Source organism: Aulonocara stuartgranti (genome assembly GCF_965226115.1).
Source record: "Aulonocara stuartgranti genome assembly, chromosome: 12".
Lineage (NCBI taxonomy): Eukaryota > Metazoa > Chordata > Actinopteri > Cichliformes > Cichlidae > Aulonocara > Aulonocara stuartgranti.
The window spans coordinates 1530807-1586895 of record NC_138948.1 but is presented as its reverse complement, the minus strand read 5'-3'; the positions used below and the strand labels follow the sequence as shown (position 1 = coordinate 1586895).

The window sequence follows — 56089 nt, the reverse complement described above, 5'->3', positions numbered from 1 at the left end:
TCACGATCAAGTATCAAGTCTTTGTAAAACCAGGTTTTCTAAAATCTTCAAAAACTAAGAAAGCAGAGAAACTGCTCTGTAATTCCATCCATCCATCTTCATCCGCTTTATCCGAGGCCGGGTCGCGGGGGCAGCAGCCTAAGCAAAGCTCTGTAATTGAATACATTTTATTTCCATATTTGTAGATAATTTTTCTGTCTTATTTATATACTGTTATTTACTTATGGTCTATATTATTCTTATAAATATGCCTGTGTTTGAAGAACTGACTGCAGACTCTTATGTTATTTAACCATGTCATGTATTTCATTTTTATCAACTTCCTCTAATTAAAGGAGAACGATGGCCCGTGATTTATACCCTCCTTCCTTGTTCATTGCACCCCCAGCTGGTCGCAGCAGATGCCCGCCCCTCTCACAGCCTGGTTCTGCCAGAGGTTTCCTCCTCCTAAAGGAGAGGTTTTCCTCCCCACTGTCACCAAGTGTTTGCTCAAATGTGATCATCTGATTCTTGGGTTTTCTCTTACAGTATAAAGCACCGTGGGGTGACTGTTGCTGTGAATTGGAGCTTTATAAATTAAATTAATTGAATTTCTCTTTGGGAGCACAATGATTAAAAACAAAGGAAAAGCAGTGCACATCCCACTCTAAGTGCATCTTATCAAAGCCAGAATACTTCCTTCACACACCCATCCCACATGTGGCTATGGCTCACGTCCTCATGATCACAGCGTGCACCACACAACAGAAGTGGTTTCTTTCCTACAGTAATGTTTTCACCCACAGCTTCCTGTTTACCACAGGTATGAAATGTCACATGTTTTGTGTGCATGTTTAGTCTACAACACAATACAAAAGACATAAAACCTATTGTTTCTACTGTGCAGCAACAGCAGTGCATAAACGTCTGTGAGCTGAGGAGAGCAGCAGCTCAACTTCTGGGAGAGGAATGCTGTCCCATCTTTGTCTAATGCAGTTTAGCATCATCCTGCTGAAACATGAAGGCCTTCCCTTAAAAATACTTTTCTAGATGGGAGCATATACTGCTCTAAAAGCTGTAGATACCTTTCAGTATTGATGGTGACTTTCCAGACGTGTACGCTGCCAATCCCATAGATGCTGATGCCCCCTCATACCATCAGAGATGCAGGCTTTGAACTGAGCGCTGATAAAACGCTCTGGTCCTTGATTCTCTTTAGTCCAGAGGATGCAGTGTTCATGCTTTCCAACAAAAAATTTAAATCTAGATTAGTCTGAGCTCAGAACAGTTTCCACTTTGCCTCAAACCATTTTAAATGAGCTTTGGTCCAGGAAGGATAGTCATGTTCATATGTGGCTTCCTCTTTGCATAATGGAGCTTTAACCTGCATGTTCAATTCACTTCACTTCAATTTTATTTATACTGCGCAAAATCACAAAAACAGTCGCCTCAAGGTGCTTTATATTGTAGACCCTACAATAATAAAACAAACACTGACAAAACCCAACAATCATATTACTGCCTATGAAAAAGCACTTTGGTGACAGTGGGAAGGAAAAACTCCCTTTTTACAGGAAGAAACCTCCAGCAGAACCAGGCTCAGGGAGGGGCGGGGCATCTGCTGTGATTGGTTGGGGTGAGAGAAGGAAGACAGGATAATAGGCAGTGTTGGGGAGTAATGGAATACATGTAACGTCGTTACGTATTTAAAATACAAAATATAAGTAAGTGTTTCCCGTTACAGTTACCGTTTAAAAAGGTGGTATTTAGATTACAGTTATTCCCCACCCACCTCACTTTGGAGGTGGGGTGCCCCCGGCCTCTCGGCCTGGGGCTCGGTCACTCAGGCACAGCTGGCTGCCGGCGGAGCTCACGGGCGCGTCACTGCAACCCCCCCTGGCTTCTGCTCCGCGGCTGCTGAGTGAGCCCTCATCTGGGACTCTCCTCAGCTCTTACTGGAACAGTGGCGCGGCTGCCCCTCTGTTGGTCTTCCATGGTCTCTTGTGTTCTGGGGGCCTCTGGATGTCTGGAGTTTTGATCTCCTCCATACCTGCTTGATACCATAAAGGACAGGGCTGTGGCCCCCCCACACTCCCTAGCAGATCATTACATGGAGAAACCTTTGGAATGCAAGCATGCTGATCCACACAGGTATGCACACAGGTGTACACACGGGTATTCACAGACGCGGACTACAGCTTTCTTGGCTGCTACCTCAAAGCACACTGTGCGCTGTCTATCTTGCGTGCTGCACAATATCGTTTATTATTTAGTAACTATTGATATCTACTGCTAGCTAGTTTATTGTGATGGTGCTTTTTTTTTCTTATTATGTTGCTCTTTGTTGTTTGCTGTCTCCTCTGTTTTTTTTCTCCATACAGGTGACCCAGGTGTTTTGTTTTTTTTTCTCTCTTCCCCCCCTTCTCACCGTCTCTTCTCCCCTTTGGTTTTCTTTCTCTCCCTCTCTTTCTTTCATTCTTTCTCCCTGTCCTATCCCACAGTCATGTTTGTCCCGTTTGTAGCAACTGAAAATAAAATAAATTCATAATTATAATAAAGGTCAATCAAATGGACCAATATGGCAAGGCCATGATGATCCACTTGGAAAAATAAATCTGCTTGGCATCTTTCTTGGCCTTAAGACAACAATTCTGACGGCTGTTTCAGAATAGAATTTCACTCACACATGTGCTGTGACAATAAAAGTGATTTGATTTGATTTGATTTTGATTTTGATTTGATTTTGATTTGGCTATAGATCCAAACGGGACAAAAAAAACAAACAAACAAACAAGTATAACAGCATTTACTCATTTTTTATTATTTAAACTGATCACATATTGTAAAAAAAAATGCTTTAAAGCTGTTATTTACTCTTTGTTTATTAATTGTACAAGAAGAATTTTTGTTTTATAATTAATGGCATAACTAAGGTTGATTTTACTTGTAGTGTGGCTGTTGTTAAATGAAATAAACCATGTTAGTCCACATTTGAATTTATGTGTTTCTTCATGCTACTAGGAGACACTGTCAAAGTGTAGGTTAGAATAATAACTCCATCTACACTGATGTATGTTTTCCTCTCCAGTAACATTACACAAAAACTTCAGTCAAGTTTCACAGAGCCTAGTGAAGAGCTCAGATATTCAAATAAGAAGACTACAGTCCATTATCAGTAGTATTGTAGTCTCTCTCTTTAAAATCTGGAGTCAGAGCTCAGGTCTTGTTGGAAGATGTGTTCTTTGAGTGCCCTTCTGTTTTAACTAATGCAGCTCAATATATTTTACATTTCAACAAATCTATTTTGTCTGAAAATACTTTAAAAACTTTGTAGCCTGATGCTCTCAGTAATTTCTAATGTAATGGTTCAGGTCAGTACTATAACAGTGAACAGCTTTAGTGAGCATTAATGTGCCACTTTCCTGTACAGAAGCAGAATGACCAGGTTATCTTCCTTACCCGGCTCCACTTACCGTAACATTGGCAGTAGTGCTGGGCAATCACACAAAGGTTATTGCAACATAAAGGCTTTGTGCTGTAAAAGCATGTCACAGGGTGTTTCTAACCACCAGGGGGCGGTGTAGGAATATTGATATATAAACACCGACACTGAGTCCACCATTATCAATATGATATTCTCAAGGTCTAAAGTCCTTCTAGCAGCAAGTCCTGGCAGTCAGGTCCATCCCAAAAACCTCTGAGCACTTATTTTATGTAAATTGTGTTAAATTTCAATGATCATCATCTCCAGTTTCCTCTGTATGTTTAATGGTTATTTCAGCAACCTCAGCTCATTTATTTCAAGTAATTGTTATTTCTGTTAGTATCCAGCAGCAGGATTTTTGGTAAAATGTTCTTCTTTTATCCTCTCTCTTCTTTATTGCTCTGTCCTTCTGAATTATTTTGGTAGCCTTTTGTCTCTTGTGCTTTGTATTATATATTTTGTCTCAACTGCCATCATTAATTTCAGATGTGTCCCCCACCTGTTTCCTGCATTACCGCTTGTATCTATTGTCTCGGTCCCTTCTCGTCCTTCTAGCTCCGAGTTCCCCTGTGTTTGTAGTCTTTGTGTTTATCATTCTAAGCATTTACCTGAATTCCCTGTTTTCTGTCACTGGTTTTATATCACCTGGAAAATCAATATTAAAGCTTGCTTTGCATTCTACTCCTGTGTTTGTGCCCATAGGGCAATAAGACGATCTATACAGCTCACGGTGGTTATCTTGGCTAATGAAGAATTAACAATAGGTAGAGGGCTTTCAATGTCACGGTCCTGGGTCTGTGACCCAGTGTTTTCTGTTTTGTATTGTTAATCTTTGATTTCATGATGTATCTTTGTTTATTCTTGCGTTTTGGGCCTGTTATATTGTACCTCTAAGTTCAGTCTATGTATTGGGGTGTCTCGTGATGTCTGATTACTCCCAGCTGTGCTCTCCTTCTGTGTCTCATTTCCTCGTTATCCCTCTTTGTATTTAAGCCTTGTGTTTTCCTCTGTTAGTTGCTGGTTTGTCTGCGTTATGGCTCTCCGGCATCTGTGGTCATTCCCTGCTTCATTCTGTGTCAACAGCCCACGTCTCCCTGCTTTGCCATTTCAGGTCTGTGTTTTGTTAGCTTTCTCCAGTTTAGGTTTTGATTAGTGTCCGTCTACTCCTTTCCCATTTCCGTTTGTATTCCACTTCATGAATAAACTCACTCGTATCTCAGCTGCCTGCATCTTGGGTCCTAATTCTCCAACCCCACACATCTGCCTCAGCGGACATGACATTGAAAGTGTACAGAGAATTGTTTTGAACTGTTTCAGTAAGACTCGCAATGTTAAAAAGTAGATGCTAATTTTGGAGTGTTTTGGAAATATGAAATAAATTGATGTGCCCACAAAAAAGTTGTCTTTGTAGGTTCATTTTCAAAGGGGTCAAACAACAATACAGAGCACAGCAGCAGCCGTTTGGCATTTTACTTAGACAAATAACAAGCATAAAATCATTTATAGAGACAAGTTATCTACCTGCTATGGCCACAAAATTATGGCGTTATTTTTGTGCCACTATTTCATTTCAGGTGCAAGTGTGAAGAAAGTGAGAAGTGAAAAGAAATTTATTTTGAGCCAAGAAAAGCTAAATTCGAGTGAACAAAATTCATTGCTGCGTGCAAAAAATGTATTTCAGTGTTTGCTGTTATCCACAAACACACACAACAGCCCCTCTCGCTCAGTTCTTGCATTTGCGCTCGCTCTCTATGTGTTGCTTGCACTCTCAACATTTCTGCCTCTTTCTGTACACCGTTATATTATTTATATCAACTCCCGTCAGAGTGATCGCAGTGTGGTGGATTTCCCCGACAAAACGTGTTGGCCTGAAAATGCGCTGCAGATGGGTTCCTTCAAGCATTAAATGATCAGATTAAAGATCAACTGGCGTCACGGGATGAGCCAGCTTCCTTCGAAGAACTGATCTCCCTCACCTTTCATAACTGACACACAGATGGGAGAGAGCGAGGCAGATAAAAGTTATAAATATCCCTTATCCCTTATAAATACCTTCTGCCAGAACAGATTCTGTCTCCCTGCCAACCCATGCTTCCTCCTCCACTGCCTCTGGCTTTGATGCCTCACACTCAAGGTGATAAAGACATACTCCAGAGCAGAGAGAGAGTGGGGTGTTTTTACAGCGGTCGCTCAGGGCATTTCCTCACTACCTGCCAGGTGTCATTTTCCTGTGTCATTCAGTGGTGCATTTTGGTAATCTCAGTCTCTCACTGAGTGTTTGCCTGTGACTCGCAAGCATGTCATGGAGTGGGTGGGAGCTGTTGTCCACCATGATTCTTCTCTTCAACCACATTCGCATTTCTGACACCACCTTAAGAGAGTCCAGCTCCGTCCCCACAACATCACTAGCCTTCTAGATCAGTTTATTGAGTCTTTTAGCATCTGCGACCCTCAACCTGCTGCCCCAGCATGCATCAGCATAGAGGATAGCACTGACCACAACAGACTCTTAGATGGATGGATGTCACATCTCTGCATTTCAGCCATCCAATCAAGTTGCTGACATTTAATTATCCCATATCCACGCGCACCTCATCTCTCCCTACCTGACTTACACTGTAAAAAATGTTTGTGAAATTAACAGTAAAATTGTGTAAAATCTTCACATCAAAAAAGTGTAAATAGAAAAACAAACCAATGTCTAATTTACATCAACATTTTCTAAATAATATATATTCAACTGTAAAGTACTGAACCAAAAAAAATGTTAATTTTACAAGTTTGTATTTGCACGTTTTTTCAGATAGCTTTGTGTTAGGACGTGTTAGGGTGGAATGTTAACTGTTAATATTCAGTTATACACAAATGTTTGAACACGTGTAAATCTTCATCTGTAGATAATGCAACTGACATTTATCAAAATTTTACAACTAAAACGAACCTGCCAATACTGACACGTGCACACTTAACAGTCACCACCTCCTCTGGAGAGCTCAGCTCACAGTTGTGATGGAAAATCTTTCTGAGTGAGAAGAAATAATAAATATTCATTAAAAGAATGAAAGCTATCTTTGTGTTAGTTACTGAAAGGAAAAGAAAACAGACATCATCTTTTTTTTTTTTTTTTTTTCTTAAATGTTTCAAGACATCATCTTGAAAAGGCGATGCACATCACACTGCAGGAGCATCAAAGACAGAAAACAGTCTGTCTCGTTTCCTGCCAGGCAGAATACCCTGCAACTGGCACCTTTTCAGCATCTTTCTCACAGTAATCTTTCCACCCACAGTTTCCTGTTTACCACAGGTATGCAGCTTCAGCTGTTCTCTGTTAAATCTGGGTCAGGGTATTCAAAAACAGTACAGAAAAAACATAAAATATAAAGAAAACACAACACAAGAAATATTAGAAATTGAATTTTGAAAATCAAGTATTCAAAAAATAAATTTGTCACCACAATCACTGTGATTACTGTTACTCCCATCAAAGTCTCAGAACAGAAAATAAAGATCTCATGAGCTCAGATTACTCAGTTTTTATTTGGTTTTGTAGTCTGTGTTGTTTTTGGAGTTTTTTGGTTTGATTGGTATTTCTTTATCACCCAGGTCTCATGATTCACGGTAATGTACACAAACAGATGTTTTTCCAAGTTTAAATAGCATAAGTTTGCATTTGGTGCATTCGTCCTAACTCCCCCCGGCACCAGCGGCGGTCTTGAGGCTGGAGCCAAAAAACAACACCGTGATAACGACTGTGTTTAGTCTGTTCCTTCCCCTTCCATGCAAGACCACCTGGGTTGGCTGAAAGACTGTTTACTTAGCCTGGCAGGGTGAAGGACACTGTCTCAGCTGAACTCTGGACACACACACACACACACACACACACACACACACATATACACTGATAAGCACTCACTCATCCCCCTCCCTTTCCAAACGCCTTCAATGCTTGTTTCCTGCGGGGGAACACGGCGAGTCTGTGTGTTCGCTTCGGATTACTCCTCACCCCCCACCCAATCCTGTGGCTTGTCATGTCTTTCACAATGTTGTGCTGTGGACATTTATGTGCTTTTTGTGCAGAGGAGTTCTTTTGTTTCCTGTTCTCACGATGTCCTCCCATGGAAGCACAGCATGAGTAGAGGTCTCTTTTTTTCCTCTTGTATTTTCCCATTGTAGTGTACATTTCAGTGTTTTTCTGTAATGCTACCGATCTCCGACTTGTATCCCCATGTGATGTCTGTGTTGTGTGTGTAAGGTCGGACGGGGGTCCCATTTCACTGCAGGGCAACCTGCACGTGGCGAATAAAGCTTTGATTGATTGATTGATATAATTTTCCTCCTGACTAATAGATTAAAAAAAGAACCAGTTCAGATCTGTTCTTAGACGGTAGCAGCCTTACTGAGAGTTACCAGCATCAAGCCTTCCGTCATGGTCCTGGGTCGGTGACCCAGCGCTTTGAGTTTATGATTATTATTTTCTAGTTTATTCTGATTTTGTATTAGTTCTTGGGGTTTGGTTGTCGTGTTTATTTTCCCTACCTGTGTCTCCCTCTGTGCTCTGTACGGGTACTCGAGTTTTGTGTTGTAAAACAGTCTGTATGTTTCCTGTTTTACTTTGTAGGTCTGTGTCTCGTTATGCCCATTAGTTCCAGCTGTGTCCCCTCCTGTGTGCCATTCCCTTGATTGCTGCTATGTGTATTTAGTGTCTGTGTCTTCCCCTACTCGGTGTTGCGTCGTTAACGTCTGTTCATCCTCTTACCTCTACTAGCTGTGTGTTCTGCTTCTATGTTCCTACAGGGAGTGCAGAATTATTAGGCAAGTTGTATTTTTGAGGAATAATTTTATTATTGAACAACAACCATGTTCTCAATGAACCCAAAAAACTCATTAATATCAAAGCTGAATGTTTGTGGAAGTAGTTTTTAGTTTGTTTTTAGTTTTAGCTATTTTAGGGGGATATCTGTGTGTGCAGGTGACTATTACTGTGCATAATTATTAGGCAACTTAACAAAAAACAAATATATACCCATTTCAATTATTTATTTTTACCAGTGAAACCAATATAACATCTCCACATTCACAAATATACATTTCTGACATTCAAAAACAAAACAAAAACAAATCAGCGACCAATATAGCCACCTTTCTTTGCAAGGACACTCAAAAGCCTGCCATCCATGGATTCTGTCAGTGTTTTGATCTGTTCACCATCAACATTGCGTGCAGCAGCAACCACAGCCTCCCAGACACTGTTCAGAGAGGTGTACTGTTTTCCCTCCTTTAAATCTCACATTTGATGATGGACCACAGGTTCTCAATGGGGTTCAGATCAGGTGAACAAGGAGGCCATGTCATTAGTTTTTCTTCTTTTATACCCTTTCTTGCCAGCCACGCTGTGGAGTACTTGGATGCGTGTGATGGAGCATTGTCCTGCATGAAAATCATGTTTTTCTTGAAGGATGCAGACTTCTTCCTGTACCACTGCTTGAAGAAGGTGTCTTCCAGAAACTGGCAGTAGGACTGGGAGTTGAGCTTGACTCCATCCTCAACCCGAAAAGGCCCCACAAGCTCATCTTTGATGATACCAGCCCAAACCAGTACTCCACCTCCACCTTGCTGGCGTCTGAGTGGGACTGGAGCTCTCTGCCCTTTACCAATCCAGCCACGGGCCCATCCATCTGGCCCATCAAGACTCACTCTCATTTCATCAGTCCATAAAACCTTAGAAAAACCAGTCTTGAGATATTTCTTGGCCCAGTCTTGACGTTTCAGCTTGTGTGTCTTGTTCAGTGGTGGTTGTCTTTCAGCCTTTCTTACCTTGGCCATGTCTCTGAGTATTGCACACCTTGTGCTTTTGGGCACTCCAGTGATGTTGCAGCTCTGAAATATGGCCAAACTGGTGGCAAGTGGCATCTTGGCAGCTGCACGCTTGACTTTTCTCAGTTCATGGGCAGTTATTTTGCGCCTTGGTTTTTCCACACGCTTCTTGCGACCCTGTTGACTATTTTGAATGAAACGCTTGATTGTTCGATGATCACGCTTCAGAAGCTTTGCAATTTTGAGACTGCTGCATCCCTCTGCAAGATATCTCACTATTTTTGACTTTTCTGAGCCTGTCAAGTCCTTCTTTTGACCCATTTTGCCAAAGGAAAGGACGTTGCCTAATAATTATGCACACCTGATATAGGGTGTTGATGTCATTAGACCACACCCCTTCTCATTACAGAGATGCACATCACCTAATATGCTTAATTGGTAGTAGGCTTTTGAGCCTATACAGCTTGGAGTAAGACAACATGCATGAAGAGGATGATGTGGACAAAATACTCATTTGCCTAATAATTCTGCACTCCCTGTAGTGTTTAGTCTGCTGCTCCAGTTTAGTATTTCTTTTCCAGTGTTTCAGTCCTTGGTTCCTCTGAGTGAGTTTAGTTTGTACGAGGTTTTTCCCACCAATAAAGCTGCGCTTTAAGTTTTACTTCCGTGTCTGAGTTCTGCATTTTGGGTCCACCACTCCTGCTTGCCTGCCTGCCACACAGCAATTCATGACACCTTCACTGTTGGCAGGAAGTCAAAACAGGGTTTTGTGGTTTTGAAAGAACGACATTGCAGATAGAAGAAGCAGAAATGATCTTCCTCTGAGAAGTGTCTGTTCTCTAAAGCTTTGAAAAACTTATTAGGGGGCAAATAAACTTTATTAAGTTGACGTGTCTGGTAATTGGTGCCTGTGATGAAGATGATGTCCTTTGATTTATGTTTGTGGAAGCAGAATTTCCTTTTTTCCTCATAGCTAATCCAAAATGCTGCAGCAAGAGTCCTGACAGGGACTAGAAAGAGAGAGCAGATTTCTCCTGTTTTGGCTTCCTGTTAAATCCAGAATTCAAAATCCTGCTCCTCACATACAAGGTCTTAAATAATCAGGCCCCATCTTATCTTAATGACCTTGTAGTACCATATCACCCTATTAGAGCACTTCGCTCTCGCTCTGCAGGCCTACTTGTTGTTCCTAGAGTATTTAAAAGTAGAATGGGAGGCAGAGCCTTCAGTTTTCAGGCCCCTCTTCTGTGGAACCAGCTTCCAGTTTGGATTTGGAGACAGACACTATCTCTACTTTTAAGATTAGGCTTCAAACTTTCCTTTTTGCTAAAGCATATAGTTAGGGCTGGACCAGGTGACCCTGAATCCTCCCTTAGTTATGCTGCAATAGACGTAGGCTGCCGGGGGATTCCCATGATGCACTGAGTTTTTCCTTTCCAGTCACCTTTCTCACTCACTATGTGTTAACAGACCTCTCTGCATTGAATCATATCTGTTATTAACAGTGTTGGGACTAACGCGTTATTAAGTAACGCGTTACAGTAACTACGTTATTATTGTGGTAACGAGCACGGTAACTAGTTATTATGCCAAAATCAGGAACGCGTTACTCATTACTGGGATTTAGATAGGCTCGTTATTCGTTACTTCGTGTGGTGGCTATCGCGGAGCTTCCACAGATTCAGTAACATTAGCAAGTGGTGGAGGCCAGCAGGTGGATGAGAGAAAGGGGAGGCAAGAGGAGAGACCCGAAGCAGCCGCCCTTCCGAGTGTCAGGTGAACTGAACTTCAGGTAAGAAGTTATGACCTGCAGTCTATCTGGGTCAGATATAAACCAAGTTTAGGTGGAGTTTATTTTCGTTGTGTTGACTTTTTCGTACTGTGTGCTAGCTAGCATGACGGGGTTTCTATACAGCTGGGTGGTGCTATGTTACTGATGTTGAACTTTATTTTGTTCATACGGTTAATTATTAGAGTTGCCAACCGTCCTGTAAAAAACGGAATCGTCTCATATTCAGATAAATTATTACACGTTTCATATTTAGGTGAAAAGGAACAGTTTGTCCCGGACTTCAGCTACAATGAAAAAGACACAAAGCTGGAGTTATTCTGTGTCTTTGCTGCACAGCTGCCTCTTCTTCTCTCATTCTCTCCCCTCCCTCTCCTGTTGCTACTTTAATCATGAAACTTATCAATGATCAGCTGATCGGCTTTTCCCTCTTGTTTATTTATCGTCTGCTTTGCGCCAGAAAGAGGAAACCACCGGATGTCACGTTAAACAACAGCAGCACGTTTGATCAGCTGTTGTTAGAATTTATTTAATATAAATTTCTAGTATCAGCTGATGTTTGCTGGAGCCACAGCTGTAAAGCTGGATATGTGGTGGTTTTGTCCCAGTCCAGCCCTGTATGCAACTCATCTGCAGTCTGGTGTTACCTACATCTTCCTATTCGGAAGGCAGAATTTCTGAGTTCTGAGTACAATCAAAAGCATCACGACTGCAGTTTTTGTGTTGAATGTAAAAAGCGCACATGACACTGTAACGTAGGCTAGAATCATGGCAGTGGTCAATGACGGTCCAGGCGTGGGATTTCTCTCGTGGAAATGTGCACATTATTTTTTCCTTTGGTAGGTGGCACAGTGCACTTGTGGCAAGTAAGCAAGCTAGAAGACTGGCACTCTTGCTGGGTATCCAGTTAGCAACACATTAACAAGAGAAGTCTGAGTAAAACCAAAGTTACTTTCCCTAGTAACTAGTTACTTTGAAAGGAACGAGTAACTTGAAGTAACTGAGTTACTTTTGATAGAAGTAACTAGTAATGTAACTAAGTTACTAATTTAAAGTAACTTACCCAATACTGGTTATTAACCTCGGTCTCTCTTCCACAGCATGTCTTTATCCTGTCTTCCTTCTCTCACCCCAACCAATCACAGCAGATGGCCCCGCCCCTCCCTGAGCCTGGTTTTGCTGGAGGTTTTTCCTGTTCAAAGGGAGTTTTTCCTTCCCACTGTTGCCAAAGTGCTGCTCATAGGGGGTCATATGATTGTTGGGTTTTTCTCTGTATCTATTATTGTACGATCTACTGTATAATATAAAGGGCCTTGAGGTGACTCTTGTTGTGATTTGGCGCTGTATAAATTGATTTGAATTGAATCCAAGAAGCTTCTTCAGTTCTAGGGTCAAATGGAGAATCCCAAATTTAAACCCTGTGGGAGTGTCCCACCGAGAGGGACAAAGGACCCCCTGATGATCCTCTACCTAATCACATTAACAAAGGTGTGAAAACGGGTGTGGGTCACAATCAGCCAAGGTTTCGGGTGAGTTCATTGTGAAACCTGGCCCCACCCTATCATGTAATTTCCTGAGGTCAGATGGCCCAGGATGTGAGTGGGCGTTAAGGCATCTGGGAAGGGATCTCAAAACCAGATTGTAGATGGAAGACAGTTGGTGTCGTAAATCACCACCTCTGTTCAAAGATGGTCGTTCACAGTGGACTCATTGTGAAATGATAGGGTGGGGCTAGGTTTCACAATGAGCTCACCCGAAACCCTGGCTGATTGTGACCTACACTCGTTTTCATGCCTTGGTTCATGTGATTAGGTAGAGGATCAATAGGGGGTCCCTCTCCGTGGGACACTCCCACAGGGTTTAAATTTGGGATTTTCCATTTGACCCTAGAAATGAAGAAACTTCTCGGATGAGAGATGAAACGTCTTCAAGCAACTTAAAGTATCGGTCCGATACTGACCTAAATTACTGGATCGGATATCGGAGAGAAATAAAAAATGTAATCTGATCCATTAAATATCAAAAAAGCACCTCACAAAACTTGCGACATGGCGTAACTCGGCTCATAACCGTAGCACGTCGGAGCAGTATGCGTCACGTGATAGAGCGGCTGTGTGTAGTTTAAAATCACTAATTGTCTGTCCTCAATCAGTCTTATTAGGTAATGTTCAAATAATTTTATCATCCCAGTGTTTTCAGTGTGGGATAAAGTACTCAGGGCCTTCAAGCTACACACTATGAAAGGCAGCAACACGTTTAATGTTCAGAAACCTAAAGTATGTATCAGCAGCAGAATGGAGCTAAAAATAAATGTTTCAGTTCTATGAAGCTTTGAGTATTTTGGATCAGTAGCTGCTGTGTTTGTTGCATCATATTGCTGTAACTGTTTATATGCTTTATATATTCTGAGCTAAGTTGATCTATAGTGTTACATCATATTCTATAAGGATGTTATGTGTTTGTAGACTTTCTGCCCAGTTTGACCCATTTAGCAGACGTCAGCCTGTTTAAGGCTCTGATATCTATTCTGTGTGACTTACAGCAGTTATGACATGGTCTGATTTTCTCACCCAATAAAGGAATATTTCATATATCAGTCTACTCTTCATTTGATCAGAAACAGTTATCGCAGCTTGTACATTTTCTTTTTAGGTGCATGTAGTAAGTAAGGAGTTGGCAAAATAATCAAATAGAGACTGTGTGATGCCATCCGTTCACAAGTTCCAATAATTGTGCTTCAAAGCTAGCATACATGGGTGGGCACCTGCCATATCCAGAATTTATTGTTAAAGACCAAAAAGTCCTCCACCCCTAACCGAATGTCTCAGTGAGCTGCAAAAAGATTATGTTTACACTAGTTTAAACAAAAATCTGAAGGTAGAGGGTTCACTTGGCTGTAGCTCAGGTGGTAGAGCCTACTCACCGAAAGGTCTTATAAACAGTACATTTGTATAATGACTGAAACCAGCCCACTAAGACCAGGAAACAAAGGAAGTTTGACTTGTTGTACGTCGCAAACCACCGCAAAATACGGAGAGTGTCCTCAGTGGCCAAAAGAGACAAGGATGTGACACGGAGGATGTGGACAAGTGGGTGAAGAATTTGTCTGACAGACAGCTCACCCAAACAGAGAAAAATATCCTTGCTAAAGGGTTGAATTTTGCTGCCACACCGAGACAAATCCCGCTAGTGGAGCTGATCACAGCCACAGAAACAGCAATTTGTAACAACAATATTGCAGAAGTGGAAGCAGAGCAACTACGGACGAAAGTTTCGGCCTGTCTCAGCAATGCAAAGCCCCCAGCATCCAACATCACCATGGAGGAGAGCAAGGCACTCACATCACTTAGTGACGACATCAACATTATCATCCTTCCGGCAGAAAAGGGTAGGTGCACAGTATTGCTAAACCAGAAAGACAATCATGAGAAAATCTTATCACTACTCAGAGATGAAAATACTTATGAGCCCCTGAAACGAGGCCCAGGAAGTGGCTACAGGAAGAGGGTGATAGACTGTCTGAAGCAGTTAGAACAAGACAAGGCTATTGACCGGACCTCATACCACAGGCTGTACCCAGGGGAAGCTACACCAAGCCTGTATGGTTTACTGAAAATACATAAACAGGGTGCACCTTTAAGACCGATTGTCTGCATGATCAACTCGGTCACCTATAACATCTCCAAGTTTCTGGGTTTGATCCTCAACCCACTGGTGGGCAGCTCTGAACACCACATCAAGAACACCCTGGATTTTGTTGGGAAGGTGAGAGATGTCATTATGGAGGCAGATGAAACCATGGTCTCGTACGACATTACATCTCTCTTCACTTGCATCCCAGTCATGGAAGCGTTGGAGGTAGTTCGTAAGAGATTACAGGATGACACCAACCTCAGCAACAGGACCACTCTCAGCATCGACCAAATGTGTTTGCTTTTGGAACTGTGTCTTCATTCCACCTACTTCACATACAAGGGTCAGTTCTACAGGCAGAAACATGGGTGTGCCATGGGCTCCCCAGTTTCACCCATCGTGGCCAATTTGTACACGGAAGAAGTGGAAAAGAGGGCTTTGCTGTCCTACCCTGGAACACCACCAAGCCATTGGTTCAGATATGTGGATGACACCTGGGTGAAAATCAAATCTCAGGACGTACCACAATTCACAGATCACATTAACTCGCTGGACCGACACATCAAATTCACCAGGGAGGATATGAAAAGTGGCAGGTTAGGCTTCTTAGACTGTGAGATTTCCATCAGTAATGGGGGACATGTGACGTGTAACGTAAACCTACACATATGGATCAGTATCTAAGGTTTGGCTCTCATCATCCACCAGAGCACAAACTGGGTGTCATCAGGACGTTACAACACAGAGTGAACACCATCCCCACTGACACAGCAGCCAGGGAGGCAGAAGAACATCAAGAAGGCCCTGAGTAAATGTGGTTACCCCAGCTGGACTTTTGTCAAAGCTGGAAAGGCTCTTAAAGAAAGCTCCAGCCGATCCAGGAGAGAAGGACAACCGCTGCCCAAGCGAAAACCTGTAGTGATCCCATATGTGTCAGGAGTATCGGAGCAGCTGAGATGCATTTTTTCTAAACACTGTGTCTCTGTGGCTTTTAAACCCCAAAACACGCTGCGCCAAAAATTGTTCCAACCCAAGGATCGGGTCCCCCGACACAAACAGAGTAACATAGTGTACGCTGTTAAGTGCAGGAGGATTGCCAGACCTCCCAGCCCATTGTTCCTTCAGTGGGCTGGTTTCAGTCATTATGCAAATGTCCTGTTTATAAGATTTGGGGAAACCTGCAGTCAGCTGAGGCTGAAGACGTCACTTGGATGAGTGACGAAACGTTTCTCCCAAAAAACGCTACGTCCAGATGAACAGAATCAACTTTTGGAGGTTAGACAGAAAGAACATAGAAAAACGTGCTTGTGTAAATGAAGCAAGTTGCCTAAAGCACTTTGAGTGCTTTGAGTGGTCAATTTGATTAAACTGTTCATTCGTTTATTCATTTATCCATTTTATTCTTATACATTTAGAATTTTATTTACAATAAAATGTGATAATTACTAATCACACCTGCATTTTTTTAAAAACAAAAAACCCCAAAGAAACTACATAAAAAGACTTCCCTATTACTCACTAACTACTCCCAATAAACATAAGAAATAAAATAATGCACCTAATTTAGATTTTCTGTCAATAGGAGACTACATTTATAACAACAATGTATGATTTTTAAAAATGCAGATTTTTACCAAACATTATAGAAAATGAGAAATCAGACTCATTTTACTTACAGTTCAGTATAGAGCAAAACTAATAATGTTTACAAGAAGAAACAACTTAAATGAACTTCTTTGTACATAAAAAGCTCAACTAAGGAAAAACTCTTTGTTCAGTAAAAAGTAACTGATCACCACATCAGGTCTTCATAAAATGCTGCAGGCTGATGAGTCATTGGTCCCTTGGTTCAAGATTTCTTGCATCAGTTCACTTAATTGTTTTTCATGTTTTTCCTGTAGTTCTTCTTTTTCCTCCTCATTTTTTGCATTCCTCATTTGTTTCTCATGTTTTTCCACTAAAGTCTTGATCTTTTTCAGGTTTTCACTCTTTTTGGTCACACGTTTCACTAAGTCATTCATTTCCTTCTCATGTTCTTCCTTCTGAGCTGCTATTTCCTCCATGTATTTCTTTTGGGATTCATTGAACTCTTCTGCTTTCTTTCTGGCTTCTTCTTCATAATTCTTCTTTAGATCTTCCAGAGATTTCTTGTAACCTTTCTCCAATTCTTTTAACTTTTGTTCCTCCTGTTCTCTTCGACGCTGATCCTCTTTTTGTTTGTTTTGTTCATATAATAGTTTTTCTTGATTGTAATCTTGCTGCAGTTTTTCTATTCTCTGCTTCTCGGACTGCCATCTCTCTTCATCTTCTTGCCTTTGTTTCTCGCGCTCTTCTTTCAATGTCTTCTCCCAGGCCTCTTGTTTTCTTCTCATCTCTTCTCTGGTCTCTTCCAGCTTTCTGTCAACACTTTTCTTCTCCTCTTTTTCTAACTGAATTTCACTGTCCAACTTTTGAAGTTGCTTTATAAAATTCTCTCGAAGTTTTTCTTCTTCAGCTTCCTTTTCCTTTCTCTCTTGTTCTCTGATTTCCTGTTCTTTCTTTCTCTTTTCTTGTTCCAACTTAATTTTCCCTTCCATTTCCTCGAGTTCTTTGGCTTTCTTTTTTCTCTCTTTTTCCATTTTTTCTCTCTCTTCATCGATTCTTTTCTTCATGGTTTCCATTTTCTCTTTATATTTTCTTTCAATCTCTTCCTTTTCCTTCTGAATCTCTTCTTCCTTCTCCTTCAGGATCCTCAGCATTTCCTTCTTTATTGCAGTTTCAGCCTCTTGCAGCATCTCGTTGGTGTAGAAGCTTCCTCCATTGTCCTTCACCATGGTGTCAATCTTTGCTATCAGCTCACTGACTTGTGTGCGGTTTTGTGTCTCAGAGTTATTAAACACATGGTATCTTCCTCCGCAGTTATGGATCAGCTTCTGAAAGGAACTGTGACATTTGTTCTTGATGTAATCATCAATAGACTCTCCCTGACGTTCCAGATCATCTCCTCTGGTTAAAAGAATGATGGTGAACTTTTCTGAATTCTTCCCAAAGGCTTTATTAATTAGTTTAAGGGTCTCTTTCTCCTCTTCTGTGAATCTGCCAACCTGCAACACCAGCAAAAAGACATGTGGTCCTGGAGCCAGCTGGCTGACACATTTCACCATCTCTTCATGAACTTCATCATTGGTCAAAGTTGTGTCAAACAGACCAGGAGTGTCAACTACAACAACAGGACGACCGTCCACCTCACTCTTTGCCTTCTGACACCATGTTGTGACTGATATTTGACTTGATTCAGCCTTAAACTCATTCCTTCCTAAAATGGTGTTTCCTGTAGAGCTCTTTCCACAGCCGGTCTTCCCAATCAGCACAATCCTGAGACAGTCTGAGTCCTGTTCTCCAACTTCACCAAAAACATGAAAACAACCAGAGTTAGCTTAAACGTTGACACTTGTATACTACTGGCTTAAAACTATTTGGATCACTGAACACAGGAAAAATATGAATGTCTACAGTACTTACCAGTGACCATGTTCATCTTTAGTTGTAAGACTTTCTCCATTTGTGCATGTAAAAATGTTGTAGCCGTATAACGGTGTGGTTTGTCCGTTGCCTCGACGATTTTGTCCACCACCTCAAACATCTCTGAAATCTTTTTGTCTTTGATGTTGAGGACCACATATCTTTGTCTGAAGGTCTGAAGGAGCTGCTGGATATCCTTGTCTTGTCTTACAATGTTAAGAACAGCTGAAACTGTAGGATGTGACTCGACAGGGAACAGAATCATGGTGAAGTCATTGACTCGAGAGCTGAATGTGTTCTCGATGGTCTCTAACTCTCCCTTGTCTTCATCAGTGAGGGGAGCCACAGGTAGGACCAGGATGAAGGCATGGACACCCTCAGGATCACAGAGGGAGATACACTTGAATGATTCCTCCATCACTGCCTCCTGAGGTTTTCCATACAAGGCAGGCAGCTCCACCAGGGAAACCCAACGTCCACACACCTCTCCCTGATGTTTAACACACTCTGATGAGTTGGAGGCTGAATGAAGCTCAGTCTGACCTAAAATGGCCTTGGCTGCTGACGTCTTCCCTGCTCCTCTCCTCCCACACAGAACCAGGTTCAGACTGGACTTCATTTTGGGTTTAGCCTCTTCTTTTAACGTGAGATACTCTCCCCAGTTTTCACTCACTATGTTATTTATTTTTAGCATCAACTCTGAGTAAATTTTAGAAGAATCTTTTTTGTCAAAATTAACTAAATGCTGCCTTTGATTGCAGTCTTCAATTAGTTTTTCTACTGAGTTGCTCCATTTCTCATTATGTGTTATAATGACCATTGAGTGCTTAAAGACATTTTGACCAAATACACTCAGGACCAAATTCAGATTTTTTCTGTTCTTCTCATTGAAATCTGAAGGTTTGACTAACAGCAGCAGAACGTTTGGTCCAGGAGGACAGAGACTCACACAGCTCTTCATCTCTTCTAACAATGTTTTCACAGAAAGACTGAAGATGTCAGGGGTTTTGACTACGGTGAGAGGTTTCCCGTTCCACTCTCCAGAGGCAGCACAACATTGTTTTCCTCCAAGAACTTTAGGAATATTAAACTCTTTTTTTTGAATGATGATCTTTTCCAGGGATGATTTTTTGTTCTCACTTTTTCCAAACAGCATTATCCTGAGTTCATGTGCTGTAAAATAAAAGATAAAACTTAAATCTATTTCAAAATTATGAAACACACATTTTCCTCACCATAGTTTTACTACATCCCATTAAATAGCTTGGACCTGTTGATCAGCTCTTTTTTTAAACACTAATTTTCATATTTCTTTCTCTTTCCTAAGTAGGAGAGCGTGCTCTCCTTCTGCCTCGGTGTTTGGCATGTAGGGGCTTCTACTAAGAACGTGAAGTCTGCGGAGTGTGTAAATACCACCGCCAACCCTGGAGGCGATCGCCAGATCTTCCCTTTCAGAAAAACCAGGTCCATCACAGGTGACCCCTCGCACCCCTATCACCACGTATTTGACCCGCTGCCCTCTGGTTGACGCCTCAGGTCAATCAGGCCCCACACCTCCAAACTCACTAACAGCTTCTTCCCCTGGACCATTGGGACTTTTAACAAACACTATCCCCCCACACCCCAACCCTGCCCACCTCACCGATCTGAGTCATGGTCTGACTAACCCTCACCATTCAGGCCAGTCACACACAGACCATGCCCTTCACTCTCCATTGTGTGCCTTTCTCTTGTTTTGTATATATTCTTCTAGTTTGTGTATATTCTTCTAAACTGCACATATCTCTTCTGTTGCTATATATTCTTGATTTGTTCCTTATTTTATTTTATTTTTTTACTTCTGCACAGTTGGTGTGGAGTTTCCATAAATTTGTTGTTCATGTAAAATGACAATTCTATTTTAAAAAACTTAGTTAGCAACAGATGTATTGGGAGGAAGAGATGCAACTTCTACTCACAATGTGCAACCAGTACCATCTTTGAATATTATCCTAGATTCTAGATGAAGGATAAGGCAAGAAATATGATCTCCCCAGTGTGTCAAGGATCTGCCCTGGGGCCTCCTACCAGTGGTAGATGCCCAGAACACCTTACCAGGAGACGCCCACAATGAAGCATCCTTGTCAGATGCCCAAAGCACCTCAACTGTTTTTTTTCGATGTGGAGGAATAGTGGCTGTACTCTGAGCCCCTCCTGGATGGCCAAATTCCTCACGCTTTGTTAAGGGAAAGGCCAGCCATCATTTGAGAAAGCGTCTATCTGCAGTCTCATTCTTTTGGTCACTATCCAAAGCTCTTGACCATAGTTGAGGGTACGGATGTAGATCAACCAATAAACTGAGAGCTTCGCTCTTATGGTCAGATTTCTCTTTACCACGACAGACTGGTACATTATCCGCAGCACCAATCCATCTGCCGATCTCCCGCTCCACTCACTCATGAACAATTTATAGGTGCTTTATATTGCAAGGTAGACCCTACAATAATACATACAGAGAAAAACTGAAAGATCATATGACCCCCTATCAGCAAGTGCTTTGGCAATAGTGAGAAGGAAAAATCCCTTTTAACAGGAAGACCCCCAGCAGAATCAAACTCTGGGAGGGGCGGGGCCATCTGCTATAACCGCTTGGGGTGAGACAAGGGAAACGGACAAAAGACTTGTTGTGATGATGAAATGCAGAGAGGTGTATAATCACATAGTGAGTGAAGAAGAAATACAGTGTAATCCCCCTGTAGTTGGAACACGCCCCTCTCTCCTCATTCTTGAAGATAGGAACCCCCATCCTGGTCTTCCAATCTAGAGGTACCATCCCTGATGTCCAAGCAACATTGTAGAGATGTGTCAACCAAGAAAGCCCTACAACATCCAGAGCCTTCAGGAACTCAGAGCGAGCCTCATCCACCCCAGGGGCCCTGCCACGAACGAGTTGGTTAACTCAGTGAACTCACCCCCAGTGATGGATAAGTCGTCGTCATCGTGCCTCATCCCAGACTCTGCTTCCTCTTCAGAAGACGCATGCTGCCCACACTATACACAGTGTAGGTAGAGCACCACTTTTCCCTCCTGAGATGCCTGACATTTTCCCAGAATCTTTTTGAGGCAGTCCAAAAGTCTTTTTCCATTGCATCTTCAAACTCCTCCCCCCACAAGTTGTTGCTTCAGCCACAGCCTGAGCCACAATCTACTTCGCCTGTCAGTACCTATCGGCTGTCTCCGAAGTCCCACAGGCTAACCAAGCATGATAAGAGTCCTTCTTCAGTGCAGCAGCTTCAGTAACAGAGATTGCTGAACATGGTCCATTAAGATTCAATGTCCCCAGTCTCTCTCAGGAAGCTGTCAAAACTCTGCCAGAGGTATGAGTTGAAGATCTTGCATCCTCACTATATGTTTAGGTGACCTAGGTCTGTTCAGCATCCTCCCCCACCACTTGATCCAACTCACTACCAGGTGGTGATCAGTTGACAGCTCAGCACCTCTCGTCATTTAAGTGTCCAGAACATACGTTCCTAAATCTGATGATACAATAACAAAATTGATCATCGACCTTTGGCCTAGGGTGTCACATGCACTTATGGGCATGCTTATGTTCAAATGTGGTGTTTGTTATGAACAAACTGTGGATTGCATAGAAGTCCAGTAAAAGAACACCGCTTGGGTTGAGATCTTGCAGGCCATTCCTCCCAATCACGCCCAGCCAGGTCTCACTGTCATTGCTCACATGTGTGTTGAAATCTCCCAGTAAGACAACAGGGTCCCTAGGTGGAGCACCCTCAAGCACTCACCCAGGGGCTCCAGGAAGGCTGGGTACTCGGAACTGTCGTATGGCAAGTGCAAGAAACAGTCAGGACCCATCCCCTACCATAAGGCGCAGAGAACAAACCCTCTTGTCCACCAAGATAAACTCCAATGTGCAGACACCAAGACGAGGGGATACTAGTGTAACTAGAGTGGTGGACCAACAATAGGGTGAGCCCATGTCCCTTTTTCAGGCTGTGTCCCGGCCGGCCTCATGGACTAAGGCCCAGCTACCAGGCACTTGCCACCAGGCACCTACCCCTGGCAGGGTGAAATGTTGCCTAGATCACAAAAAGTTGATTCTGTTCATCTGGAAGTAGAGCTTTCAGTGGGAGAAACGTTTTGTCACTCATACAAGTGGCTTCTTCAGTCTTGGCTGGCTGCAGGTTTGGGATTTACATACCTCATTGATTGAACATGCATCAAGGAAGGTTCCCCAGATGTTTCATTAATAGGAGTTTTGAATCGCCTAGTCCCTCACCCAGAACCAATTTGTCATCAGAGACCCTGCCAAGGGGCCAAAAACACCCAACAACATTGCCCCTGGGATCCCTGGGACGCACAAACCCCTCCACCATTATAAGGCAATAATTCACAGAAGATATAGATATAGGAATATGGGGACTGAAGCCCTTTCCTTGGAGCCAGGTCTTGAGGAGTGTCTCATAAACCAGCATCTTATGGACAGGCTTTTGCCATTGCTAGATCGTTGCATCAGCCAGGGTATGTGGCAGGCCTCAGTGGTACCAAGTTTTGTGTCAGATTTTTCTTTGAATTCATCTCTGTTTCTGCGCAAACCACTTTACATTGTTAGAATCTCGTGAGCTTTTGTGACAGTGCCCATGTGCTCTCAGACTAACTACACTACCCTTGCCATGTCTCCTTGATCTCACAGCATCACAGTCAGTGTTAATTCTGAATTCATTACTATCTGCAAATAAACATGTTAAATCTTGTGCCTCCTGGGTGAGGTGTTACGGGCATGTCCCACCGGGAGGAGGCCCCGGGGCAGACCCAGGACACGCTGGAGAGATTATATCTCTCGGCTGGCCTGGGAACGCCTTGGTATTCCCCCAGATAAGCTGGAGGAGGTGGCTGGGGAGAGGGAGGTCTGGGCCTCTCTGCTTAGGCTGCTGCCCCCGCGACCCGGCCCCGGATAAAGCGGAAGATGGATGAATGAAGGATGGATGAAGATGGATGGATGGGAATATGACATTAAGAACTTTTATTCTCCTCAAGTTTTAAATAATCATTTTAGCTTTTATGTCTGAATGGGACATTTAAGTGTTTCTTTCTTTTTGAGGCCTGCATTTAACTGTCTCTAGTTACTCCTGTCACACCAACCCTTTGCATGTTGTCCGTCTATGTAGCTTATTGGAGTCTTCCTTTTTTCCTGCCTGGCAGCTCCATCCTCAACATCCTTTATACCCCTCCTGTTCACATGTCCAGATCATCTCAAACTCTTTCATTTTCTCTCCAACCTGTTCAACCTGAGCTGAGGATTATTAAAATGTTTTATCTTTAAAAGATGTGTCTGTTTGGAGGCCAACCTAGACCCCTTGGATTGCAGGGTGTTTAATAGACAGACATTTATTGAAAGGCCTGAACTTAATCATTAAATCATCACATTCTGCTATACAACAAATATTTTTACTGTACTCACCGCCCCTTATAGGATCCAAGTTGGCAGGGACTTTTTCTTCCTCATCTTGACTGGGTGAAACAGATGTTTCCTCACTGGAAACTTCCTCCCTCATGCTCTTCTTCACCACTGTATCTATGGCTGCTAACAGCTGCTCTTGTTCCAGGTTCTTCTGCCACAACAATTTTTCTCTACATTTCTTGATTATGTCTCCTAACTGTGGATGCTGCTGATACTTTTCAATGGAACTTGAACTCTTGTCTTTGGGCATTATCAGAGCCAGTGAACGATCAAATGATGGATCACCAAAGAGTTCAAGGACCATTTGTAGCCTCTGTCTGTGATCCTCAGTGAAGTCTGCAGGCTGGAGGACCAGCAGAAACACATGAGGTCCAGGAGCAGAGAGTCTCACACAGTCCTCAACTTGTTTCCTCAGATCTTCTGGGGAGATTTTAGCCGACAGCAGATCTGGAGTGTTGATGAGATCGATTTCTTTCCCCTTCAGCTCCCTTTTGACTCTCAGACAGAGGTCTGCTTTATCCTCAGAGCTGAACACAGTCACTCCCAGTATGAAGTTGCCCACTGAGCTCCTCTTAGACCAGCTGTTCCCCAGCAGAACGACCCTCAGCTCAGACACTGAAAAAGAGACTTTAGGTGAGTACTGAGTTAACTTTCATTTTTCATTAAGTTTTTTGTAATTATTAGTCAATAATATTTAGAGTTGTTGCGCCACATCCTTTGTACAAGAAATCAAACGATTCAGTTTATTCAAAACAGAAAATGTGAATTTAGACATAAACACTTACATTTAACCTCTTATTTTTATTTCATTTGTTAAAGATTGTGATATGTTACTACTGGGTTGATATTTTGAAATTATAAAGTTTGTGGCATAATATTTTGTACCACACATTTATTGGTTTATCTTATTTTATTCATTATGTGTTGTTAATTTCTCTTACAGTCCTCACACTCAGTGCTGATGTGTTCTGGCTTATCTTCATCTGCAAAAATAGAAAAAACACAAATCAGCATTCTAACACTTTACCAGCCACCATTTTTGCTTTCTGAAATGAAAAATCCCATTCACTCTATGTAATGAACAGATTTCATATCAATGTAATTAAACAGATTATGTTCCTAGGTCTGTGTAAATAGACAAGAAGCTGCCGGATCAGTGTTGAGTGTAAGTAACGCGTTACTGTAATTAAATTACTTTTCCACTGAAAAAGTAGAGTAACTGATTACTGTTCATTTTTAGGTATTTTAATTACAGTTACTTACAATGTACTTGCGTTAAATTGTAAAATAATTAAACTCGCTGAATATCATTATTTATCTTCTAAAGGTAAAAATAAACTGCCGCTTTAACGTCGCTGTAGTGCAGCTGCACGTCATTTCGCGCCAGTTTGCTGCATAGTCGTATTCTAAAGCGGAAGATGTCGGACTCGGTTGAAGCGAGTGGCTGTTTTACGAAATGTACATATTCCCGTCTCTTCACTTTTCTGAAACAAGCAGACAAGAACATTACAGTAATATGTAAAAACTATCGGCTGCTGTTAATAGCAGGAGTAATCTACTGAAGCGCCTGACATGAGAGCATGGACAAACACTTCTGAGTGATCCTTGTTCATCATCCATGGATAACACCGCGACAACTCCTGCTAAGCAGCAAAACCTGATTTTACTTCAGCAGCACAGAAAGCGTCTGAAGGTGAGCTTAAAAAAATAATTGCAGGCTACATTGTGGAAGAGATGCTACCGCTGCGTACTGTAGAGTCTCCATCTTTTAAAAAAATGTATTTATTATTTAAAGAGTTTAATTTCTATTGTTTGTCCACTCAAGGTTTATAGGGATTTTAAGAAGTATTCAGTTAAATTACTTATTGAGTAATTAAGTTACTTTTCAGACACAGTAATTAGATAAGTATTTTAAATACAATATTGATTAAGTAATTAGTAATTAGTAATTAATTACTTTTTTAAAGTAACTTACCCAACACTGTGCCGGAAATGCAGGAAAGTTGGAATAAACATTTTTAACTATTTCAAAACATATTTACAGTTAATAAAATATAGTTATCCATAGACCGCACTACCCAAGTGAAAAGAGAATCTGACCGTGTGCTCACATAACACCCCTGACACTTGCCTCCATTTGCATGAGTATATGTACAGTGTGAATGTATGTATGTGTGTGTGTGCACTGCTAACATGCTACAGTATATCTACAAGTATATCTTGTTAGCTTATCAGATTACCTCTTTCTCAGGTTTCTCAGGACATTCCACAATTCACAATTCATCAGGGACGATATAGAAAAGACAACTTGGCCTTCTTAGACTGTGAGATTTCCATCAGTAATGGGGGACATCTAAAAGCTGATGTGTACCGTAAACCTACGTATACGGATCAGTATTTAAGGTTTGACTCTCATCATTCACTGGAGCTCAAACTGGGTATCATCAGGACGCTACAACATAGAGCCAACACCATCCCCACTAACACAGCGGCCAGGGAGGCAGAAGAACAGCACATCAAGAAGGCCCTGAGTAAATGTGGTTATCCAAGCTGAACTTTTGTCAAAGCTGAAAAGGTGTCTAAAGAAAGCTCCTTGCTTTGAGGGTCAAAAGCCTCGTCCAGTGGTATGTCTGGAATGAAATATTGACAGTGATGTAGAGCACTTAAGGGTCCTTTTTGCTGCATGCTTACACATCACACTTCATAATGGTTATAAGGACATTCTCTGGGGCAAAGGAGTTCAAACGGGAGCAGATAAGAGGTCGACAGGAGTGAGCAGACGTGGAAGAAGAGGAGGTGTTGATGATGTCATCAAGCTGCGCCTGTTTTGGTCGAAAGCATGGCAGTGGCTACAAGCATTATCATCTGCAAATTATGCTGGGCGACAATCATAGCAAAGAGACAAAGCACTTTTGAAATATGGGAAAAGCTAAGAACTGCGCTTCCTCCACTTCCGTACCATTAATTCATTAATGTTGAATTCTCTCGCAGCTGCTCTGTTCGAATGTTGTTGCAGTTCATTAATGACTAACCTCGTATTGTGGATGAATTATCTTAGTTGTTCTCCTGAACGAGAGATTCAGCAGGTTGTTTACACTGAATAAATGGCTTATATCAGCATGTGCCGACCACTCAGTGCATTTTATCAACAACTTTAAAAAAATTTTGGGAACGCAGGCATCTGTTTAAAGCAAATGGATTTAATTTTAACAAGTCAGGGGTGAAATTGTTCACCTCCAACTTGTTTTATTCCATACGTCATCTATCTGTGCTTGGTGCCAAGGCTGAGATAAACGAGGAGTTATCTCATAAAGAGGAACAAACAGTACTCCAAGAACAGACAAAGCCCAGCAGAAACCTTGAGGAGGAGCCTCACATGCCCCCACCTGGGAAGAGCCTCAGAAAGGAGAGACATCTGAGGCAAGAAGAGGGGTCCCTATTTGCCTCCAACTCTCTCAACAACATCAACGACCAGGACCAGGGACCACGACCTTCCCCAGTCCCCCAAACCCCTGACAGGCCATCACCCCCATCACCCTCCTCCCCCTCCCTTTCTCCCTCCTCCCCACACCTGAAATTCACTGAGGAGATGATGGAGCGGGTCAATGCTGGGCTCAGATCTACCCCCCGGCCCAATCCCTTTTTGTCTCCCATAAACCCCCCACCAGAGCAGCCAAAGGTTCGCCATCGAGCCCCGCCCTCATCAGAGCAATCGAAGTCACATTGCCCAGCCCCGCCCCCCCCTAGTTCCTCCTTACCACCTTCATGCTCTGTCTCCACAGTCTGATGTGTGGAGGGTCCGGGCTGCGAGGATTATGGCAGTGGTGACTTTTCCCAGGAGAAGCTGGGACCCTGTTTACTAGAAGGTTTTAATATTTCTTTACTTTTAGGTGACAGGAGACATGTGGCCTGGTCAAAACACAGAGAGCTGCACTCTAAAAGATCTTTAAATATAGTAAACATACCTTGTGTGCCACAGACTGCTCCCAAACACGAGGGGACAAGTAATGCCTCTAAAACACTTAAGTTGGCTTTATTAAACATTAGATCTTTAGCTGGGAAAACATTTTTAATTAATGATTTAATCACTGAGCACAGCCTTGATTTTATGTTTTTAACTGAAACTTGGTTGGACCAAAGTAACAGTGGAGCTGTTCTCATCGAGACGACCCCTCCTAACTACAGTTTTATCAGTGAGGTCAGGGCGAGCAGGAGAGGAGGAGGGGTTGCTGTCTTATTTAATGAATCATTTCAATGTAAGCAGCTATCTCCTGGAAGTTTTCAGTCTTTTGAATATGTGGCTTTACAGCTGAAGGCCCCATCCAAAGTTGTGTTTCTTAATGTTTACAGGCCTCCCAAATACTGCACAGACTTTTTTAATGACCTCAGTGAACTGCTGTCTGTGATCTGTGTTGATTTTGACTGTGTAATTATTGCTGGGGATTTTAACATTCATGTGGACAACCCTCAGGACAAAGGGACTAAAGACCTGAGTAACACTCTGGGCAACTTTGGGCTGACTCAGCATGTAACAGAGGCCACACATAATAGAGGACACACTCTTGACCTACTGATCTCCAAAGGCCTGAGCATTTCAAAGGTCACTGTGTCTGATGTGGGCGTGTCTGATCATTACTGTGTTTTCTTTGAAAGTAAAATCTCAGCCCACACAAATATATCAACAACAGTGATCACAAAACGGTGTATAACTGAACACAGTAGTGCAATTTTTAACCAGGTCTTCCCATTAACACCTGACCTGTCCAGAGGGTCAGTCAATGAGCTCGTCAATAGCTTCAATGCTAACATGTTAAATGTAATGGACACTATTGCTCCCATTAAGGTGAAGGTTATCTCTGGAAGGAAAAAGTCTCCATGGAGAAACTCCACACTGGTGAAAAATGAAAAAAGAGAGTGTAGGAAAGCTGAGCGCAGATGGAGAAAAACAAACCTCCAGGTTCATTATGACATCTATAAAGAGAAACTTCACAATTATAATTTACAACTGAGGAGTGCAAGGAGGTCCTACTTCTCTGACATCATCACTAAAAACAGCCATAATGCTCGGGTCTTATTTTCTACAGTTGACAGGCTAACAAACCCTCCTGTGTCAGTGGCAGCTGAACTTCATTCGACCATGGCCTGCAATGACTTTGCCAAATTCTTCACAGAAAAAATCCAAAAGATTAGACAAGCAATTGGTACATCAACAGCAGATCCAGGATATGTACTGTGTCCACCGAAAAACTGTTTAAACACCATGAAACAGTTTCAACCTATTAACAGCAAAGACCTGGAGGACATCTTAGGTCAACTGAACAACTCCTCCTGCTGTTTAGATGTCCTGCCAACAAGTTTTTTCAAAAAGGTCTCAAAGACTTTGGAGTCAGACGACCTGTTAAAGATCGTCAGCTTTTCTTTATTATCAGGTGTGTTTCCAGCACCACTAAAAACTGCTGTAATCAAACCTATACTGAAAAAGGACAATCTTGACAAGACACAAATGAACAACTACAGGCCGATCTCAAATCTCCCATTTTTAAGTAAGATCATTGAAAAAGCAGTTTCTCAACAGCTCAATTACTTCTTAAACAGAGTAACTGCTATGATGCCTTCCAGTCAGGTTTTAGACAGAACCACAGCACTGAAACCGCTCTGACCAAAGTGTTTAATGACATATGTCTGAATACAGACGGTGGAAAAATGTTAGTCTTAGTTTTACTGGATCTCAGTGCAGCATTTGATACAGTCGACCACAACATATTACTCAAATGACTGGAGAACTGGGCAGGTCTTTCAGGAACTGTACTAAACTGGTTCAAAACATACGTAGAAAACAGGAAATACTTTGTATCAACAGGTAACTTCACATCTGAGCAGACAAGTATCACATGTGGAGTTCCCCAAGGTTCCATCTTGGGACCCCTTCTGTTTAACATTTACAGGGAGTGCAGAATTATTAGGCAAGTTGTATTTTTGAGGAATAATTTTATTATTGAACAACAACCATGTTCTCAATGAACCCAAAAAACTCATTAATATCAAAGCTGAATGTTTGTGGAAGTAGTTTTTAGTTTGTTTTTAGTTTTAGCTATTTTAGGGGGATATCTGTGTGTGCAGGTGACTATTACTGTGCATAATTATTAGGCAACTTAACAAAAACAAATATATACCCATTTCAATTATTTATTTTTACCAGTGACACCAATATAACATCTCCACATTCACAAATATACATTTCTGACATTCAAAAACAAAACAAAAACAAATCAGCGACCAATATAGCCACCTTTCTTTGCAAGGACACTCAAAAGCCTGCCATCCATGGATTCTGTCAGTGTTTTGATCTGTTCACCATCAACATTGCGTGCAGCAGCAACCACAGCCTCCCAGACACTGTTCAGAGAGGTGTACTGTTTTCCCTCCTTGTAAATCTCACATTTGATGATGGACCACAGGTTCTCAATGGGGTTCAGATCAGGTGAACAAGGAGGCCATGTCATTAGTTTTTCTTCTTTTATACCCTTTCTTGCCAGCCACGCTGTGGAGTACTTGGACGCGTGTGATGGAGCATTGTCCTGCATGGAAATCATGTTTTTCTTGAAGGATGCAGACTTCTTCCTGTACCACTGCTTGAAGAAGGTGTCTTCCAGAAACTGGCAGTAGGACTGGGAGTTGAGCTTGACTCCATCCTCAACCCGAAAAGGCCCCACAAGCTCATCTTTGATGATACCAGCCCAAACCAGTACTCCACCTCCACCTTGCTGCCGTCTGAGTCGGACTGGAGCTCTCTGCCCTTTACCAATCCAGCCACGGGCCCATCCATCTGGCCCATCAAGACTCACTCTCATTTCATCAGTCCATAAAACCTTAGAAAAACCAGTCTTGAGATATTTCTTGGCCCAGTCTTGACGTTTCAGCTTGTGTGTCTTGTTCAGTGGTGGTCGTCTTTTAGCCTTTCTTACCTTGGCCATGTCTCTGAGTATTGCACACCTTGTGCTTTTGGGCACTCCAGTGATGTTGCAGCTCTGAAATATGGCCAAACTGGTGGCAAGTGGCATCTTGGCAGCTGCACGCTTGACTTTTCTCAGTTCATGGGCAGTTATTTTGTGCCTTGGTTTTTCCACACGCTTCTTGCGACCCTGTTGACTATTTTGAATGAAACGCTTGATTGTTCGATGATCACGCTTCAGAAGCTTTGCAATTTTGAGACTGCTGCATCCCTCTGCAAGATATCTCACTATTTTTGACTTTTCTGAGCCTGTCAAGTCCTTCTTTTGACCCATTTTGCCAAAGGAAAGGACGTTGCCTAATAATTATGCACACCTGATATAGGGTGTTGTTGTCATTAGACCACACCCCTTCTCATTACAGAGATGCACATCACCTAATATGCTTAATTGGTAGTAGGCTTTCGAGCCTATACAGCTTGGAGTAAGACAACATGCATGAAGAGGATGATGTGGACAAAATAATCATTTGCCTAATAATTCTGCACTCCCTGTACATGCTCCCACTGGCACAGATTATAAAGAACAGAAATCCTACGAACGTCACTGCTGTTTAGTTTTCTGTCCTCATTTATGTTGGAAGTGAGAGCAGAGCTGTACGTTTGAATTTTGTCAGAAAACTCTCAGTCACAACATGCTATGTCATGTTTAGGTGGAAACTAGCGAGCTAACTTCTAACTCTGTTAAATGTAATAAATTCTGTTTTCATGCTTTAAATTATACCGTAATATGGATTTTAGGTCATATTAGCCAGCCCTAATCTGCACTTTTCTAATTATCTTAAATATTCTTAACTATTTAAACATCTTTCAGTATCCTGTTCTGTTTGCACACTACAACCTGGGTTTGCCATTTATCTGTAATCAAATTTTTAATAACTGTACAGTCCTCTGCTTTGGTAACTATTGTCCATCATGCAAGTATGTAAAAAATGTGTTTCTGTTCTGTGTCCTGTTCTGTTTGTATATGTGGTGCTGATACAACCAAATTTCCCCCTGTGGGACAATTAAAGGATTATTCCATTCTATTCTATTCTTCTATGTATTCAACTTTAGGCATGAAAAAAAAGTTTTGAAATTCATTTTTAAACATGTACTTTTCAAAGAGTTTTTTACACGTCCACTTAGGTGGACAACACATGTTTTGATGTATGACAAACAATGTATGACAAACAAATACATAATATACACTGTGTGTTATGTCTGTGAAGGTTCTCAGTCATCCAGGTGTTTTATGTTTATGTGCAACTATATTGTCAAAACTAATGCAAATACAAGAAAACAGCCTTTGAATAGCTGTCCACTTAGAGACCACTCTATTATGTGTGAAAGGGTTGAAAATGACAAATTGGTGACCCAACGTGAATTTTTTTATTTTATTTTGGTTGGAAGAAAGGAGAAAAGACAATTGAAAAGGCTCCTGACGGAGTTGCTGTCAGATGCCAGAGCTGGAGACAACTGAGTCACACTTACAAAAGGCCTTCAAAATAAATGTAAGCAGAGTCTGTTGTTTATACCGAAATCTGCAAAGAATGGACATAAACTGAATTTAAATGTGAGCAGTCAAAGTTCTCTCAGTCAAATTGTGTTTATATGATAAGATACATGTTAAATGCATAAAGTTGTAATTACAAGTTGAGAAAAAGGTTATAAAATAAGGTTTAATTTAAGACTTATGGTTAAAGTTAAAAGAGAGAGATTTTGGTTTGGTCAAGAAGGATCAAATAGTTTTATTTTAAAGTTAAGTTTAAGGTTAGGCTTTTACTGGTTTTTAAGGTGTTAGCATAAAAACAGCTTTCATACAAGAATTGTGGAAGGTTTTTATTTTAAAAATAAGGTTTAGACTAAGGTTAAGGTCAAAGGTCAGATTAAAACAGGTTAACAGTTAAATTAGATAAAATAAGCTGAATAAAAGGATTAAACTGGTTGGGAATGGAAAACAGTATTGTACGACATAAAGAAAAAAACAAAGAAAACTGTTAATAACACTACATTGTACATTGAGCCAATAACTACAGTAGTCACTGGTGGTGACCTCAATCATTGTTACTGAAGAAGGAGGCAATTCTCCCCTTAAAAAACAGTAAGTGTTCTTTAACAGTACAATATTTATATAATTACAGATGTTTAATGCATGTGGGTTTTTTTTTTTGTCTCACTCTGTCAGACTGAAAGGGATTGGATAATCGTGTGTGTGTGTGTGTGTGTGTGTGTGTGTGTGTGTGTGTGTGTGTGTGTGTGTGTGTGTGTGTGTGTGTAAGCTCTCTGTGTAGTTTTTTTCTCTGTGGAAATCTGGCTAAAGCGGATGTGTATGTGTGTGTGAAGCTGTTTTTGCAGTTGTTGTTGTCATAGTATTAACGGCCCGGTTCAGAGTTATCCTTGTTGTGAGGCAGGCTGCTCTGTTCACATCAAAGTCCAGCCCTGTTACCTGTCATTTCAAATGCTGAAGCAAATTAAATCTTTTTAAACAATAGATATCTTTCATGTAGAATAGCTAAAAATTAAATGCCACCATTATACTTGCTTATAGGGGGGTCATATGATTATTGGGTTTTTCTTTGTATGTGTTATTGTAGAGTCTACCTTACAATATAAAGCGCCTTGAGGTGACTGTTGTTGTGGTTTGGTGCTGTATAAATAAAACTGAATTGAATTGCACATTACACTACCACAGCACTACTGGCTTGTGGTCCCTATGCTGCTGTGTTCAGATTCAATCAAACAATATGTGCAATACAGAACACTTCCTCCCTTTGAACACTAGGTGGCATGTGACATACGTAGAAAGTACAAATCTATGAAGACTTGATCACAGGGTAGGTACTGTCGTCCATATTGCACTGCTCTTATCTTCTTATACTACTAAGTTGTAGTATGATATTGTTGTATATTAGGTGCAGGTTAAGTGTGTGAACACAAAGAACATGCATTAAACAGACAGAATTTTCTTTCTGTTGTTGAAGTTCCAATTTTTGCTGAATGTGATGTTTTGTTTGTTATTAAAAGAAAAGAAAATTTCATTCAGTTCTGATTTATGACCTGAAGATAAGATTTGTTTGTTTGTTAGAAAAAAAAAATAATCAAATGAAAAAAGGAAAATGTTCATCAACTTTTTTTCTCTTTACAATACAGATATTATTAGTATCCTGTTCCATATATTCTCTTCCAACATCAGAACCAGTATTGCATTGCCTCTACATGACAATAACCAATGAGATCTCACCATGCTACAATATGATTAGACAATGTGTCATGCAGACCACTGAAGTCTGGTTGAACTCACCAGGTGCTGCTGCCGCCATAATATCACTCTGTTAAAAATACCAAAGACTGGAGAGAAAAAAAAAGATTTTAGGTTTTTCTGTGACGAACTTGCTTATAAAGACAGATTCTCCAAACATGTGGCAGCATGCAGTATGGTTTTGGACAAGCAGTGAATACTAAGTACTTACTTTTTACCGTGTCCTCAGATTTGTGCTGAAAAAGATCTTTGCAACTCAGGTGACTAGTTTGCAGTTGGAGGATGCTGTAGTGCAGAAATAATTTAGATAGTATCAGCATTTTGGCTTTTGTTCATAATTCATTCGTTAACAAATCTTTTGTGCAGAATAACCTCAATTGCTGAAATATTGATTTTGTCGTGGATACTGTTGGAATACATTAATGTTTTGTGGATACAGGAGTATATGAACAGAATTGTGGCAGAAATGTTTAGAGACCTAGATCTTACCTGTAGTATGTGTTTACCTGACTTCTCAAAGAGAGATGAACTGTGTCTTTTTGGTTAATTGAAAAAAAATTATCTTGGTGTTCAGCTTGTTTAAAAACACAAAGGACATCACTTCCATCTCAAACTCCTCACATAAACCAAACAAAAGTTTTGCACTGGTTTTAAAAAAAATTGTATTTCTGCTACAAAAAATTGGTTTGACACTTTTATTTATTTATTTAGACACTTAACAGTTTGTCTTTGGCTCTCTTGTGTCACGGCTCACAGGATGAAATTATTAAAGAGCAAACCTGAAATGATAGCCAACTGGGGTGAAGGGCAGAGAGACCCAGACAGACGCACAGAAACCACTCAGGATGACAGAGGGGAATAACACAGACGAACCAGCAACAGGCAGGAGAACACACAGGGCTTAAATACACACAGCAGTAATCAAGTGATGGGAGAGAGGAGGGGAACACACCTGGGAGAAATCACAGCTGACAAGGCAGGGGGAACGTAAAGTGAACACACTCACATGAGACAAGAACCTTCAGAATAAAACAGGAAACTAAAAGACAATGAACTTGACAGACTCACAAGCAGACACAGTGACACCGTGGACAGGGAACACAGGCAGGTAATAAAACAAAACTCTAACACATAGCAAACCTAAACAAAAGACAACAGAATAAACAAGAACACAGAATAATATAAAGAAACCCAAAACACTAAGTCGTCAGACTCAGGACCATGGCATCTTGCATGGATTAAAGTTAATGAAGACTAACAACCAGATAATGTTAAATGTAAATTTCCTTGCTTAGACAAAAAAGTGTCAGAGTGTCATCCCAGTGCAAGGTTGGTGTAAGTCAGACATGAACAGCATACTGACTGATCTGTACAAGTTTAAGCAGGTTATAGTTCGAGTGATTCCTTTGCAGCAGCAGGTGTTTGTGTGTGTTACCTGTTTGCTTTGCTTTGAGTTCGCAGCTGAACACCTCTGCACGCTCAGACAGACAGCACTGCTTCTTCCTTTGTCTGTTTGTGTCTCTGATCATGTTGGTGGGTGAGAGAGTGGGACACTTTGTAGGTGGGCTGTAAGCTGCCTGCCCAATCAGAACTTACACTCCCTAAACGAACAAAAAATAACAACTTTGGGTGGGTTTGATGTTCTGTGTTAGTGGTGTTAGCCTGCCCCTGCACATGACTACAGCAAGAAAGCAATAAACAGGAAGCTTTCTAAAAGAAAGATGAAGCTTTAAATGATAATGATTTTCTTTATTGTGGGAAAGCAGAAAAATTGGTCTGTAACTGGATCACAGATGATTATCTCCCCTTTTATATATACTGCATCTAATTATCCTCTTCAGAGCTTTGTTAATTCAATGCAGTTTTATTTATACAGCGCCAAATCACAACAACAGTCGCCTCAAGGTGCTTTATATTGTAAGGTAAACCCTACAATTGTAACTGTAAGGTAGAACCTATACTTAATTGTATAGTTTGTATTGTTTTTATTACAAAGTATTGTTCGTTTTAAAGCCTCATGTGCTTTGCTAGAATCATCATTCATTTAAACTGTAAGGAGCCAGATAGCCTGAAGGAGGTGGGCAGGGAGAGGGAGGTCTGGGCTCCTTGTCCCGTCCCCCGGATAAGAATAAGGACCCAAACAAAACAAAAACAAAGCAAAAACATTACACTAACTAAAGGTCACAGGCAGAGAGTAACAAAATCCAATCAGAATCAGGGAAGTCATTACGGCTGGAAAACAAGACAAAGCTGAATCAAACAATCACAGAACACTAAGGCACGGGAGAAGGAAAGAAATAAATTAAAACAGGAAGTTAAAAAACAGAACGCTTACACAGAGGAACACTGCCAGGTGTTAGGACAACAAACCGAATTACCAAGGATTAAATAGAAACAACAGGGTGTTAGGGTGAAATGTTAAATGTTGTCATTTTTGTGCATAAAATTGTGGATCTTTTTCAAACTGTATGATCAAAGACATTCTTTTGTTCCTATCCGCCTCCCCGGCCTGTTGAATAGTGGGGGAGGTTAGAGTGTTTAATTGCAGGCACATCTTATGTGAAGGTTTTGTTTTCTTGTTTAGTAAACGTCCTGCCTTTATGGCCTCACCTGTGTTTGTGTACGGTGGACCGTTAGAGGGGTTAAACTGTATACAGGGGTGGGGTGAGATGACACTTTTTTATGACCAAGAATGTAGTTAATACTGTTGTAACCAGGAAGTCACGCACACAGAGACACTCACACGTGCATACACACCCACGCACACACGCTCGCACACACACGGTGCCTGACACACCACGTGGGTTTTTTCGATGGGTGGTGCTTGTGTAAACTATAACTGTATTTAACAAAAAGGCTGCAGAGGGAGCCAAGGTCAGAGCCGTTTGAGGTCGAGGGCAGAGTGCTGCTCTGAAAATCCGACCAGGCTTCCCTTGTGCACGTTAAAACCGATCGATCGCTGTTCTGTCTTGCTTTGTTCATGGGAATAAGTCTCTGAGTCAGCGAGGTCTATAAGTTTAGACCTAACACAGGGTCTAATCTGATAACTCAAAAAATACAATACAGACAGAACCTGCAACTAAGAGCTAATGTGTCAAGATACTAAGGAAAAGAACCAGACCACAAACACAAGGACTTGGAAAAGTTCATTTATAAGTAGAGCCGCTATTATTTTGCTCTCTGTGTTTTATGAAGCTTATGCACAAGTTCAGTAGTGAATGTCTGTAATCGGTCATCTGCCTGCTTTCCTGAGTGTTTGGCTGCTTTTCTGTTCTTTACACTGCTATCACTTTTCCATGCTGTCAATCATTACTCTAGTCCAATCATTTTCTTGCCTGTCTTCTTTGGGCAATCAGCCTCCATGTTGCATAGTTTAAATCTCTGCTCTCCGTCATCCTCATTTTCAAACTCATTTTTGCAGCCCACCTTCTACCCATCTCCACCTCACAGACTCCTCAGTCAGACCTCCATCCAAGCCTCAGTCTTCATCTTCATCACCACCGGCGTCTAGACTCTGGGGGGTCCTGTCCTAAATCACCACCATGATTCTGTTCTGCCACAATAGGTCATCAGAGTCTAATCACCAAATACATTCATTTCTGTGTCTCAGTAAATCATGTTCACTACTTCCAGGTGATCTTTCCATACTGAACTCTACATGTGGCCATAACAGATGTTAATCAGTTTGGTTTAAGAACTACAGAAAAGGGCTTTCCTGTACACTGTATTAATAAAATCATTGGTCCCTTTGTGTGGATTTAACAAGTCAGTATAAAAATTACTACACATTTTTTTTTACCTTGTTGTCATTTGATTTGTCAAACATACCTATTAATTTGTTACTGAGTGGATCAGTGAAGCTACCTGGTGTTCATGATACACAACTGAAAGGATATACTTGATCTTTTTCATCAACAGTTTCTACACTTAAAAACATGTTTTCACCACCTGGGTCTGGGTGCAATTCCCCCCTCCAGGGGCAAGGGTACCTAGACCCGGTTTGTAGAGTACGCTTGGGGAGTGTGATCGTGTGTACAGCGTCTCTTTATGTCTGTCTCCACGTTGGTTGAGTGTGGAGTGAGTGCATATGAGAGCATGAGGGTGGGAATGGATGTTTGTATCTGTGTGTGCCTGTATGTCTGTGTCTATATGTCAGGTTGGGTATCAGACGCCACCTCTCTGGGGACATCTCAGGCCCTCCAAGGTTTGGAGGCCTATCTCCACCCACCACCACTTCCCCTGCCAGTGGCGGACTCCCTCAGGCATCGGTGCGTTGGTGGTTCTTTGTGTCTGGGGGTGGGCGTCCAGGTACACACCGGCTCACTCCTTGGCGGCCGCTTATCAGGGCCTGGAGCCTGGGGCTCGCTCGGGCCACTTCGGAGGTGGGGTGCCCCCGGCCTCTCGGCCTGGGGCTCGGTCACTCAGGCACAGCTGGCTGCCGGCGGAGCTCACGGGCGCGTCACTGCAACCCCCCCTGGCTTCTGCTCCGCGGCTGCTGAGTGAACCCTCATCTGGGACTCTCCTCAGCTCTTTCTGGGACAGTGGCGCGGCTGCCCCTCTGTTGGTCTTCCTTGGTCTCTTGTGTTCTGGGGGCCTCTGGATGTCTGGAGTTTTGATCTCCTCCATACCTGCTTCATACCCTGGAGGACGGGGCTGTGGCCCCCCCCACACTCCCTAGCAGATCGTTACATGGAGAAACCTTTGGAATGCAAGCATGCTGATCCACACAGGTATGCACACAGGTGTACACACGGGTATTCACAGACGCGGACTACAGCTTTCTTGGCTGCTGCCTCAAAGCACATTGTGCGCTGTCTATCTTGCGTGCTGCATAATATCGTTTATTATTTAGTATCTACTGATATCTACTGCTAGCTAGTTTATTGTGATGGTGCCGTTTTTTTTTTTTATTATGTTGCTCTTTGTTGTTTGCTTTCTCTTCTGTTTTTTTTTCTCCATACAGGTGACCCAGGTGTTTTGTTTGTTTGTTTGTTTGTTTGTTTTTCTCTCTTCCCCCCCTTCTCACCGTCTCTTCTCCCCTTTGGTTTTCTTTCTCTCCCTCTCTTTCTTTCATTCTTTCTCCCTGTCCTATCCCCCAGTCATGTCTGTCCCGTTTGTAGCAACTGAAAATAAAATAAATTCATAATTATAATAAAGGTCAATCAAATGGACCAATATGGCAAGGCCATGATGATCCACTTGGTAAAATAAATCCGCTTGGCATCTTTCTTGGCCTTAAGACAACAATTCTGATGGTAAAGATCCAAACGGGACACAGAAAAAAAAAAAAAAACATGTTTTCTGTGCTTTACACCAACAGACAGGGCAACTCCTTCTCCTTTTCTATTGGTCCTTTTAACTTTAAACTAGTCACATCATAGTCTTTGTTATTAGTCTCAGATACAGAAAAAACATTAAACTCTATGAACTGATATAAATATTCCTGTTTTTGTGCAGTTTCTGCATCCTTCTACTGTTGATGTGTATGACTGATAGAGCACCTGCCATTTCCACATTACTGTTGAAAAGCTCACCTGAGTAATAGTCATGTTTCATGTTGTTGTGGTTTTCTGGATCAGTGGCATTCTAAATCTGTGTATGAATCTAAATTTATTCAAGTTGTGCACATTTGTGTCATGTTTCTTTTTCATGTTTGTGTGAAGTGGAACATGGATTTGTGAGTATTCATTTACATACGGTTTTTCTTATTCCTCCACTTATCATGCAATACACATTTACAACTATTTTAAAGTCAGTTCTCTCCACTCTGTACAGTTGAAAATGTTAAAATGATCCAGCTTAACTAACACTAAAACACAGTGCTTTGAATTTTGTTTATATAAATCTATCTAGAAAAGAAAGTGCACATCACACAGAATGAGCCAGAAACAGAAACAGAATTTTTAAAAGCTAGACTGCTTGCTTCGCCCACCGTTCCCACGTCTGACTATGTCTCATTTCCTGCCGGCAGCCACACTTTGCAAACAGAACATAATACATGTGGTACATACATACAGTAATCTTTCCACCCACAGCTTCCTGTTTACCACAGGTAGGCAACTTCAGCTCTTCAATGTATACATTTAATCTGGGGCAGCATAAACATACATAAGATGTAAAACCAAAAAAGAAAATTAAACACAACATTACATACAACATAAATTTTAAAATGTACATTTCAGATCTGTTCATAGATGGTAGAAGCCTTACTGAGCGTTCAACAGCAGGAAACTGTCTTTACTGTTGGTCAAATCAAAGCTTTTGAAGTTTGGACAGAAACATGCTGCATATCGAAGCACCAGAAATGGTCTTCCTCGAAAAAGTTTGTGTTCTCACCAAAGCCTTTAAGAAGTTATTTGGGGTCAAATAAACTTTATTAAGTTGATTTGACTGATTATTCTGTACGTGCAGTAATCATGTCCCTGTGATGAAGATGATGTCATTCGATTTGTAATTCGGATGAAATTTAAAAAAATTTTTACATAGTGTCTGTCATCTTATCATCCTTACAGCAAGAGTTGTGATGTTCCTGAACCAGAAACAGTGGGTGGACAGATTAATCCGGGCTCCAGTGGATGCCAGGACCACCACTTACTATGCGGGTCTTGCGACTGGCGATATGTGCACCAAAGCTGCTTCATACAGCGTGCGGCATGCAGTGAGGGATGCCAAATGCTGATGACACAGTGGTGTTGGGCGCCATCTCCAACAAGGCAGACTACATGGATGAAGTGAAGAATCTGGCATCGTGGTGCCAGGATAACCACCTCCAGCTGAACGTTGGCAAGACCAAGGAGCTGGTGGTGGACTTCAGAAAGAGTCAGCACAGAGACTACAAGCCCATTATCATCAATGGAGCTCCAGTGGAGAGGGTGCAGTCCTTCAAGTATCTCCACATCTCCTCAGACCTGACATGGTCTGCCCACATTCAGGTCCAGTCCAATAAGAAAAAGACAGGACTCATTGTTACATTTTCATATCATGCCTGATTCTTCTGGCTTCACTACAGCACAAGACACTTTAACACCCGACTCACACAATGTACATTCTCAGATTTCAAACTGTAAATTTCAAGATTGTTTTAAAAAACTTTACTTTACTTGGATGCAACATGTATTTGTGGCTTTGTTAGAAGCTAGACTCGTCCTCTCATGCAAAATGTGACATGAGCATATTCAGTAATACAATCTTAAATAAATCAAACAGAATGCCAGGGTTGTACATTGTACACCTGTAGACTGGCACACAACATGTGTATTGCTTGGAAGTAAAGACTGAAGGTCACAAAAGTGTTTTATATGGTATCCATCCAGCCAATTCCTTCCACTTGTACAGCTACTTTCAGTACTATTGATATTTCCTTAGACTCTTTCTCTTTGATTGATGTTTCTGAGTTAGCTTCAGTAATTACTTCCTCCAAACCATCAATGTGACTTTTAGACCCCATTCCTACAAGACTGCTCAAAGACGATCTGCCATTAATTAATTAATCTAACTCTATTAATGGACTACATACTACAGAATTTTAATGTGGAAGTTGTAATTATCCATTGTTTTCACCTGATGGCAGAGCTACTGGGACCCGCCCATCTGGTGCCAAAAAACAGCAATCTGGCCATTTGCCCTCCAGCCTTCCATTAAACATCTTTGAGTTTAACTTCCAGAAAGTTGTCGTGCTCTTAGTTGTGTTTGTTTACAGGTGACAGAAGAGCTCAGAGTACAGCACCAACATGTAAACACGCCACTCAAATCTCAAATCACACCAATCACCCCTTCTATCATGTAGTACATGTCCAAATCAACATAGTTCAAGAATTACTTATGGTAGTTTGTTCAAGCTAGCTACCTTTGTTTTAACTAGTCTTGTTCTTCTTGTTCCCATGCAGATGAAAACACATGTAGCAGTCCATACTATGAAAGTTCTCATCCTGGCAGCAGTGTAGGGTGAGCGATTCTCTACAACGTACATGAAGATGTCACTGAACTGGAGCTCTGGGAGAGACGTCACAACTTTCAGGGTTTTAAAGAAAGCTGCTGGGGTAGAGTATGGATCACAAGTCCCCAGAATTCATAGTTTCTCTTTACATTTTTGTTTTTTCTCCATGGATAGATGATCCAAGTTGTCTTGGCTCAAGACAAGTAAAAAACACTTTGTCACACAGTACTACTGACTACAGACTACTGGCCATCACGGTGGAGTAAGTGACCGAAAACTATGGATAGGCCAATCTCCAACCTTCCTTTCATATCAAACATCCTTGAAAGAGTAGTTGTCAAACAGCTAACAGATAATCAGCAGAGGAATGGCTTATTTGAAGAGTTTCAGTCAGGTTTCAGAGCTCATCACAGCACAGAAACAGCTTTAGTGAAGGCCAAAGGAGCTTGCAAAGAAACTGGGAGAACCTTCACAGACAGCTTTATTGAAGGTTACAAATGATCTTCTTATGGCCTCTGACAGTGGACTCATCTCTGTACTTGTCCTGCTAGACCTCAGTGCAGCGTTCGATACTGTCGACCATAATATCCTATTAGAGCGATTAGAACATGCTGTAGGTATTACAGGTACTGCACTGCAGTGGTTTGTATCATATCTATCTAATAGACTCCAGTTTGTGCATGTAAATGGAGAGTCCTCCTCACACACTGAGGTTAATTATGGAGTTCCACAGGGTTCAGTGCTAGGACCAATTCTGTTTACATTATACATGCTTCCCTTAGGAAGCATCATCAGAAGACATAGCATACATTTACACTGCTATGCAGATGACACCCAGCTCTATCTGTCCATGAAGCCAGATAACACACACCAATGAGTTAAACTGCAGGAATGTCTTAAAGACATAAAGACTACGAGCTTGGCTGCAGAAGAGAAACTTAGGGTTGTTCTTGTTTTCTTTAATGAGTGATGAATAGTAAGATGGTCTAGCTTCATGCAGGGCTTTTTTATAAAGCAACAACTATTTTTCCAGGTGAAATGATGATCTTCTAAACTGGTGACACTTAACTGCTTTAAGTTGCACATTCAAGATTCAAGACTCATATTCAAGATTCTTTATTTGTCACTTGCATAGTTATACAAGTATAACAAGCAGTGAAATGTATCCTGACACGCTCCTCAACTGTACAAAAGGGAGAGAACATTATATATATTTAGTGAATATATACAGAGTCATTTGAGAGATGACAGTGAATTAGTTCCATCCTGAAATTAAGAGCAACTCTCTAAATTAAGAGAGTTTTAGAGCATTTTTTGAAAGTCAATGACTTAAATGGAATATATTCCCGACTATAGTGTAAGCAGAGGTGAGGATAGAAAGAGTGCAATGATAATTGAATTGGGGGAGGGTCAACCTGTTATCAGGTTAAACACGCAAAGGGAGTTAAGTTTCATATTATAATACACCAATGAAGGAATCCATTTGTGGCCTTCCTCATTGTCCAGCCTCGTCATTGCTATACAAATACCTAACAAAGGTGTCACAGCACAAATGGTCATAGCCAAGAAATCAAGTATTTAGCAGTCTGTAAGAATTATTTCTTTCAGTATGATTGGGCCTAATGCAGCACACATGTAACTGCTCACTGTTTCTGTTCAGTAAATGACAGAATGAGTGAATTATTGTAACTCAGTGTTTGATCTTTAATGAACAGTCACTATTTTTACGGCTTGTTTCATTGAACAATTGCAATGATTATCTGATGAATTCTTTCTTTTTTTAGGTTTAAATGGACTCACTGATCTTTACAGCAGCAGGAATATCACAACTGGTTTCTCAATATAGCTCTTGTCTGGTTCCTAACAGAAATACGGCACTAAAAAAATTCTTAATTGAAATGTATGGAAGAATGGCAAAGCTGGTAAAAGTAGAACTTTAAAGGGAGAAATGCATTTGCAGGTTTAACATCCTGGTGTTTAAATAGATTTTGATATTTTAAAAAGTTGTTCAGGGGTGATTAAAGATGGCTGCTAAGTGGCGGGGTTTGCTGCTAGAAGGACTTTGGCAATAATCAAAGACTCACATAAATATGATGAAGATCAAGACACTGAATGAAATTATAGTTTCAAAAAGATTTAAAATATCATGCTCAAATCAATGTCAGTGTTTATATTGATATTCCTGCACCACCTCTATGTGTTATATAGAACTTGCTATTGTACAGCTCATAGCCTTAATGCTTCCTCTATGTGACCATCTAGCACTACTGCCAGCATAGACTAAGTGGAGAGCTGCTCACGCATTTAGTGCTGAGTTGAATCATTACTGTAGAAACTGAGGCTGATTACTGAGAGCATCAGGCTGCAAATGTAGCTACACATTCAAACAATTTCAAATTATTTTAGGTCTTAAACTCGCTTTGTAACTGTTCAAAAAGAAGGCCAGTTCTAAACTGTTCAAAAAAAAAAAAAAAAAAAAAAAGTCCACTCAAAGAGCACATTTCCCACCAAGTCCAGAGCATCCATCCATCCATCTTCATCCGCTTTATCCGAGGCCAGGTCGCGGGGGCAGCAGCCTAAGCAAATAGGCCCAGACCTCCCTCTCCCCAGCCACCTCCTCCAGCTTATCCGGGGTTCAGAGCACCAGTTACAAATTCTAAAGTTTTATGGATCTGTGATAACTGCAATCTTCCTTTCTCTTCCTGTTCTGCACTACGTTCCATGCTAATGCTGCTGACAGACAGAAATTAAACTGCTGCAAAACACACGTGTCAGAGTGGGCGTGGGGTTTAGGAAGATTTTTGTTTGATTTGACAAGATCTTCACTGAAATTAAAGAAAACATGAAATCAAAATATGAATGAAGATGCTTTGTTTCATCATTTAAGTACCATCCACACGAATCACAGGGAAACACTCATTATTTGGAAAATCAACAGATGCATAAAATACTTTTATTCTTAGTTATGTCACTAATTATGAAGCAAAGAATTTATATTTGACATTTATCAAAATAAAGTCAAATATTTTCTACTGTATCTGATTATTTTCAATGATAATTGAGTAAATGGTGTTATAATTAGATATTGCAGAGGCATAAATAATATCTAAACTTTACAGTCATATATCTGACTATTTAATAAAAAATAATGAGAGATTTTATAATAAAACTCGATAATTACTGATTACACAAAATGTATGAAAAAACCCAAAACAAATAAACACAATAAAAATAGAACTATTCCCAATAAAATACAAGAAATCAAATCACACACTCTCCAGATTTTTACCAAACATTACAGAAAACAAATCAGAAAAGATTAAAATGACTGATTCAACTTACAGTGCAGTACAGAGCAAAACTAACAACTTAAATGAAAATCCTGGTACTTAAAGAGCTCAGCCCAGGAAAAATTATTTGATTCATAACTTCAAAAAAAGACAAGAATAAAGGTACCTGATCACCAAATGCGTGTCGTCTTTCTTTGTGATCAAACATTTAATACCCCCACCCACACAAACACACAAACACAATGATAACATTAGAATGACAAAGTCACACTGATAACTGTTCTGTTCTTTACTTATTTGAAAATAATTTGTTTTTCCTGCATCATTGCAACTTATCCTCTGTTTCTATTTTGAAGTCAATTATGATAAAAACATTTATTTGCTGGAAAAACACTGACCATAGCTTCCACTCTGCCAGGTGGGAGATTAATGAGCTGAGACAGAGTGGAACATGCTGGTTCCACGTGGGTCTTTTAGCAACTAATACCTATTCAGTCTTTGGAGTTAGTTTAACCAGTCAGAAGCTTTGGTAATGTTGGGATAGTGACTTGTGGTTTAATGGTGAGACTGGAGTCCGACACTGTGTTTAAGGCAGGTTCGATGACACCCAGTCAGAATTATTTGCTGTTGTGAGGAAATCCCAAACATGTAAAACGTGCAGAACAACAAATCGGTGCTTCTTTAACGTTTTTTCCCAGTACAAATGAAAGAAAAACAACTGAAATCATTCATTTCTCGTCATAAAATGCTGCAGCCTGATGCGTCACTGACCTCCTTACTTAAGATTTTTTGCATCAATTCACTTAATTGTTGTTCATGTTCTTCCTGTAGTTCGTCCTTGTGCTCCTCAGTTTTTGCATCCCTCATTTGTTTTTCATGTTTTTCCACTAGATGTTTGATCTTTCTCAGGTTTTCGCTCTTCTTGGTCACACGTTTGACTAAGTCGTTCATTTCCTTCACGTGTTCTTCCCGCTGAGCATTTAATTCGTCCATGTGTTTCTTTTGGGATTCGTTGAACTCTTCTGCTTTCTGTCTGGCTTTTCTTTCATAGCTCTTCTTTAGGTCCTCCAGTGTTTTCTGATGATTGTTCTCTGTTATTTCCATTTCTCTTCTTATTTGTTCCTCTTGTAATTTGTTGTTTTCGTATTTTATTTTTTCTTGTTTGTAACTTTCCAGCAGTTTGTCTATTCTTTCTTCCTCCTCCTGTCGTCTCTTTTCATCTTCTTGTCTTTGTTTCTCTCGCTCTTCTCTTCGTTCTTTCTCCCAGGCTTCTTGTTTTCGTTGCATCTCTTCTCTGGTCTCTTCCAGCTGTCTGTCGACACTTTCCTTTGCCTCTTTTTCCAAATGAATTTGTCTGTCCAACTTTTCAAGTTCTTCTTTGAATTGTTGTCGATATCTTTCTTCTCCAGTGTCCTTTTCCTTTTCCTCCTTTTCTCTCATTTCTTCTTCTTTTTTCTTCTTCTCTTGTTCTTCCTTAATTTTGTTCATCATTTCCTCGAGTTCTTCAGCTTTCTGTTTTCCCTCCTTTTCTGATTTTTCTCTCTCTTCTGCCATTCTTATTTTCATTGCTTTCATTTCTTGCTTATGTTTTCTTTCAATCTCTTCCTTTTCCTTCTGCATCTCTTCTTCCTTCTCCTTTAAATTCTTCTGCATCTCCTTCCTTATCGCAGCTTCAGCCTCTTGCAGCATCTCATTGGTGTAGAAGCTTCCTCCATTGTTCTTCACCATGGTGTCAATCTTTTTTATCAGCTCACTGACTTGTGTGCAGTTTTGTTTGTCAGAGTTATTGAACACATGGTATCTTCCTCCACAGTTAGAGATCAGCTTCTTAAAGGAATCATGACATTTGTTCTTGATATAATCATCAATAGACTCTCCCTGACGCTCCAGATCGTCTCCTCTGGTAAAAAGGATGATGGTGAACTTTTCTGAATTCTTCCCAAAGAATCTTTTAGTGAGCCTGATCGTTTCTCTCTCCTCTGCTGTGAATCTACCAACCCCTATCACCACCAAGAAGACATGTGGTCCTGGAGCCAGCTGGCTGATACATTTCACCAGCTCTTCTTGAACTTCTTCATTGGACAGAGCTGTGTCAAACAGACCAGGAGTGTCGACCACAACAACAGGACGACCGTCCACCTCACCCTCTGCCTTCGTACAATATGTTGTGACCGACATTTGACTTGATGCAGCTATAAACTTGTCGTTTCCTAAAATCGTGTTTCCTGTAGAGCTCTTTCCACAGCCGGTCTTCCCAATCAGCACAATCCTGAGACAATCTGAGTCTTTTCCTTCAACTTCATCACCTAAAACATGAAAACAATCAGAGTTAAAACTTGTATACTGCTGGATTAAAACTCTTTGGGTCACTGAACACATAAAAATATTAAAATCTAAACTACTTACAAGTCATCATGTTCGTCTTCAGCTTCTCAAGTTCATCATGTTGCATCTGTATGGATTTATCTTGTTGTAAGACTTTGTCCATCTGTGCATGTAGAAATGTTGTCTTTGTATAACAGTGTGGTTTGTTTGTGGCATCACTAATTTTGTCCACAACCTCAAACATCTTTGTAATCTGCTGTTTGTCTTTGATGTTGAGAACCACATGTCTTTGTCCGAACGTCTGAAGAAGCTTCTGGATGTCTTTGTCTATACTTAATATATTTTCAGCAGCTGGATCTGTAGGATCTGAGTCCACAGTGAACAGAATCATGGTGAAGTCATTGACTCGAGAGCCGAATGCATCCTGGATGGTCTCTAACTCTCCCTTGTCTTCATCAGTGAGGGGAGCCACAGGTAGGACCAGGATGAAGGCATGGACACCCTCAGGATCACAGAGGGAGATACACTTGAATGATTCCTCCATCACTGCCTCCTGAGGTTTTCCATACAAGGCAGGCAGCTCCACCAGGGAAACCCAACGTCCACACACCTCTCCCTGATGTTTAACACACTCTGATGAGTTGGAGGCTGAATGAAGCTCAGTCTGACCTAAAATGGCCTTGGCTGCTGACGTCTTCCCTGCTCCTCTCCTCCCACACAGAACCAGGTTCAGACTGGACTTCAGATTGGGTTTAGCCTCTTCTTTTAACGTTAGATATTTTCCCCAGTTTTTAGTCACCATCTCATTCATTTCTTCCATCAACTCTGAGGAATCTGAGAAGGAGTCTTTCCTGTCAAAATTAATGTAGTGCTGCTTTTGTTTGGATTCTTCAATGAGTTTATCCACTGACTTATTCCCTTCCTGATTATGCGTTCGGATGATGATGGAGTGATTAAAAGCATCTTGACCAAACAAGCTCAGGACCAAATTCAGAGTCTGTCTGTTCTCCTCAGTGAAATCAGAAGGTTTGACTAACAGCAGCAGAACGTTTGGTCCAGGAGGACAGAGACTCACACAGCTCTTCATCTCTTTAAACAGCTCATTCACAGGCAGACTGAAGATGTCGGGAGTTTTTACAACTGTGGGAGGTTTCCTGTTCCTCTCTCCAGAGGCAGCACCAGATTGCTTTCCTCCAAAACCTTTAGACTCTTTTTTCCCAACGAGGAGCTTTTCCAGGGCTGATTTTTTGTTCTCACTTTTTCCAAACAGCATTATCCTGAGTTCACGTGCTGCAAAAAACAATGTAAATTGCCTCAAAAATTATGAAACACATATTTATGTCACATTCTATTAAATAGTTTGTAATTGTTAATCATTTCACTTGAGAAATAATCACTTACAAATTTGTCTTAAAACAGGTTGCTTAGTGATAGCGCTGGCAGTTTCACTTTCTGATATGGTTTCTTGATTAGTTGAAAAGCCATATCAGCTCTCTATTTAGGAGGATAAGCTCATGCAGATGTTTTAAAGGCACTACCGTGATTTTGTTGGGCAGAGGTGGCAAAAGTACAAACTTGATTTACTTAAGTAGAAGAAATGAAACAACTTATTTACTCAAAAGTGGAAATGTACAGGATGTCAACGCTAGCCCTTTATATTATAACATATGATAACCTTTCTTTGGGGCCTCTGAAATACACTCAGAAACTACAAGTGGCTCAGTCAATAGGGGACCTACCATTAACAGGTGGGACTGATATGACTTGACCTACAAGGCTATTCAGGTTTGGTTTATCTTATCAGGGTTACGAGGAAAGACACCTGGACAATTTCTAGGTAGTTAGTACTCCAGCTGGTGCAGGGGTGCAGCTGGGTAAGACCCATAGGACCAGAGATTAGGACCTTTTTATCAGAGAACCCTCCCCCCAAAAAAAGGTTCCTCTCCAAGGGTTGTTGGCCCCGCAGATTGGCACCGGACTGTCCTTTGTCACTGATTCTGTTTATAATTTTTTGGACAGAATATTTAGGTGCATTCAAGGGCTACACACTTATTAGGTGCTGGGATCAATGGTCTCAGGGTATAATCTCTGATTTTACCTCTGATCTTACCGAATTTCCCAGAGTAATCCACCCGAGGGATTAATAAACTTTTATCTTATCTGATTTTTGATTTTGTTGATTTTGCAAGGGACTGACTTCCAGTTTGCACTAGTGTGGTGTGACACAATTAGGATGACAATTAGCACTTCCAAGTCTGAAATGTCAAGAATGTCACAAGACATAAAGATTGGGATGGCCACTAACTTTTTGTCATGGTCCGTGGGAGTGCCTGGAGGGGGTTTTCCTTGTGTGGCTGCTGAGCCATCCCTTTGGGGCAGGGACTTCAGTGCTTCAAGTGAGCCTCAGCTGCGAGCAATCAGCGGGAGACCTACTTCAGCTGACTCAACCGGCCCCTCCTTGCCAGTTTGTTCTACTCTTCTTGGTGGTAAATTACGTTTCCCTTTGTGGTTTTCCTTGTGTGATTTATCTGTTGGAGTAATTCCTGTCTTCCCTTCATTCAGCGGAGTTTCAACCCTGGCTTCACCTTACTGGGACAGTCCCTGTCTCCCAGCCGGCTCGCCTGCCTGCCCTCTAACCTCCACGCTTCAGCTTGAGACCCTCCAGAAGCTTCCCACGGACCTCTCTCCCCTCTCCTCAGTGAAACGAACCATGACTGGCACAGTAAGGCGAACTATTCTCCAGTTTCTAGTTATCAAGCTCTAGTTTTCTCTTTCGATTTTAACTACCTCTCCCTCTGTTACAGAATATCCCCTCGCCTCTCTAACCTCTTCCGCGTTCCTGCCACTAGCCTTTTGGGCCCCTCGTCACTTTTGGCCACCTTTTCAAATAAATATCAGAATCAGAATCAGAATCAGAATGGGTTTATTGCCAGATGTTGAGGTTTACAACATTAGGAAATATCACTGTAAGCATTCCACGCCCATGTTTGTCTGCGTTTTTGGGTCCACTTTCCTGGGCAAAGCTGTTGGTTCATGATACTTTCTGCTTCTTAATTCAGATCAAACTGAGGTTATTGTACTCGGCCCTGAAAAGCTTAGAAATATGGTATCTAAGCAGATTCTTACTCTGGATGGCATTACCTTGGCCTCCAGTAACGCTGTGAGGAACCTTGGAGTCATTTTTGACCAGGACATGTCCTTCAACGCACATATTAAACAAATATGTAAGACTGCTTTCTTCCATTTGCGCAACATCTCTAAAGTTAGAAATATCCTGTCTCAGAGTGACGCTGAAAAACTAGTTCATGCATTTATTACTTCCAGGCTGGACGACTGTAATTCATTATTATCAGGATGTCCTACAAACTCCCTGAAAAGCCTTCAGCTGATCCAAAATGCTGCAGCAAGAGTCCTGACAGGGACTAGAAAGAGAGCAGATTTCTCCTGTTTTGGCTTCCTGTTAAATCCAGAATTCAAAATCCTGCTCCTCACATACAAGGTCTTAAATAATCAGGCCCCATCTTATCTTAATGACCTTGTAGTACCATATCACCCTATTAGAGCACTTCGCTCTCGCTCTGCAGGCCTACTTGTTGTTCCTCGAGTATTTAAAAGTAGAATGGGAGGCAGAGCCTTCAGTTTTCAGGTCATATGATTGTTGGGTTTTTCTCTGTATCTACTGTACAATATAAAGCGCCTTGAGGCGACTGTTGTTGACTGTTGTTCTTACCAGAGTAAGAATCTGGTTAGATACCATATTTCTAAGATTTTCAGATTAAAATCTGGTTGGCTGATGCCTGACAACACAGGAGGGAAATGTCATTGTAGGATTAGTAGAGCTTTATCCCTCCCTTCCTAAATTATATAGCTTTTGGCATTATAACTAATACTTTAAATGAATTGATTTTTATTTTACTCATGATACATCAATGTTGTTAGTTCAACTTACAGTCCTTGATGTCATAGCTGCTATCTTCTGGTTTTTGGAAATCCTCTGCAAAAATATAAAGAACTCAAGTTATCCTTCAACACTTAAATGTGGGAAATCTCTTGGTGTTACAGGAATGTGTCATGAGGTCTCTACTTCTGATATGCCAAGTAATTAGTGTACTTGACTGAAATCAATTCATACCATCTCAATTAAATTTAAAGATTGGACCCTGAGCCGGTGAGAAAAGACTAGAAGCAGATATTTTATCCCAAGTTGTTTTTGGTTTTTTATGTATCGTATCAACTTGACCCCAATTTTAAAAAGTTCTGATCATCTTCAAAGATGGAGCAATATTCCACAGTAACATAACATCTTTTTTCTGCACATCCCAGTATCACTAACAATACCATGAATCTATTTCTTGTTCCTAAGTGGTCACTGGAGAAACTAAAGAAATCCGAATTTGGATTTCAAAACAAACCAAGAAAGTATCTCAGCATATCACTGTCTCTGAGTGAAGTATTTACAAGCATGGCTTCCTTAATCCAGCTTCTTTGTGTTTCTTGTTGTGGGCAAGAAGCCATTTTGTCAGGGGTTTTTGTTATCCTGCTTTCTTTTCGTACTTCGTGTGGGTGGACTAATTATACAATTCACCCTGGAGTGTGTGTCTGTGATAATCCACCTGTTCCTGATTGCCTGGTGGATCAGGGAGCTATTTAAGGTGCCTTCAAGCAGCTTTCAGTTATTTATTTTTTATTTACATTCATTCTTTCAGCAAGTGAAGCGACTGAAAATGAACGAGTAACTATATTGGCAGAACAGGGCGACATGTACTGTGAGCATGTTGGATATGTTTATCAGCCAACGTTGCTTCTAAAACCTGCAGCACAGTGTGATCATGGCAGTTGGATCCTGCTCCACCCTGCTGCTGCTGCACCTGTTTGTTGTGTGCTTTCACTTCCAATACCTGAACAGATGTTACAGTTACTCTCTAAATCTACTCTCTGTGGACGGTGTGAGTGCAAAATCCTCACTGCTGATCAATAACATGTGAGTGGACTCACCAGCTGTTTTGGTTGCCATGATGTCGATTTTCTGAAAAGACCTGGGGATGAACTGGAAGGAAAAAAAAAAAGTATTTTAGGTTCTTTGAATCACACGACATGTGATGGTAGGTGGACAAAGGGGCTGTAAGCATGAATGGTTCTAATGGAACGGCACAAAAAAGAGAGAAGTTGTTATTGTGATGTTGTTTTATGCAGTACTTCAGTTGGTCTCCGGTTGGTCACCATGTAGAGAATGTTTTATACAAACTGGGGGGTCAAGTGTAACCAATTACATTTAGACGATTAAGACATCATGAGTAACTGCAGAAAGAAGGTTCACATCTTTCACTTTCAATTTCAGTTTTCAAAGAAAAGTCTTTGTATAGACTGATCAACCAGATTTATCCTGAGCAAAAGATTGAAGAATCAGGGGACCTCAGTCTGAACACATGTAGAAGTGTTTTATACACATGGATGATTTATTTCACGTTCTCAACCTCAGAGATCATTTATGCTTTCAGGAGGCCTACTGTGCACAAGAAGATATTACTTGAATGAGATTTAATTAAAGAATATTATGATGGATCCATTTGATCCACTCATGTGTGCTGCATTCAAGTGCATAATTGGACTAAGATTATTCCAAACAGTCGGACAGAAACGACCAACTATAGACCACATCACCTGGATCATAATCACATTCACATCTTACTACAAGGATTAATTTAGCAAACGCTTCTGAGAACGATGATTAGATGAGATCACGAGAGTCTAAAAACTCCAGTAAGTGAAACACGATCTGAGTGTGGGCGGTACATCTGCAACAAAGAGAATACCAGGACCTGCTCCAGCCTGCTGGGTACAGGTGAGCAGCTGCAAAAAAGGTGTGTGTGTGTGTGTGTGTGTGTGTGTGTGTGTGTGTGTGTGTGTGTGTGTGTGTGTGTGTGTGTGTGTGTGAGAGAGGGGGGAGTTGTAGCAGTTTCAGTAGAGAGATTAAAAGTTTCATATAGATAAAATATTAAAATATTCCTCTTCACTCAACTGTCTCACCCTCCAGTTTATATGCAACCTTTCTGTCTGCTCAGAGGAAATCATTGATGTCATCATATGTTATATAACAAATAACCTAAGTTTCATGTTTCTGCTCATTCTGTGCAGTAATTTGATAAAAGCACAAAACAAATATTAGGAATTATAGTTCTGCATCATATCACACAGGTTCACTCTCTGCAGCCATAAAGAAAAGATGTAAATGAGGAAAAATCAAAAGTATATTAAAGGCAGTAACGATCAAAGTGAAACTATTAACAAAGAGAATCACGACGCACCTCACAGCACAAACACAGCTAACAAAGGTGCAGCAGACCTGCAGAGAATCCAAAGCATGAGAAAACATTTAGTGATGAGTTTCACTGTTCAGAAAAAACAGCAGATAAATTTGTGCTTTACCTGTTTGTCGTCCTCTGAGTTCACAGGTGAGACATGGCGCCTGCTTCTTTGTTTGGTTTCACCTCTGACGACGGTATGAAGGCGGGCTTAACGCTGCCCACCCAATCAGAAGTTAGAAACACTGCTCATGTTTTCTCTGAGCCTTCTTTTCTTCACTTTTGATTGGGTGGGAACAACCACCCACCCATACTCTGTGTGCTGGTGTTTGGGTGGAGTGAGTCTACTCGACACAAATTTATGCCTTATATTTGTATATTTGTACAGATTTGTGTCGACGTTCAGAGGCTGGATCCATGCAGAACAGATGACAAAACATCTGCATCGGTGCGCCTTCGTGTTTGTCGTCTGGTTGCACCGATGTTCTGTACGACATCCTGATGTGTTGTCGGTCTGATGTTCGTTGTTTAAAGTTTAAAAGAATACATTTGCCCTCTGTCACTTTAATGCAGCGTGCATTGTGGTTGTGTGAGAAGCCGAGAGCATGAAAGTTAATAACTCCACAGACTACAGCTAATCTGTCAGAAAGCAAAAGGAATGCAGGGCCTGTTCCAGCCTGCTGTGTTAGGAACGACGGTTACAAATAAAAGTGCGAGACAAAGATCGTCACAACAAAAATGTGAGTGTGCGTGCCTGTTACTGTTGCTCCTGCTTTTTCTCTTCAGCTTAACTTTTACTTACTCGTTTCTTTGTCTTTTGCTTTATAGTTGGAGTGTTGAACTCTTTATATTGAATTATTTAAATTGTTTAGTCTGTTACTGTCTAGGTGCAACTGTGATCCATATAATTTCCTTTGGGATTAATAAAGTATTCTGATTCTGAAACACACAAAACAAAATCAAACAACACTCACAACCCTTGACACTCATGCCCATGAAGAGTGGATGGCAACTTCTGACCACGGTCTGTGGATATCAGCTGATACAGTGGCTGCAAAAGTATTTGACCCCCTTGAACTTTCCCACATTTGGTCACATTACAGCCACAAACATGAATCCGTTTTATTGGAATTCCACTTGAAAGACCAACACAAAGTGGTGCACACGTGAGAAGTGGAACGAAAATCATTTTTTACAAATAAATAACTGCAGCTGGGTTAGCCTCACATTAACTCAATGCGTGCACGGCTGCAATGAACAAAACACAGTCCAGCAGCTTCACGCCGAAACTTTACGTGTCATGTCACTAACTTACTGACACAGTGACTTATCTTTCCGAGAAGTCAAAACACACTTACTGATACTACATAAAAACAAGCTAACTTCTCCGGATGCTCCGTGTAACTCACGCGCCACCGCCCTCTCTCCTCGCGCTCTCTTTTTTCTCTTTTTCCTTCTCCACCCTGTGTTACATTCACAGACCATATCCCCGTAGGAAATTACAGTTCTTCTTCTTCTTCGGTCAAGTTTAACGGCAGCTTGCATCCAAAACTGTTGCATTACTGCCATCTCCTGGCTGTCAACCGTCCGTCACTCCTGAATCCTCAGATCCTCTTGATGAGACCAGTATTTCTCAAAAAACGAAAAACCACCACCTTCCCTTCACCATGACTTAACTTATTAACCACTTGTTCCAATGTAAGTTCCCTTCCACCACTCATTTCACCCCACATCACCCTCCTGTGACTTGCATACTTCCTACAACTAAGGAGTACATGCTCAACCGTCTCCATATCAGTGCACCCATCACACAACCCAGTCGGATGTTTCCCTATCCTAAAGAGAGTACCATTTAAAAAGCAGCGGCCCGTTCGAATTCGACTGATAACAACCTCCTGGAAATTAGTTCTCACAAGCAAGCCACAATAAAACAAAGATAACTTATTTTAAACAATGCAAACATGTTTTTAATCATTTGACATGAACTTTGATCTTTTTAATACACAAGAATTTTAATTTAAATAAATGAACTCTTTGATATTAATATTCTCAGACTTCACTTATCTTTTACTATTTATGCATCTTTTTAACCCGGGTTACAAATATAAAGCGCCTTGAGGTGACTTCTGTTGTGATTTGGTGCTGTGTAAATAAAATTGAATTGTATTAAAATTGAATTAATTATTTTTCCTTGGTTGTGTGAAATCCGAGAAAAACATCTCTATACAAGGTGTAGGTCTATTAGTCTATTAGTTTATGTTGTGAGGTTGGGTGTTGATTCTGGAGTGCAAAATTACTGATGGAAGATGGACAAGAAAAGGTCAA

The 56089-nt window shown here is 41.1% G+C and overlaps 2 protein-coding genes across 9 annotated transcripts; both read right to left on the bottom strand.

Moving 5' to 3' along the window:
• Nucleotides 1-16184: 16184 nt before the first annotated feature.
• Nucleotides 16185-37464, bottom strand: LOC309719133 (uncharacterized protein). The gene is made up of 8 exons (XM_082555025.1): nt 37338-37464; nt 35347-35512; nt 34123-34196; nt 33954-34000; nt 24603-24644; nt 23662-24276; nt 18201-19373; nt 16185-18081 (listed from the first exon to the last, which is right to left on the bottom strand). Exons 4-8 carry the CDS (start codon nt 33970-33972, stop codon nt 16508-16510), a joined length of 3423 nt encoding a protein of 1140 aa, XP_082411151.1. The 5' UTR covers nt 33973-34000; nt 34123-34196; nt 35347-35512; nt 37338-37464; the 3' UTR covers nt 16185-16507.
• A 6928-nt stretch (nt 37465-44392) lies between these two features.
• LOC309719136 (GTPase IMAP family member 8-like) lies at nt 44393-55250 on the bottom strand. Of its 8 annotated transcripts, XM_082555031.1 has the most exons (7): nt 55123-55250; nt 53889-54703; nt 53768-53805; nt 52458-52509; nt 51412-51456; nt 47544-48752; nt 44394-47443 (listed from the first exon to the last, which is right to left on the bottom strand). In XM_082555031.1, the coding sequence occupies exons 4-7, from the start codon at nt 52474-52476 to the stop codon at nt 45876-45878; spliced, it is 2841 nt and encodes a 946-aa protein (XP_082411157.1). In that variant the 5' UTR covers nt 52477-52509; nt 53768-53805; nt 53889-54703; nt 55123-55250; the 3' UTR covers nt 44394-45875. The 8 variants fall into 8 exon arrangements, with proteins under 8 accessions (XP_082411160.1, XP_082411161.1, XP_082411157.1 ...); XM_082555033.1 differs by lacking the exon at nt 55123-55250 and having other exon boundaries at nt 53742-53805; nt 53889-55103; XM_082555029.1 differs by lacking the exon at nt 55123-55250 and having other exon boundaries at nt 53889-55103.
• Nucleotides 55251-56089: the final 839 nt, after the last annotated feature.

Bases quoted from the DNA above. Each gene is read 5' to 3' on its own strand.
- LOC309719133 (XM_082555025.1), bottom strand. The intron at 24,277-24,602 runs GTAAGAGAAATT...TCTCTTTTTCAG, and splicing joins CAGCACTGAGTGTGAGGACT to TGTCTGAGCTGAGGGTCGTT. The intron at 18,082-18,200 runs GTAAGTACTGTA...TTTTTGGTGAAG, and splicing joins AAAGATGAACATGGTCACTG to TTGGAGAACAGGACTCAGAC.
- LOC309719136 (XM_082555031.1), bottom strand. The intron at 48,753-51,411 runs GTAAGTTGAACT...TGTTTTTTGCAG, and splicing joins CAGCTATGACATCAAGGACT to CACGTGAACTCAGGATAATG. The intron at 47,444-47,543 runs GTAAGTAGTTTA...TTCATGTTTTAG, and splicing joins GAAGACGAACATGATGACTT to GTGATGAAGTTGAAGGAAAA.